Source organism: Camellia sinensis, chromosome 12 (assembly GCF_055761805.1).
Source record: "Camellia sinensis isolate YWXY chromosome 12, ASM5576180v1, whole genome shotgun sequence".
NCBI classification, from domain to species: domain Eukaryota; kingdom Viridiplantae; phylum Streptophyta; class Magnoliopsida; order Ericales; family Theaceae; genus Camellia; species Camellia sinensis.
In genome coordinates this window covers 120,874,946-120,947,034 of record NC_138972.1, presented here as the reverse complement: position 1 = coordinate 120,947,034, position 72,089 = coordinate 120,874,946, and the positions used below count along the sequence as shown (strand labels likewise).

Here is a 72,089-nt window from a genome sequence, read left to right as displayed (position 1 = left end):
AATTTTAAAAGTAAAAATAAGCAAAAAAAAAAAAATCATTATTTTATTTATATTGTTTTTTTAATAATTATTTAATTTTTTGATGTCTTTAAAAGGCTGAGTTTTTATTTTAAAAAAATAACTTAAAGATGAAAATAAATCAAAAACAAAATCAAGCAAACCCCAACAAATATCCAATTAGCATAGGCAATGCGAGACAGGTAAAATTGTTTTAAAAAGATGGTTAAAAGTTAATTTTTAAATTTTTTATTTTTAATTTTTTTTAAATATGTAAAAAATATGAGAAATAATATAATTTAAATTAATTTTAAATTTGAGAACCAAATATTAACCCACTTTTCAAAGAATCTCCGGTCGCCCTCTCGATCGACTGATAGTTTGATCAAATCCCAAATCACTCCATTGGAACGCATGATATCAAATCAAGCTTTTTTTTAATCAAATTTAAGTGAAATTTGATGAAAAATTTGAATAAAACATTGGATATGCTCTAATAAATTATTTAAATTTATTTTTATACTATCAAAATGGTTTCTTTTTTCAATTATTTATTTTTATTAGTTAAATATAACTAATAAAAAAATGTACAATTTAACTTCTTTTTTTTCTAATAAAAATCACCTTCAATCCTTATCATTGTCCATGACTAACCTTTTTTCCCAACCCATTTCCACCCCTCTATCTATTTTTTCTGTCCACCATTGTTACTCTTCTCATTTTTGCATCTTACTAACACCGTTCTCATTCATTTTTTAATGGGTAAATTACAAATACACCTCTTGAGATTTATTTAATTTATGAATTGCCCCCTGTAATTTGAAAAATTACAAATACCTCTTCGTCATAATTTTTTATTTAACAGAATTAATTGAAAAAGTGCAATTTCTAACTGTTCACCTATACAATAATAAAATTATCTGAATTATTAATTGAAATAAAATTTTAACATTATTAAAAATGTTAATTAACTTGATGATTTATTAATAAAATGATCTATTTGTTATGAAATTAGAAACTTTAGGGGGCGGGATGTAATTTTTAAAACCTTGGAGAGAATCTATAATTTCATTAAACCTCAAGAGAGGTGTAGGTAATTTTTCCTTTTTTAATCCATAGCTAATCTAGCATCACTGATAAAAAAAAAAAAATTATTAAAATTATCTAAATTATTTATATTTTGCTAGCTAAAATTTATAGAAAAATAAAATTTGGGATTCCCTTTCTATAAAATTTTAATGGTAAATAAGTAAACTTCAAAATTCTTAAATTAAACCAAAATAATATAACCATAAATGAAGCAACATTTTGGGAAATGAAGCAACATTTCCAAAGAAGAAGAAAACATCCAAAAATTAAATTTCAATATATATTGGAAGCCCAGTGCATAATTCTCTTCTCATTCACAAGCGTTTTGTCTAATTATTCCTGCAACCCAACTCTCTCTCTCTCTCTCTCTCTCTCTCTCTCTCACGGAAAAATCCCACTACCTTCAATATGTATTCAACCTTTCACATTTTGTTTTTTATTTGTGTTTCCATTCTATCACTCATCACTGACATGACTATGTGGCAATTGTTGTTGTGGGCGTCCCCTGTCATTTCTGGTATCGAAATCACAGTAGTGCTCTTTTCAAACCGCAACAATGGCGAAGCCAACATCGAGCTTCACTCCACCAACAATGGCGACACCAACGAAGCTGGGTCGTTCGAGTTCCAATTTGCTTCTGGCTTCTCACCGAGCGATATGACTTCGGCCGACAAGCTGTTTTTGAACGGTAAGATTCGGCCGATGTCACCACTACAAGCACAGTTCCAATGGAAAGAAGAAGTGGATATTCAAGCACAGGCCTCTCATCATCATCATCATCATCATCGCATTCTGGAGTTGGGTGATTCTGAGGACAAAGCTGAAACTCCGTCGATCGAGTCAGGCTCTGCTTCGAGGTCTTCATCGTCTGGAAGGAAGAAGTGGATATTCAAGGTCTTCACTTGCTCATCATCTTCAAGGGACGAGAAGAAGGAAAACAATCACAAAACACAAAAGCAAAAGCGAAGCAAAAAATCGATCGCCGAAAAACCAGCGAACGGCGTCAAAAAACGTACGAATAGAGCACTGGAGACAAAGAAGAAGACCTCATTGCCGGTAGGGCAAGCATTGCTCGGATGTCTAGGGCTGTGCCCTTAATGGATTTACCAGAACTTTTTTCATTTTTTTTTTTTGGAGCTTAGATTTACCAGAACTTTGAACCCTGTGTCCTCTGAGTTGTAATTTAATTGATGATTTTGATTCTTTCAATATGAAGATATTATTAGGTTCTGTGATCCATTGCCATGTATAATCCTTGTGGGAATGTGATGTTTTGGTATGATGTTAAAAAGTTGATCTTTTAATTTTTTATATATAAAAAGTAAAGAAGTGTTCTAATTTAAAAAAGTTAAAAAATTATGAAGTTAATCTTTCTAAATTACCTCAGAGTTAAAGTCAGTGAAAGTTATGTAATATTTTATTTTAAAGTAAATTATTAAATTAAGTTTGTATAAGATTGTTATTCATCCAAAAAGTGTTTGACAGTAATATACAAAGGTGATGAAGTTATTTTGTTTGATCCTTCGTATGAAACATATGAAGCATGCATCAGTAACATAGATCTGGTCAATTTTTAATGCCAAAATTTGTCACTTCTGTATTAATATTTCAGAGATCCATACTTTTTGCTGGTTTTAATAAAAAAATGAACAGGTATATGTGCACCTTTTTGGACTTTGGATGCTGACAAACTCATGAAATCCTTTACTACTAGAACAAAAGCTATAGTATTGAATAGGTGCAGAAATTTCTTTTATATTATCTTTGAAACCAAGGATTCAAATGCAATGACTTGCAAAATTTTGATACATAAAGGTCAAAAAGTTACAATATGCACATTTATGAACACAATAGGGTTTCAAAAAGAACAATTTCAATTACAATTGATGCTTGGAAGTTGTCATCTTCAGTTGGTACTGTTGTCTTGACTCCAATGCCTTCATGATTAACTGATATCAGTGGCATGACATTATTTTCCTTGTGAGGTTTATACTAGGACCTACAAAATTTTGAGTTTGTGAACTAGGTGCTAATTTTGAGTGGATAGAAAAATGACAATTTAGCACTGTAGTGCATAAAGTTTCAGATCAATGCCAAGGATTGTCTATAAACTTAATTTTCTCTATGCACCCATTCCAAACTCAATGAAATTGATATTGAATAGCAAAATACGAAAGGCTTGGAGAACAGAAATTACAATAAAGGATTCGTAGCAAATAAGTAGCCATCTTTTGTCCACCATTAGTAATTTTCTGCTATTGATGCCATTATCTCATAAAGTGTAGCACAACATTTAGTTTGGTCATATGGTTGGTTTATGTTGTGATTTGTGATGATAAATTTATTATCTCTTTTCTTTGTGTAATTGTATATTCCAGTTCAAAGGGCATTAAGCTTCCAGGTTAAGTGGCTGAAATTTGTTTGGAATTCAATGGAAGTTTGCATTATCAAAATTATTGTGCAAACTGCACAGACAACTCCAATGATGCTTGAACCATTACGTGATGTTTTTCTGAATAATGTTTAGAATTGTTCAATTTTTTGTAATTATGATATCTTTTCCCTCCAAAACACACATTAATGTGTACTAATTGGACGTTTTTTGTTTTTTGATTTTTTATGATATCTTTATGTCGAGTTAAAAATGTACTGATATATAATGGCACAGCCCTCATAATCCAACTAGAAAAGTATTCACCAAGGATGAGCTTGAGACAATTGCTGGAGCTTGCCACACCAGAGATTGCCTAGCTATAACTGACGAAGTATGAATATCAGCATCATCTCTATTATACTTGTCGAGTATTTTAGTTATTCCATATGACGTGATAGTTATTTTCATGCTCCTTGCGTCTTTGTTGTATAACAGACTTAGATAATTTAGTTGTCTCATAACTTGTAAATGGAAAAAATATGTCAAATTCATTGGGTTTCTTAGATATGCACAAACCATAACTACGAAATGAGGACACAAACGTGCTTCGAGTTTATATTCTCTGTTTTGAATTGTGTAACATAAGTCCTATATTGGGTCATCTGTATTAGTGAGTTCCAATCGTATCAAATGAGTGTGAATTTGGCTAAAGAATGAAAAAGAATTGTTGTTGAACATGGCTGGATCCTTCAATACCTACTTGGTGGTTAGATTATGATTTATGTTGCTAAAGTTGGAGACGTTTATTGTTTATGACTAGACGGAGTGCATACACACTACGTTAGAACATAGTTTGTGTTAAGGGAGAGAGATGGACACAGAGATGGTGGATGATACTTATTAGTAAATTAATGAGAATGAGACCTAGTTGAATACCATAAGGTATTCTCAGTTGCATAGTTTCAACTTTCAAGTACAAGAAGTAGAAACATGCATGGTTTGTCTGACCCCATGTGGTTGACTGAACAATAATGGGTTTCGGAAACAGCAAAAATGTAACGCCCTCAAAATAAACCCATTATATATATACATCATTGACGTGCAATATTAAAAGAAAACAATTCATTATCCCATTCATCAGAGTATTATTAAATAAAACATTACATGTAATACCAAATTAAATGCCCTACGGGCTTACATTTTTCCAAGCCAACACTTGGACACAAAATATGAGTTCTAACTCAAATACAAATAAAGCCCTAGGCTTGATTATATATCAAATAAAAACAAATAACTAAAGATGGTCTTCAGAATCCAAAAGCTAAATCCTTCCAAGCTAAGTCCTTGGAGGTAGCTTATCACCTGAACCTGAAAATGATGTTCCCATAAAGGATGAGCCACAGCCCAGTAGAAAAACACTAAACCAAATATAAGCATTGAATAAAGCATTAGCATTCAATAGATGGTTAACCAAGATAATCAATTACATCATTTTACAGTCTCATGACAATATTGTCTAAGACACGTTTTACTTTCCAACTTTATCAATATGGCTCAGAACCTGGCCAAACTTACAACAGTGAACTATATATATTATATTCACATTCTTCCAATGTCAACAAACAGATGAGACTCAGGCTCAAATCAAACACTTCATACTTCCAGTTTGATACATATTTTAGTGCTGTATCAAATAAAACACTTCAATATAAATAAGCACACATAAAAGTGATGCTAATGGAGTCCATCCCCTATCTTCTCCCAAACAAAGTCCGGTTTAGAGGTCCATCCCCTATCTTCCCCTAAACCGTGGAGTACATCCCTTATCTCCTCCCACACAAAACAATATATGCAAATGCAATGCTCAATCAATACACGTATTTTCTGTATTAATGCAATAGTCAAAATTAATGACTTAACCAATGTGATTAGTTTCAGTTATTCCTAATCCACATGCAATGTCTACAACAAACACGACTATCCTCCACCGATAGCCCAAAACAGTTATTTCTAGACTGGAAATAAATATATCAACAATTCAATAGGCGAGTGATTTTAATTATCCAACTACACCATTTAATCAATGAATTCCTCAATTTCATGCATTTAACCAATTTCCCCAATTTCCTGAAATTAATTATACAAATTAATTTATTAATACAACTAGGGTTTTTCCCAAAATTACCAAAGTACTCCCAACATATCAAAACGGAAATCCCTACCTTGAAGCGAAGAATTCGAATGGAGAAGATGACAAAAACCAAAGTGCTCCAAACCCAAGATTGTTCAGATTAAACGGAAGCCCTCGACCCACTCTATCTTTTTAACAAAGGACTTAGGGTAGAAATACACTCTAAGTAGATCAAACCTAAGAGAGAAGGTGTGTAGGGAGAGGGAGAAGACGGTTCTAGGGTTTTAAAATAAAAAAGGAGATGAAAAATGATCCAGAAAGTCGGATCTCGGATTTTTATACCAGTCGCCCCGCTCGAGCGTGGAAACCCCCGCTCGAGCGCCACTCACAGACTCCCGCTCGAGCGGCCCAACTCTCGCTCGAGCGGCGAATGCACACTATTGCAGACAGGTCCCCGCTCGAGCGCCCAACTCCCCGCTCGAGCGTCACTCACGACATCCCGCTCGAGCGTCCAAACCCCCGCTCGAGCGGACAAGCCAAAATCTGGGCAACTAGACTTGGTTCCTAAGCTCAACCAACCTGCTCCAAATCTTCCCAACACAACCCAAGACTCAAAATAAGAAAATAATGAATGACAACAACAATTATACAATGACGGAATCTACGGAACCTAAGTCCGGATACAATAATCAAATGGGAAAAAACCGGGATCGCTATAACCTCCCCCCTTAAAAGAATTTCGTCCCCGAAATTAAGCATAAGTTTGTAAATAAAAACAAGTTTTTCTTAATTCTCAAAGATATTGTATAACAACAATAAACATCTTGACCCAATACTGGTCACTTCATCTCTTTATCAAGGGGTATCTCACAATATATATAAAACAACATATATTTCAACTTGTATCATTATTATGGATTATTCCTTTTAATGTTAACAATTCCCATATCATATTCAATCGCATGATATAAACAACACATTCAACGATGTACTCAACAGATGCAATGTTACACTAAACTTCTACAATGAAGCAAGTTTCAATATACACCCATTTATCAAAACATACTCACGTTTTACAACTTAAGACATATGTAAAGCTCTTAAGTTTAACAATATTACAAAATCTAAATACTAGATTACAAATCGACAAACATGTCCGGGTATTTTTCACGGACTTCCAACTCACGTTCCCAAGTGGCTTCCTCCACTCCGTGATGTTTCCACAAAACTTTGACCAAAGGGATGGTTTTGCCTCGCAAAACTTGATCCCGCCTATTCAAGACCCGAACCGGTCTCTCCTCATACGAAACATCCTCATCAACCACTAAATCGGTCCAATCCAACATATGTGAGGGATCCGGCTCATACTTCCGAAGCATACTCACATGAAACACGTCATGTACTCCGGACAGCTACGGCGGTAAAGCTAAACGATAAGCAGCCTCGCCAATCCTCTCAAGGATCTCAAACGGACCAATGAACCGAGGGGACAACTTTCCGCTCTTCCCAAACCTCATCAAACCCCGTCTAGGTGATATCTTCAGAAAGACATGATCACCCACCTCAAACACCAAAGGTCTCCTCCTACGGTCGGCATAAGATTTCTGATGACACTGTGCTGTAACAAGCCTCTTACGGATAAGCTCGACTTTCTCCGTCGTTTCCCTCACCAACTCCGGACCCAACAGAGGTGCATCACCCACCTCGGCCCAACAAACAGGAGATCTACACGGTCGGCCATACAAGGCCTCAAACGGTGCCATACCGATACTAGACTGGAAACTGTTGTTGTAGGCAAACTCCACTAACGGCAAGTGCCTCTCCCATGACCCACTAAAGTCTAGAACACAACCCCGAAGCATATCCTCAAGGATCTGAATAGTACGCTCGGACTGCCCGTCAGTCTGAGGATGGTAAGCCGTGCTAAAGGTCAACTTAGTGCCTAAGGCACTCTGCAAACTCTGCCACAACCTGGCAGTAAAATGAGGATCTCTATCTGAGACGATCGTCACTGGAACCCCGTGTAACCTCACTATGTCCCGAATGTACAAGTCAGCAAGATGATCTACCGAATCTCTTACGCACATAGGAATGAAGTGCGCCGACTTAGTCAATCGGTCTACAACCACCCAAATAGCATCACTACCCCGCTGAGTCCTCGGAAGACCCACAACGAAGTCCATAGTGACGTGTTCCCACTTCCACTCGGCAATAGGTAAGGGTTGCAACAAACCCGCCGGCCTCTGATGCTCGGCCTTCACTTGCTGACAAGTAAGGCACTTAGATACGAAAGCTGCCACATCTCTCTTCATACCCCGCCACCAGAACTGGCAACCCAAATCCCGATACATCTTAGTGCCTCCCGGATGCACCGCAAGGCGTGAATGATGGAACTCTCAGAGTACCTCCTCTCGGCAAGACTCCGGCACAAACAGACGGTCTCGGTATCTCACACTCAGGTCGGAATACACCGTCAAACCCTTCTCAACCTTTCCACCAGAAATCTTCTCACGAAGAGATTCTACCTCAAGGTCACCCCTCTGAGCCTCTAACACTCGAGTCACAAGTGTAGGTTGTGCAACAACAGAAAACAAGGCCACAGCCTCAACAGACTCGCCCAAAAGTAAGTCAAACTCCCCAAGTGTACCCAACATCTCCCATTCTCGGATGGCTATACTAGCTATGTCACCAACAGGTTTTCTGCTAAGGGCACCGGCCACCACATTGGCCTTTCCCGGATGATAATGCAACTCAAAGTCATAATCCTCTATGAACTCCATCCACCTCCTCTTCCTCAAGTTCAAGTCTTTCTGTGTAAACAAATATTTCAGACTCTTATGATCCGAGAACACCTCGAACCTCTCACCATAAAGATAATGCCTCCAAATCTTCAAGGCAAATATCACAGCTGCTAACTCTAGATCATGCGTAGGGTAATTCTGCTCGTAAATTTTCAACTGACGTGAGCCATAGGCAACTACTTTCCCCTCTTGCATTAACACACAACCCAGACCCTCTCGTGAGGCGTCACAATAGACTGCATAACCCAACCCTCTCTCTGGAATAATTAATACTGGTGCGGTGGTCAGTCTAACTTTCAACTCCTGGAACGACTTTTCACAAGTCTCACTCCATACAAATTTGACTCCCTTCCGAGTCAATCTAGTCAAAGGCGAAGCTAATCTGGAGAAATCTTTCACAAACCGACGATAATACCCAGCTAACCCCAGAAAACTGCGGATCTCAAACACACTCTTAGGCTGTGCCCAATCTTGCACGGCCTCAGTCTTGGATGTATCAACTGACACTCCTTCCCCAGAAACTACATGGCCTAAGAACTTGACCTCTTCTAGCCAGAACTCACACTTCCCAAACTTAGCATAAAGTTTATGGGCTCTAAGTAACTCAAGCACCACTCTCAAGTGTTCCTTGTGCTTCTCCTCAGAAGGTGAATAGATAAGGATGTCGTCTACGAAGACAACTATAAAACGATCTAAAAATTCCCGGAATATTCGGTTCATCAAATCCATAAAAACTGTCGGTGCATTGGTGAGCCCAAATGGCATCACCAAAAATTCATAGTGGCCATACCGCGTACGGAATGCCGTCTTCGGAATATCCTCCTCCCGGACTCTTAACTGATGATAACCCGATCTCAAGTCTATCTTCGAGAAACAACGGGAACCCTTCAACTGATCGAAGAGATCATCTATACGAGGCATAGAGTACTTATTCTTAACCGTAGCCCGATTCAATTTCCGGTAATCTATACAAAGTCTCAAAGCACCACCTTTCTTTTTAACAAAGAGGGCCGGTGCTCCCCACGGCGAAACACTAGGACGTATAAAACCCTTATCTAGTAACTCCTGGAGCTGAATCTTCAACTCAACTAACTCGGCTGGGGCAAAACGATAAGGTGCCATAGAAATCGGCGCCATGCCGGGCACTAGGTCAATAGAGAACTCAATCTCCCGATGCGGTGGCAAACCAACAAGATCCTCGGGAAAGACGTCCGAGTACTCACAAACCACCCTTGGCAACACAATCTGAGTCTCATCATCTTCAGTAATCGAAAGGTTGGCAAGTAGACCACTAAGCTCACTCCGTCCTCGCGGAATATACCCCGGTGGCAACACATTACCGACCCGGTCCCCCAGAAAATGAAAACACTCCCCACTCACGGTACAACAAGTGACCCTCTGGCGGTAGCAATCAATAACTGCCCGGTATGACGATAACCAGTCCATACCCAAAATAACATCGAAACCCCTCATAGGCATAACTACAAATGAAAATGGGATTCTATGGTAATCAACCTCTATATCACAACCCCTAACACCTTGTTTCAAAATCAATTCACCACCAAGAGGTGACACTACACATATAGGAGACGCTAACTATGCTAACTCCAACTCCAAAACAGATGCAAATGCAGCAGACACAAAGGAATGGGATGCACCCGTATCAATCAAAACATTAGCAACCGAGTTGCAAAACAAGAAGGTACCTCTCACAACTGATGGTGCCGGTACAAGATCCTGCGCAGTAACAGCGTACACGCGCCCAGACGACCTCTGATCAACCTGCTCACCCCTAGGAGCATAAGATTGCTGCACTGACTGGGATGATGAAGCCCCCTGATTGGCCCTCGAGGCCTGACCCGACTGAGCTAGCTGCTGACCCTGAATCTGCCTCAAACCAGATGCACCAGGTGTGCCACCCAACTGGGGGCAATACCTCTTCATATGCCCTGGCTGACCACACTGATAACACGAGAGTGGCTGGCCTCTACCCTGACTCTGGCTCTGAGATCGAGCCGAAGATGATGCTGCTCTCTGCACTCCTTCCCTCTGAGGACAAACTGGAGACTTGTGGCCCAGCTGGCCACACTTGAAACAGGTAATGTCTCCCTGACTGCCTTTCCCCGAACTAGCACTCGGCACAGGAAAAGTCGATCTAGAAAAGCTACCCTGAGACTGCTGGGGATTAAAACCCTTCTATCTCCTACCATCACTCTGACCATCCTGACTCCTCTTGGAGCCCTTCTGTCCTTCCTCCTCCTCCTGCATCATGATCTCCATATGGGCTGCAGCATCAACCATACGCCCATAATCCCGAATCATAGTTCCCCCAACTCTCAGCTTGAGGCCACGCCTCAACTTCTTCTCGAACTCGATACAACGGCGTTCCTCAGACGCCACCAACTCAGGTGTAAACCTGGACAAGCTAGTAAACGCAGCCTCAATCTCGGCCACTGAAGAACTCGACTGTTTAAGCTGGCAGAACTGGTCTCTCAGCTTCTCCCTAACTGCTGGAGATAAGAACTTCTCCTGGAAAGCATTCACAAAAGCCTCCCACGTACCTCCTATACGACCCTTAGTAAACTTCCACCACTGACCCGCATCCCCCTTCAACTGGAAAGATGCCAAGGTCACTTTCAACCCCTCGTCTTCGATGCCAAGCATCTCAAACGTCTTCATTGTCTGTTCGAGCCATTCATCTGCCTTAAGCGGCTCTTTAGGATCACCCACAAATTCATCCGGGTTAGACCGGAAGAACTCCCTCTTCAGAAAGGAAGGTCCTGTATCCGCAACAACAACCTGAGCTTGATTCTCAGCTCTGAGAATGCCTACTGACTCCCTGAATGCCCCTGCTATCTCTCGGGCTAGAGCGCTCATAGCCTGCTGGCCTACTGGCTTGGCCACATTGGCCTGGCCAATTCCCTCCTGAACTTCCGGAATCTCCTCTGGCACAGGCACCTCCTGCCTACCCGGCCTACCACGCCTACCGCGTCCTCGTCCTCGTCCTGACATCCTAATAAAGGAAACAAAGACATTAGCACATTAATAAATGTGCTGAAACTAAACACTCACGTCCTAATGCATTGGACAACAATAATTCATTCCACGTAAGCACATAATCACATAAGCACTTACGAATTTCATTCCCGGAATAATGATAGTCCCAATGCGTTACTATAGTTCCGGTTGAAAGCAGCAGCGATCAAGTGCCTTTCCAACAAGACTACTAGAAACTCAAGGGTCCAATCATCATCCCAGAAACTACATTCCATACCCACACAATCACATAAACATGTTATCACATAAGCATATAACGTTACACTAAGTCTCTATCAAACGAGACGAACCCATTGTGATACTAATCACTTCCCACGTACCCAAAGTATTCAAACCCGGTACGCTCTGATACCAAGTTGTAACGCCCTCAAAAAAAACCCATTATATATATACATCATTGACGTGCAATATTAAAAGAAAACAATTCATTATCCCATTCATCAGAGTATTATTAAATAAAACATTACATGTAATACCAAATTAAATGCCCTACGGGCTTACATTTTTCCAAGCCAACACTTGGACACAAAATATGAGTTCTAACTCAAATACAAATAAAGCCCTAGGCTTGATTATATATCAAATAAAAACAAATAACTAAAGATGGTCTTCAGAATCCAAAAGCTAAATCCTTCCAAGCTAAGTCCTTGGAGGTAGCTTATCACCTGAACTTGAAAATGATGTTCCCATAAAGGGTGAGCCACAGCCCAGTAGAAAAACACTAAACCAAATATAAGCATTGAATAAAGCATTAGCATTCAATAGATGGTTAACCAAGATAATCAATTACATCATTTTACAGTCTCATGACAATATTGTCTAAGACACGTTTTACTTTCCAACTTTATCAATATGGCTCAGAACCTGGCCAAACTTACAACAGTGAACTATATATATTATATTCACATTCTTCCAACGTCAACAAACAGATGAGACTCAGGCTCAAATCAAACACTTCATACTTCCAGTTTGATACACATTTTATTGTTGTATCAAATAAAACACTTCAATATAAATAAGCACACATAAAAGTGATGCTAATGGAGTCCATCCCCTATCTTCTCCCAAACAAAGTCCGTTTTAGAGGTCCATCCCCTATCTTCCCCTAAACCGTGGAGTACATCCCCTATCTCCTCCCACACAAAACAATATATGCAAATGCAATGCTCAATCAATACACGTATTTTCTGTATTAATGCAATAGTCAAAATTAATGACTTAACCAATGTGATTAGTTTCAGTTATTCCTAATCCACATGCAATGTCTACAACAAACACGACTATCCTCCACCGATAGCCCAAAACAGTTATTTCTAGACTGGAAATAAATATATCAACAATTCAATAGGCGAGTGATTTTAATTATCCAACTACACCATTTAATCAATGAATTCCTCAATTTCATGCATTTAACCAATTTCCCCAATTTCCTGAAATTAATTATACAAATTAATTTATTAATACAACTAGGGTTTTTCCCAAAATTACCAAAGTACTCCCAACATATCAAAACGGAAATCCCTACCTTGAAGCGAAGAATTCGAATGGAGAAGATGACAAAAACCAAAGTGCTCCAAACCCAAGATTGTTCAGATTAAACGGAAGCCCTCGACCCACTCTATCTTTTTAACAAAGGACTTAGGGTAGAAATACACTCTAAGTAGATCAAACCTAAGAGAGAATGTGTGTAGGGAGAGGGAGAAGACGGTTCTAGGGTTTTAAAATCAAAAAGGAGATGAAAAATGATCCAGAAAGTCGGATCTCGGATTTTTATACCAGTCGCCCCGCTCGAGCGTGGAAACCCCCGCTCGAGCGCCACTCACAGACTCCCGCTCGAGCGGCGAATGCACACTCCCAGAAGTTTTTGCAGACAGGTCCCCGCTCGAGCGCCCAACTCCCCGCTCGAGCGTCACTCACGACATCCCGCTCGAGCGTCCAATACCCCGCTCGAGCAGCCAACACTACACAGGACATACTGGAGGGGTGTATTCCCCGCTCGAGCGTCCAAACCCCCGCTCGAGCGGACAAGCCAAAATCTGGGCAACTAGACTTGGTTCCTAAGCTCAACCAACCTGCTCCAAATCTTCCCAACACAACCCAAGACTCAAAATAAGAAAATAATGAATGACAACAACAATTATACAATGACGGAATCTACGGAACCTAAGTCCGGATACAATAATCAAATGGGAAAAAACCGGGATCGCTATAAAAAACAAGATCAAGATGACCATATGAAAGGTTTTGTTTAGCAGATCAAATGCCCCAACAGTCCTTTTTGTATGACAGTGGTTACCATATAGTCACAATTGCATACACTGTTGAAGATTGAAATGGCAAGTTGAAGTGGTTTGAGAAGCATAACCTAACCTGATTAGAATAGATGACAAGAGCTACTGAAACAACTAGGCTGTCTACATATTTAACACATAAAGGGGGAGGGTTACAATAGAAGGGAAAGAATTTCCTTAAACAAATTCATAAAAAGGGGAAAATAAGTTCATCAAATTTGGGAAAGTGAAAGATCTTTGAGGACCAGGTTGTGACTGCAGGAGACTGAACCTACATCAAAACTATTACTGCCAATATTGTGGTTTTCGTTTAGTTAATTTGTCACTTTTGTTCACAAATATGCATGAGAAGATGTTATGAGAATGACATGTTATATCCTAATGAAATATGAAAAGACAACAAATAAGTGAAAAAACAGTCAGAGTGCTAATCAATCAATTCATCTTCTTAGTTTATCATGCATCTTCAGTGTGCTAATTCCATGATTAGACTTGAGACCTAAACATTAGTATTAATAGTGAAGTTTTCTTTACCGGTATTGGATTTTTCTCTAATGAGTGAAATCTACCATCCCCTAAACAACTTTCCACATGTAACGGCCTATTTTTAATGCTAATTACCAAAAACAAGTGAATGAATGTGGAAATTGCTGATTTTTTCTTTCATTTGTTATCCAAAATATACTGCTTGTTTCAATTGATCTTTTATGTTTTCTCGATGTTCTGTAGGTATACGAGCATGTTACTTATGACAACAAGACACATATATCCTTGGCCTCACTTCCGGGAATGCAAAGGCGAACTATCATCACATCTTCCTTGTCCAAGACTTACAGTGTTACAGGCATACTTCAATATCTTACCTACCAGAATTGTAATTTAAATGTGCTAATCTTGGAAGATTTCATGTTCTTTCGAAATTCTGTTGGAGTTCCTCTACCATTCGTGCATTATGTTCTATCTTAAGAAGCACGGATCCAAACACAGGACATGTTGATTCTCAAAAAATTAAAACATGGGCATGACAGGGACACGACAAATTTTTTTATTTACTGTGTATAAAAATATAAATTTAGGATACATAGATATGAGAGGTATCGTTGTATATTTGGGTGTATTTTAATTTTTTTTTTTCTACTTATTCTTGCTTTATTTCCATATATTTTACTTTGATTCCAAATCAGCTTTGTGAAACTATAGAAGAAAAAAAAACTATAAAAGTGTCCCGAGGTGTGTCCAAACACAGGACGTTTGTCCATGAAGTGTTCCCATTGTGTCCTACAAACAAATGATAATTAAAAAATTTGAGTGGACACATGGACACACGCTCCCCATAGTGTCAGACATAGACACGGCACCCATCTTGGAGTGTCGTTGCATCTAAGGTTCTATCACTACTTAAATGACCAGTAAATGGTTTCTGTGTGTGCTCATGTTTTAATCTGCACTATGTTAACATGGATGTGTCTCTATCAGGTTGGAGAATTGGATGGGCAGTTGCTTATGCTTGTATTGCATCTACAATTAGAAATATCCATACTAAATTAACGGACTCTGCTCCAGCTCCTTTCCAAGAAGCTGCCTTGACTGCTTTGAGAAGCCCTTTAGAATACTTTGAATTGTTGAGAAGAGTAGGATTTAGAAAGCACTAATTTGTCAATTTGATTGCATGCAATAGCTTACTCTAATAAAATTTGTGCTCATGATAATGCCAATTGTTTTTGTAATGCGTATTTGCATTTGTGCTTAGGATTATGAATCAAGAAGAAATTACACTATCAAGTTGCTTGCTGGGGTTGGCTTCTAGGTTCAATTTAAGCCTCAAGGTTCATTTTTTCTATTTGTAGAGCTTCCTGAGAATTGTGCGCTATCTGATGTACGTGTCTTCTTTACCTAGTCTATGCATATCAAGAATCCAATACATGTATATACTATTGTATTTGCTTTTTTGAGATTGGATGAATGACAACCTATTGTGGCTATTTGTGGAGTTGGTTATGTTTTAGAAGTATTGCCTCTAGGGCATGACAATAGGAACTATCAATCAAGATGACTTATTTGTTCAATATTCTCATCCTCGTACATTAGTTTATACAATATTATAAATTATAATGCATTATATTGATAGAACTTGCCTTTTCATTTATTGATTCAGTTATAGGGCACAATTGTTAAAATTTGATTTTACTGTAAGACAACCGCATTTAGTTCAAGATGATAAAACACTAAAACTTTTTCCTTCATGGTTGGATCCATTTCATGGATTTTCAACTTGGTGGTATTTTTTATTTTTTGGGCCTGAATCTGGTTTGATTCAAATTCATTTTATAGTTCTTGTAATTTGGTCATTTTTTCCCAGATCTTAACTGAGGTTCTAAAATGTGTGTTTGTATGAGAACTTTTGAATGTAACTAGCACTTGAGTAATGAACAGTAAATCAAGATCGACCCAACACAAGTTTGTTATCTATTATATAATGGCTGCTTGTTATATAGCAAAATCCTTGTTGGCTTGCTGGACCAAAACACTATTGCAATTTGCAATCAACCAAGTTTAGGAAAGAAGTTGACCCTGTTTTCTTTTTCTTAGTCATTCATATAAGCAATTTTATCTAGTTATAGCTAATGTATACTCCAAGGCAAAACTTGATGAACTAGGAGAAACTCATTGCAGTTTGACTACTTATGTGAAACTTAAGCAGGTGTTTGTGACATTGGATGATCCACAATGCTTCTTACTTTGGTTCAGCTTATGGAACTGCTTATAGTTCTGTTTATTTTAGGAAATTGTGTCAGATTGTTTGGTCAGTTTCTGCTGACATCTTGTGAGTCAAAAATAGTTTAAATAAGCTAAACAAAATTTATTATTTGAAAGTTGGGGGAGAGATGCTTTTAGCTTTAGCTTTTTCTTTTGATTTTCAATTTTCCACTTGCAAAAAATTGCACCAAATAGGCTCATGTATGTCCACAGCGAATGGATTGATCATATTTCATGTGATGGAGGATAGGGTTTTTTTAAGAGTTTAGTTCAGTTTTGAGATCATCTACATATCTTATTATTGTTATGTTGTGTTATGTTTTAATGGATTAACACCAACTTATGCTTTCAGATGGAATTTGTCGGGGAACTAATTAAACAAGAAGGAGTGGTGGCCGTGCCAGGGTTTGGTTTTTTCCATAGAAATTTGTATTTGGAGAAATTTCTTCTAGTTGATTATAGTTATCAGGAGAGATATATCAGGTTTGTTTTTTGCAAAAGCGATGCAACTTTGGCTGCTGCTGCACAAAAAATTGGTGACCTTGTGGATTCTTCGGGGCTTCTCAAACTATTTAAATTTGAGAGAATGGCTATTAAAATCTGATTTTTGTATGAAAGATGCACTGAGAAGGCAAATGAGAATTGGTGAGATGTTATGTACCTCATTGAATTTGGATGCATAAACATTGTTATTGTTGAGAAACATATTTAAGTCTGTCAAAAATTGAGGAAACAATGGGGGGTTACAAAAGAACGTTTTTAGGCCTCGTTTGGTAACATATTTGAAGCCAGAGGCAACTTATTAACCTTTTATGGGGCGTGAGCCAAAACATCTAAACGAGGCCTTTTCATATATTTTTACCCCATTAAAATAAAATAAAATAAAAATTGAATCATTTGTTTTTCATGCTTTTTATGACTCAATAGTACTAATTAAATTTTATTTTATCTTATAGCAACTAACTTGAGTGTCGGAGTTATAGCGATCCTGGTTTTCCCTCCATTGGTTGTTATATTCCGGACTCGATTCTGTGGATGTCGATTGTTGCATATGTTTCATTTCCGTCCTTTAATTCCTTATATATGAGTTTTAGGATGTGTTGGGCAGGTTTGTAACAGGTTGGTAGTGATTAGAAACAAATGGTTGTTGCCCAGATTTTGGTGTCTTCGCTCGAGCGAGGCTTTTGTCACTTGAGCGAGCTCCGTGTTTTAGTTCCTTCGCTCAAGCCAGGGTTCCTTCGCTCGAGCGAAAGTTGAGTGGTATGTCTGTTGGCTCGGGCGAGAAGTCTTGCGCTCGAGCTTGCGTCTGCGTTTGGTTCTGGACCTGAAAGTTGCATTTCTTGGCTCGAGCGAGCTTTCCTTCGCTCGAGCGAGCGAGGTCAATGTTTTGGGTTTCTTTGCTCGAGCGAGCATTCTTTCGCTCGTGCATGTTTTTGGGTTGCAGACTTGTAGCTTCGTATTGTTGGCTCGAGCAAGGCTTTCTACGCTCAAGCGAGGTTTCTCTGTGTCTGGTCGCTCAAGCGACCAATCCTTCGCTCGAGTGAGCCTCAAATATATCAGTTGGCAGCAGTGGGTTACATTTCACTTTTTCATCATCTTCTTTACTCAAACCCTAGCCCCGGCTGTCTCTCTCTCTACACACACTCTCTCTCTAAGATTTCATCTACTTCTAGAGTGTTTCCACCCAAATCTCTTTGCAAGAAAGATAAAGGGTGGCATGGGCTTCACTTTAATCTAAAAAATCGTGGATTTGGAGCACTTTGAGTTTTCTTCATCAACTCCTTTGGGCTTCAAATTTTGAGGTAGGGATACCCTACTCCATCACATGAGTTTTGACATAAATTTTAGTCATTTTGATCAAGTGGTGTTGTTTGGTAATTTTGGGAAAGTTAGGGTTTGATTTGAGGTTATAAAAAGAGGGTTTTCAAATGTTAAACCCATATGTATGTGATATAGCGATCCCGGGTTTACTCTTGTTGTACAGTGATCCGGACATGTGTCCGTGGATGTTGGTAGTTGTTTATTATCTTGTTTGCATCCCTTTTACTTTGTATATTGAGTTATGGGATGTGTTGGGCAGGTTTGTTACAGGTTGGTTGTGTTTGGGAGCCTAGTGTTACTGCCCAGATTTTTGGACCTTCGCTCGAGCGAGGAGTTGGTCGCTCGAGCGAGATTGAGGTTCGTGTCTGGTGGGTCGATCCAGGGTGGCTTCGCTCGAGCGAGTGTTGCGTCTGGTTCTGGACCTGAGAGTTGCCTTTCTTGGCTCGAGCGAGCTTCCTTCGCTCGAGCGGTCTGGGTTTTTCTTCGCTCGATCGAGAACTTCTTGGCTCGAGCAAGAGTTTCTGTGTCTGGTCGCTCGAGCGACAAAGGCTTCGCTCGAGCAAGCGTGTTTTATATCAGCGGACAGTAGCGATTTTGAACTTCAGTTTTTCACTTCTTTTTTTTGATCAAACCCTAAATCCGAGACTCTCTCTCTCTAAACTTACACCCTCTCTAAGATTTGATCTCCCTAGAGTGTGAATCTAGCCTAGAGCCTTTGTTAAAAAGATAGAGGGCATTGAGAGCTTTGATTTAATCTGAAAAAGTTTGGATTTGGAGCAAGTTGATCTTCGAGTCTTCATCTCCTTTTTTGCTCAAACTTCGAGGTAGGGATACCCTACTCCTCTCTATGGATTTTGTCTTTAAATTTTGGTATTTTGAGATGTTGGCTTGGCTTGGTAATTTTGTGAAAGTTTGGGGCTTTTGTGTAATTTTACAAAAATTGGGGTTTTATTCATAATAAACCTAGATGCATGTTTGGCATAGAGAAATGGAATTGATGTTAAATCATTGATGAAAATGGGACCTAAGGGTTGAAATGGTAATTATGGAAAATGGCCTAATTACATTGTTTGATTAATTGGGATAATTAATGGTGAGAAATGAGGAAATGAAATGTTGATTGAATATCCATTTGTGCATTTATTTTCTGTTTAGAAATAACTGCTTGGGCTATCGGTGGAGGATAGTCGTGATTGTTGTAGACAATGCATGATGATTAGGCAAACTGAAACTAATCAATGAAATGTGTCATGGAACTTGACGGTTCATAGAATACATTAACTATATGTATTGAGTGATTGTATATTGAACCATTGTGTTTGTATACGTTATGTGTAGAGGAGGACATGGGGGATGTACTCCGCGGTTTAGGGGAAGATAGGGGATGTACCTCTAAACCGGATAGTGTTGGGAGAAGATAGGGGATGAACTCCGTAGATACAGCTCATATGCTTGTCTAGTAAAGTGAAGATAGAGCTCATATGCTTATCTTTGTGAAGTGTGGATATAGCTTATATGCTTATCTATGGATATTGTTATTATACATATCTGTTGTAGAATGTGGATATAGCTTAATGCTTATCTGTGGATATTGTTATTATACATATCTGTTGTAGAATGTGGATATAGCTTATATGCTTATCTGTGAATGTGGATATTGTTGTTATACATATCTGTTGAGAATGTGGATATAGCTTTATATGCTTATCTGAATGTGGGATATAGTTTTTATACATATCTGTGGAAATGATGATAGAGCTAGCATGCTTATCTGTTGAAAAAGGGAAAATGAAAGGTAACTTAGACTCATAAGTTGTATGACATAAATGTGTAATTTATGTGAATGTATCTGTGTTAGCCATCTATCAATTGCTAATCTTTTAGTCATTGTTCATGGTTGGTTTAGTGTATTTCTACTGGGCTGTGGCTCACTCTATATGGGAATATCATTTTCAGGTACAGGTAGCATGCCACCTCCAAGGACATAGCTGGGAGGCTAGAGGCGGACATACTTTTGTCGCTTAACTTTTGATGTATTACATGTAACTTCAAGCCAAGGGCTAAATGTGTAAACGAGTTAGTACTCTTTTGTTGTAACCAAGTGTTAACTTGGAAAGCTGTAAGCCCGTAGGGCATTTTGTTTTGATGTTAACATGTAATACTCATGTAATGGAACTCTGTTGAATAAAAGAATGTGGTTAGTTTATATGTAAATACATGTCTTATCTGATGGGTTTAATGTTGTTATTTTGAGGGCTTTACAACTTGGTATCAGAGCCTACCGGGTTCGAATACTTTGGGTACGTGGGAAGTGATTAGTATCACAATGGGTTTGTCTCGCTTGATAGTGACTTAGATGTCGTGTTATATGCTACGTGCTTAATTGATAACATGCTTATGTGACTATGTGGGTATGGGATTTAATTTCTGGGATGTTGATTGGATCCTTGAGTTTCTGGGAGTCTTGTTGGAAAAGCACTTGATCAATGCTGTTTCTAACCGGAACTCTAGTAACGTCTCGGGACTATCATTATCCGGAAATGAAATTCGTAAGTGCTTATGTGTTTATGTGCTTATGTGGAGTGAATTACAGTCGTCCATGTATTAGGACGTGAGTGTTTAGTTTCGGCACATTTATGAATGTGCTAATGTTCTGTGTTACCTTTATTAGGATGTCAGGACGAGGAAGAGGTGCTAGGCGTGGTAGACCTGCGAGGCAGGAAGCACTGTTACCGGGTGAGATTCCGGCAGTGCAGGAGGGAGTTGGTCAGGCCAATGTGGCCGAGCCAGTGGGTCAGCAGGCTATGGGTGCCTTGGCCAGAGAGATAGCAGGAGCTTTGGGTATTCTTAGAGCTGGGAATCAGGTCGCTGAGGCAGGGCCTTCTTTCTTGAAGAGGGAGTTCTTCCGGTCTAATCCGGATGAGTTTGCCGGGGATCCGAAGGAGCCACTGAAGGCTGATGAGTGGCTAGAGGAAATGAGTAAGACGTTCGAGATGCTTGGCATCGAGGATGGAGCACTGAAAGTGACCTTGGCATCCTTCCAGCTGAAGGGAGATGCGGGTCAATGGTGGAAATACGAGAAGGCTCGTGTTGGTGGTACTTGGGAGGTGTTTGTGAATGCTTTTCAGGAGAGGTTTTTGTCTGCAGCAGCTAGGGAGAAGCTGAGGGACCAGTTTAGCCGGTTTAAACAGCAGGGCTTGTCAATGGCCGAGTTTGAGGCTACTTTTACCAGTCTGTCCAGGTTTGCACCGGAACTGGTGGCGTCTGAGGAACGCCGTTGCTATGAGTTTGAGCGGAAGTTGAGGCGGGGCCTCAAGCTGAGAGTTGGTGGGTCTTATATCCGAGAGTATAGGCACTTGGTAGATGCTGCTGCTCATATGGAAATTATGATGCAGGAAGAGGAGGAAGAACAGAAGGGCTCCAAGAGGAGCCAGGTGTAGACACCCCATTTTTGACCGTCCTCAAGACTTGGACGTCACCGTTTAAACACTCGGTGATTATCCATGTTTGTGTTCGTTTGGAGTTCCCGGAAGTCTCGGCTCGCGCGCCTTGCTTCAGGATCCCCGAACTCGACCGTTTAGTGTCTGGTTTTGCACCAAACACTTGCATCTTGCCCTTGAGAGGCAGGGTAGGGCTTGTAGACCATCCCCACCCATCACCGGCAGTGGCTAGAGGCCACCGCCTGGTGTTTTGCTGCCACTGGCAATTTTTATTGCCGGCCGGCACTTTTTGTTGCCGGTCAGCACTATTTTGTGCCGGCCGGCACTCCTTTTGGCCAAGATGGCATTTTTGGCCGGCCGATTGCTGTTCAGTTGCTTTTTGAGATATTTTTAGGCAGCTGTATTGCAGTGACTTTCCCTCCATATACGTGTATGGAGGGATGGCCCTCTAGTTTTGCTTAACTTGTAAGTTTTGCAAGTTTGGTGAGAGGAGAGATAGAGGCTCTCTCTTGGGGGCTAAAGAGGGAGACTTTAGACATTTTAGAGAGAAAAAAAACACAGAGAGAAGCTCTGGTTCTAGGGTTTGAGTTAGATACATTCTCTATCTCTCTTTCCCTCTCATTTGTGCACTAGGTGTTTTGTGTCTTACTATTGCACACAAACACCTAGTGTTTCACCTTCCTCTTGGAGCTGAGGTTCTAAAGGGTTTGTTTTGAAGTTTTGGTGTTAGATTCAAGCTAAAGGAGGCCATTGGAGCACCATTTGTAAAGGGGTCATCAATGGTGAGAATCTAGTCCCTTTTTTCCCCATTTTTGCATTGATTTTATACCTATCTTAGAGCTATTTTTGTGCTTATTGTATAACATAAAAAAGTTCTATTTTTAGGCCCTCTTTATTGTTTATTAAGAGTGTTTTGTTGTTTAAGGGTTGTTGACCACCCTTAGGCCTTGAAAGGCCTCATTTTGAGCCATTTTGTGCTAGCTCCGGGATTTTGGTGTTGGGGTCTCTTCACCACTGAAATCTTGAGGGATTTCAGTGGTGAAGATGATGCCTTGAAGTCCCAAGAAGGAGAGGGCCACCCCCTCTCCTTGTTGTCCTTGAAAAGGATACATTTTGGCCTCTTAAGGAAGCCTATGCTTAAGTGCGTGTTGAGCATGTTTGGTTTGTTTTTCATGCTTATATATCCATAATATAACATGACTTTAAGTTGTTTTTGGAACTCCATGCATGCTTAGCATAGTTGCCATGTAATGCCTTGTTTATGCCTTAACATGTCTTAGGTTGTTAGCCTTTGTTGGAGCATGTTTTAGGCTTAGTCTTGTGAAGATTATGTGCTTATCTTGCCATGTTCTAGGTCTGTCCATAAGTGTTTGGGTTGATTTTGGCATGCTTGATATAGCTCCTTTGTATTTAGGCTTGTTAGCCTTGAGTATGTGCATGTGTAGCATGACATCCTTGCATTGTTTTGGTGATTTGGGACCATCCTATATGCCATTTCAGTCCCATTTCCATGCTTGTTGGATTGCCTTGCATGTCTCTTTAATGCCTCATAAGCTTGTGTAGCAATGCTCCATGTTTTGGTGCTTATTCATGCTTTTGTTTTGAGTCATTTGAATGCCATTTAAATGATTCTTGAGGTTTGTTTTAGCATGATTTTCAGAGCTTATGTTGCATGCTTTTAGTCCATGAATGTCTCTTTCAATTGTGCTTGAATGTTGCTTGCTTTGTGCCTAAGTGTTGGGTCTTAACATGTGTGTGTGTGCATGTGTGCTTAGCATCCATTTTAGGCATTAATGGCCACTGTTTTAGGCCTTATTAGAGCTGCCCAATTCATGTATAAGCCCATCTTGCCATCCATTTGCATTGCCATATGTATGCTTGTATGCTTGCATAAGTGCCTTGCCATGCCATGTTGCATTCTTAGCTTGTATGCCTAGGTTGCATTGCATCTTGCATGCATGCCTTGTTCCTTGAAATGGTGATAGGAATTGGGCCTAATTTGTTTGATTGGTTTGCATGCATTTGAAATCAAAGTTGCATACTTGTTTCTTTGGGCCATCATGCATGGAAATGCGTGATTGGTGGTCCGAGAACCAAGGCACATGTCCCGTTGAGTCATTACAATGATAAGAGACATGGTTGGTGCATACATGCCTTGAATTGTGCTGCCATGCCTTGTTTTGCCCTCTGTTGCTGTGAGTTGCAGGTCCTGCAGACTTTCTTTGCCGACCGGCAATGTAAGGTGCCGGCCGGCAACCTTTTCTCTGCCGACAGCTTCAATTTTGTGCCGATGAACACATACCAGTGCCGGTGATGATCCCACTCAGCCGGTGGTACTCCCCAGTGCCCAGGGATGTAACCCTGAGGTTTTGACAGCCTCCAGAGAAGTGAAGGAAGGAAAACAGAGGCAGCTTGTGCATGGCGGCGCGCTTCTCGAGGCATTTTACTATTTTTCTTAGTCTATTTAATTTGTTAATTAAATTAGGCAATTTGTAATATTAATTAGCTTGCGTAGTTAATTAATTTGTAATATTTATTTGGTCCCTCCGAGCGAGGGCAAATCTGTAATAAGTGTGCGTGGGTGGTGTGTATGTCTCCCAATCCCCACTTCTTTCTTCCCTTTTACTTACCTGCTTTAATGGTTAGTATTAGGGCACGTTTAATTCAGCATACCTTATGCTATGCATGCGTGCATTTTCACATGACATGTTTAGGATAGCCGAGCCCATTCTGCAACATTCTGTATGCAATACATTAGGCACTTAACATGGACTTGGATCATGCATGTTTTCTAACAAGTTCTTTGTTTTGGCACGGAGTACGATGTAAGTATTTCCGCTTTAGCATATCGCATGAGTGTGAATGTTGCCATGACAGCATGCTTAACATGTGGCTAGATGCTTATGTGTTAAATTGTTTTGAATGCCTGTGGGTGAAGGTTGGATTGTTTGAGTTGGAAGAACTCATTGAAATCCGTGTTTTAGCCTACTTGCGAGTAGCAAATTCCAAAGCATCTTCAAAACGAACGGATATGCAATGTTTCTTTCCAAATTAGGCAATCTAGTCTATACTTGTTTGTTGCGCGCATAACATAGTAATTCTAGGCTAATAATTGGTTTAAGAACACATAGCATTTTCAAAATTGGATATCACGGTTAGTAGAGGCCGGTCTTCGGACCGGGCGAAAGGGGGTGCTCATAGCTGACCTTCCCCGATCGTACCCAAGCTCCCGAGCCGAGACAACTCCGGTGATGACGGACATGTGGCCTTCGGCACCGAGTCAGGGTTTCCTAAATTTCCCCATTTTAAAAAATATTTAGGTGGCGACTTTGTATCTGGAAAAGCAGTCCATGTTTGGCACTACTTTTTCAAAAATCTGTTTCTCAAAACGATTTGCCAGATTTGGACTCTTTGGTTCAGATTTAGAACCGTGACACAAATCGAGTCCGAACTGTAGCATGAGGCCCACGCGGGCGCTGTTACAGTTTCTAGCGACTCTGTTGGGGATATTTAGAGAGCTTGACTCGAACTCGTGATATCCTGTTTTGATTTCACTTATGTGTTTCTTTGCATTGCATGTGCATTGGTGCGCCTAGGAACACAGTGTTTGCCATCTGCCATTCCTGAACAGTTTGTCGGAGGCTTGTCTTGTCAAGACATGACCATAAGGCTGACCGGCTATGGGCTCTGACAGCATGGGAACTCAAACCCTGGTTTTACCGGGGCACCCTTTTTGACCATTCGACCTAGTGCATATTCAGAATCCATAGTGACCATTCCAAACTAGGACAGGTTGCTTACCCGATAGGTTGTTTGAAACCGTTGTGTGCGTAGTGAAACCCTAGTTCCTGACGAAATAGGACAGGGAAACCCTACCCCAACATAGGGGTGTTTTGGCTCTCTCTTATTTGCTATGTGCTTTTAGAGTGTACCTCTACAGGAACGCATATACCAGTTTGTGAGTTTGAGTATCAGGCCCGAGGGCACTAGAATCAGTATTGTTGAGAATCAGTTATCAAGAATCAGTTATCCGCAGGTATCAGATTCAGTATTTTGGGAACAGAAATCTGGGAACAGTGATCAACAGTAGGGTACAGTTGTTTGGCTACGCCCGTGTTTGATCAGTTTGGGCTGAAATACTGTCTGTTTTTCCTTTCAAAGGTTCAGAGAGTAGGAGAGGTGATACAGAATAGCCAGTGTTCCCCCTTTGCTGAGGCAGGACTTATGATGGCGCAAAATTCGGAAGAGACTGTGGTTATGACAGCTACATTAGGTCAAGGAATCAGTTTGCAGGGCGAGATCGATGGTGGTGCACCACATTCGCCCAGGTTGCCTGTTGCGCACCCGGTCTGGGCCTCCCAGCTATACCAGGCTCGCGAGCCTACTACATTTGAACTGATGAGGATGATCGAAGATCTTCAGAGAACTGTGGCAGATCTGGCCTTTGGGGTTTTGGCCCCATCATCAACCACATCACGTACCAGGGAGTTCATGTCTAAAGGCTCCCCAACTTTGGGACGGGTTGCATTGGAAGAAGGCCAATCTTTTGACAAAGTGGAAGCGACTGGTAAGAACAAGGTAGGAGCAGGCATTGGTCCCCATGAACACCTTCAGTGGGACATTGAGGCTTTGAAAGCTGAGGGACTGAACAAAGAGCAAGTCCTCGCGGTTGTCACAAAAACTGTGGATGACACTTTCGCCACTTAGAATGAGAGCACTCTGAATCAAGGGGCAAGCCGGGAGAAGGGCCTTTGTACCAGGAATGTTCCCTTCAGCCCTAATCCCGTGCTCGGAAACGATCAGCAAACCCAGTCAACGTCTGCCAATCCCTTTGCTGGTGCATCCAGCAAAACTCCACAAACCTCAAAACACCCACCTCGAGGCCAGAGGGTGTTTGCACCACTATACATGTCTCTATCAGCGGCCTTGAGGGTCCTGATTAAAGAGGGAAATCTGAAACCCCTGGAACTGCGATCACTGCCAGATAGGCTTCCTTCCTCCCATGATCCGACCAAGTACTGTGCCTTTCATCAGCAAGTTGGCCATGTCACTGATAGGTGTTTCCGTCTTCGCCACGAAATACAAGATCTGATTGACAATGAGGTCATCGTCGCACCAACTCAGTAAAGTCTATCACCACTGGATCAGTGAACTCAGGGGATGGTACGGATATGTGATCAGGGGATGAACCACCTGTGGGCGGCACTCAGTTTACTCTAGATGTGGCGTGTAGCACGCACTGTTTTGAGCATTTGCGAATGCTGGTTTTTGTAGCTTCCGACTTGGGTGTTGAGTCAGTTTTGTGATTTTGTTTTGAGTCTGTCTCTTTGTTTTGAGTCAGTCTTTTTGATTAAGGGTCTGTCTTGTTGTATCGAGTCAGTCCTATTGTACAGAAGTCGGGTGATTCCGGGGGTGTTACTTCGGATATCACTATTTTGCTTTGTGTTTGTCCTTTTGAGTCTGTTTCTGCCAGGGGGCCAGTTGTGCCAACAGATTTGAATGGAACAGCAGTGATTTTCACACTCTTTTGTTTGCTTCTGCCGTGTGCCAGTTGTGCCGGAAGTATTGAATGGAATGACAGTGCTCTTCGCCTGCCTTTTCTGTGCCTTGAAATCATTGTATCGACCTAAGTTTTTTTTAAAACTTTTTTTTGAACACTGCGGTGAAAACGAAGAGGAAGGAATTCCTCGGGATTTGCAAAATTTTGATCATTTGAGAGAAAGAGAGGCATGCTAAGCCCTTAATGAATGAAATCATGCTTGTTAGCGTGAGTACTGAGAAGGACCCTGGCTTGATCCAGACTGGTTTCACACTATCTTTAGCGCGAGCGATTTGTCGCTTTCTTAAAAACTTTCAAAAATAAAATGTTTTGCGCGGTCCTGCGAAGACCTGTGTGGAATCGCTCTTGAGATTGTGCAGCCTAGGATCGCTCTCAGCCTCGAGACTCAACCCCTTCGCTTCCAAACCTTGAACTTGAATTCAGAAGGTTCAACGGTCAACTACGATGTGAGGCCTGTGTGGCCGAATTTGAAGCAGCCCTCGAACAAGAGGCCAGGAAAGTCAGATCAAAAAGATCAGAAGATCAGAAGAAGCTTGCAAAGCTAGAACAGAAGTACCCCTCGAACTAGGGGCAAAGATATCAGACATGCTCGAAGAGCTGAAGATGAGTCCTATTGCAAAACAGCAGCCATTCTCCTGGATTCAAATGACTTCAGGATCTCAAAACCATTTGACATGGACAAAGCTACGCTTTTACCCTTTGAGAGGCTCGCTGGGCCGAAAACCCGGAAGGGCGACCCAGGCAAAAGTTAGAGAAAAAGAAAAATACAAAAAAGAAAAAATGCAAAGAAAAGAACAAAAAAAAGAAAATCAAAAAAAGGGAATGAAATGAAAAGAAAATAAATGAAAAGAATTGAAAAGAAAAGAAAAACAAAGCTCGCAAGGTCGAAAACCCGCATCGGGCGCCTTGGCAAAAGTTAGAGCCTAAAAAGGAGAGGTTAAATACCCAAGTGTACCTTAACCCCGAACTACGTAAGGCTTGATTCCCATCATTGGGATACGTAGGCAACTTCATTCTGAAGTCTAGCCACAAACACATCAAATTCAACTGTGTCCATGTGATGGTTCTAGTCATCTTTGTCTTTTCTGTATCCGGGAGTTCGGTTGCAATCATCGCTCTGAGGAATGATTACAATACACTACGGGGCCATTCAGACAAGGGGCAACTTTCCGTTGCCATTCAATGCGCTGCGGTGCCGTGCAAACAAGGGGCAACTTTCTGTTGCCATGTAGCTCTCTTCGAGCAAAGGGGCAATTTTCCTCCAAATCCGAGGTTGTGCGTCTCAAGAGTGGGTTCCGTGCTTGTTAAGCATTGGCCGTTTGCAAAAATAGTTTTTGAGAATTTTTACTGAAGCTGACTACTTTTCTCGAAAATTGTTCCATCTTTTCCAAAAACTGAACCATTTCTTGGACCCAAAAAAGGAAAATTTTCAGTGCTCATAGCCTGACTTGCATGATTTCAAATCAAAAATCGAACAAGTGTGTTAATCTAACTCTCATGTTGGTCAAAATTGTTTTAGTAGAAAAACAAAATAAAAAATGGTCAAAATGATGAACTAGGGGCACAATTGAGTCAGGCTTCCTGTCTTTTCCCCATTTTCAACATACTTGCCAAGAAGGGCACTCTACCTGCCAGAAAAGGGCACAACTGAAGTCAACAACAAAGGGCAAAAAGCTCTCTCATCCTCCAAGCAGCGAGGTATCAAGCCGAGTGCGAAGCACGAATTGGAATGGGTCGAGATGCTCCATTCCCTCATCCGGCGCATCGACAGATGTCACCGAAGGAAATAGCCGTGAGCTGATTTATGTTGGACACGAGCCCACAGTTTGTTGTTCATTCATCAAACCACCCAGCGGAGGGATGAAAAATGAGAGATTGAAGAATAGAGAGATGTGCGATGAGAGAAAAAGTGAGAAGAGGGATTTTTCAGAAAAACAGAGCTTGAGGGCCGAGTGATGAGAGAACCACAAATGAGAAAGGGTAGGGAACACTACCCGGTGAAACAGGCTCCCGGTGTACGTCTGTGTGTCGTGTCTTTTGTTTTGTGTCTCGATTCTTGTTTTTGAGTTGTTTCGAGTGTTACTCGATGTGTCTAGGTTGTGTGCCTTTTATTTCCTTGTTGAGTCATTTTGCTGTGTTCAGTCGTAGGCTCGATACCCGGTCAAAAGCTCATTTACCAATTCCAAAACAAAATCGTTTTGTGCTCCGAGTGCCATGCCATTCTCCACATCTGTGCAAAACAAGATTCGTTCTTTCATAAAACCGCAGGGTCCACCCCCGATAAGTGTGAATGGTGAAACCAGGACCTATCTGAAGCTATGATGGTTCCAGACTGCAAAGCAAAGACAAAAGAGCGAAAATCGAAGTATCTGAGTTTGTGTCAACTTCAGAAAATTCCGTGATTGTACTCCGGACGTACCTCTTCAGGGCCTTGTCAATGCTCCGAAATATGAGTGTACCTCTACCTCAGGCACAAGATCAATCCTGCTTCAAGGTTATGCACTCTTCCACTTACATTGTTATGCACCCGCTTCACTTGCATTGTAATGCATTATACCTATCAAGTTTCTTCCTCAGTCATGCACGATATTGTATGCACGGTTCATTCAAAGAAGTTCTGTTTTAAGGTCATTCACTTTCGTGTATCAATCACACACACTCACTTTAGTGTATCAATCACACTTCATTCGCTTAGTGTATCAATCACACTTCATTCACTTAGTGTATCAATCACACTCTAATTTCAATTACACTCTAATCTACTTAGTGTATCAATCACGCTTCAGTTATGCTCTCATTCATATAGTGTATCAATCACACTTCATTTGCCTTAGTGTATCAATCACACTTTACTCGCTTTGAGTATCTATCACCCACATTCTCATTTAGTGTATCAATCACACTCTCTTCACTTAGTGTATCAATCACATTTCTTTCATTTTGTGTATCAATCACACTTCTTTCATTTTGTGTATCTATCACATACATTCTCGTTTAGTGCATCAATCACACTTCATTCGTTTAGTGTATCAATCACACTTCATTCATTTAGTATATCAATCATACTTTGCTCACATTGTGCATCTATCACACTTTGTGTTCACATTTAGTATATCAATCATACTCTGTTCACTAAGTGCATCTATCACACTTTGTGTTCACTTTTAGTATATCAATCGTACTCTGTTCACTAAGTGCATCTATCACACTTTGTGTTCACATTTAGTATATCAATCATACTCTGTTCACTAAGTGCATCTATCACACTTTGTGTTCACTTTTAGTATATCAATCGTACTCTGTTCACTAAGTGCCTCTATCACACTTCGTGTTCACTTTCAGTATATCAATCATACTTTGCTCACATTGTGCATCTATCACACTTTGCGTCCACTTTCAGTATATCAATCATACTTCGCTCACATTGTGCATCTATCACACTTTGTGTTCACTTTCAGTATATCAATCATACTTTGCTCACATTGTGCATCTATCACACTTTGTGTCCACTTTCAGTATATCAATCATACTCTGTTCACATAGTGCATCTATCACACTTTGTGTTCACTTTTAGTGTATCAATCACACTTTGTTCACTAAGTGCATCTATCACACTTTGTGTTCACCTTTTGTGTATCCATCACACTTGTTCACTTAGTGCATCTATCACACTTTGTGTTCGCTTCTAGTGTATCAATCACACTTTGTTCACACTGTGCATCTATCACACTTTGTGTTCACTTTTAGTGTATCAATCACACTCTGTTCACATAGTGCATCTATCACACTTTGTGTTCACTTTTAGTGTATCAATCACACTCTATTCACATAGTGCATCTATCACACGTTGTGTTCATTTTCAGTATATCAATCATACTTTGTTCACAATGTGCATCTATCACACTTTGTGTTCACTTTTAGTGTATCAATCACACTCTGTTCACACAGTGCATCTATCACACTTTGTGTTCCCTTTTAGTATATCTATCATACTTGCTCACTAAGTGCATCTATCACACTTCGTGTTCGCTTTCAGTATATCTATCATACTTGTTCACCAGGTGCATCTACCATACTTTGTGTTCACCTTTTGTGTATCCATCACATTTTTTCACTTAGTGCATCTATCACACTTTGTGCACACCTTTTGTGTATCTATCACACGCTCACACTTTGCTTCATATAGTGTATCCATCACACTCGCTTCACCTTTTATGTATCTATCACACTATGCTCACTTTGTGTATCTATCACACGTTCACTTTGTGTATCCATCACACGCTCCCTTTGTGCATACACCATACACGGTTGCTTAGTGTATCTATCGCATATTTGCTCAGTGTATCCATCACACTTGTTTCGCTTTGTGTATCTATCACACTTTGCTTTGCTTAGTGTATCAATCACACTTTATTCGTGTAAGCATGTCCATCACACTCTCTTCACTTTTGTGTATCTATCACGCATGTTTGTCCACTTAGTGTATCTATCACACTTCGTTCACTTTTGTGTATCTAACGCACATGTTCGTGAGAATTGCATAATTCTCTTACATCCTTTCTGCATGAGATGTAGTTTGGTTCATGTCTACTTGCTGGCATAGCATTCACTTCAAATGTTGCATTTATTTTGCATAATTGCTTCATCACAGCTACATTCGCGCTATTTTGCGCATCGCACTATTTTGTGCAGTTTACGTTCGCGCTATTTTGCGCACCTCACTTGTACTTGTTAGTACATTGCATTGTTGTGAGTGCAAACTGGCTTCGCGTGGCGTATAAGTCCAATTATCAAAGTCTTCCTGCATATCATTTGCATCCTGCCCCTGAACTACGCTGGTTTGATTCCTTGCAAAGGGATACGTAGGCAGCCTGTAGGCGCAACCATTTATTTATCGATATTTTGTTTGTTTGTCCAAGTCTTCGGCCTTGTCAAAAATGGGTCGTCTCTTGGCTTTGACATTCACTCCCGTCATTGTTATGACTTTCGAGTTCTGTCAAATAGGGGCAACTGTAGACACCCCATTTTTGACCGTCCTCAAGACTTGGACGTCACCGTTTAAACACTCGGTGATTATCCATGTTTGTGTTCGTTTGGAGTTCCCGGAAGTCTCAGCTCGCGCACCTTGCTTTAGGATCCCCGAACTCGACCGTTTAGTGTCTGGTTTTGCACCAAACACTTGCATCTTGCACCGCCTGGTGTTTTGCTGCCACTGGCAATTTTTATTGCCGGCCGGCACTTTTTGTTGCCGGTCAGCACTATTTTGTGCCGGTCGGCACTCCTTTTGGCCAAGATGGCATTTTTGGCCGGCCGATTGCTGTTCAGTTGCTTTTTGAGATATTTTTAGGCAACTGTATTGCAGTGACTTTCCCTCCATACACGTGTATGGAGGGATGGCCCTCTAGTTTTGCTTAACTTGTAAGTTTTGCAAGTTTGGTGAGAGGAGAGATAGAGGCTCTCTCTTGGGGGCTAAAGAGGGAGACTTTAGACATTTTAGAGAGAAGAAAAACATAGAGAGAAGCTCTGGTTCTAGGGTTTGAGTTAGATACATTCTCTATCTCTCTTTCCCTCTCATTTGTGCACTAGGTGTTTTGTGTCTTACTATTGCACACAAACACCTAGTGTTTCACCTTCCTCTTGGAGCTGAGGTTCTAAAGGGTTTGTTTTGAAGTTTTGGTGTTAGATTCAAGCTAAAGGAGGCCATTGGAGCACCATTTGTAAAGGGGTCATCAAGGGTGAGAATCTAGTCCCTTTTTCCCCCATTTTTGCATTGATTTTATACCTATCTTAGAGCTGTTTTTGTGCTTATTGTATAACATAAAAAAGTTCTGGTTTTAGGCCCTCTTTATTGTTTATTAAGAGTGTTTTGTTGTTTAAGGGTTGTTGACCACCCTTAGGCCTTGAAAGGCCTCATTTTGAGCCATTTTGTGCTAGCTCCGGGATTTTGGTGTTGGGGTCTCTTCACCACTGAAATCTTGAGGGATTTCAGTGGTGAAGATGATTCCTTGAAGTCCCAAGAAGGAGAGGGCCACCCCCTCTCCTTGTTGTCCTTGAAAAGGATACATTTTGGCCTCTTAAGGAAGCCTATGCTTAAGTGCGTGTTGAGCATGTTTGGTTTGTTTTTCATGCTTATATATCCATAATATAACATGACTTTAAGTTGGTTTTGGAACTCCATGCATGCTTAGCATAGTTGCCATGTAATGCCTTGTTTATGCCTTAACATGTCTTAGGTTGTTAGCCTTTGTTGGAGCATGTTTTAGGCTTAGTCTTGTGAAGATTATGTGCTTATATTGCCATGTTCTAGGTCTGTCCATAAGTGTTTGGGTTGATTTTGGCATGCTTGATATAGCTCCTTTGTATTTAGGCTTGTTAGCCTTGAGTATGTGCATGTGTAGCATGCCATCCTTGCATTGTTTTGGTGATTTGGGACCATCCTATATGCCATTTCAGTCCCATTTCCATGCTTGTTGGATTGCCTTGCATGTCTCTTTAATGCCTCATAAGCTTGTGTAGCAATGCTCCATGTTTTGGTGCTTATTCATGCTTTTGTTTTGAGTCATTTGAATGCCATTTAAATGATTCTTGAGGTTTGTTTTAGCATGATTTTCAGAGCTTATGTTGCATGCTTTTAGTCCATGAATGTCTCTTTCAAGTGTGCTTGAATGTTGCTTGCTTTGTGCCTAAGTGTTGGGTCTTAACATGTGTGTGTGTGCATGTGTGCTTAGCATCCATTTTAGGCATTAATGGCCACTGTTTTAGGCCTTATTAGAGCTGCCTAATTCATGTATAAGCCCATCTTGCCATCCATTTGCATTGCCATATGTATGCTTGTATGCTTGCATAAATGCCTTGCCATGCCATGTTGCATTCTTAGCTTGTATGCCTAGGTTGCATTGCATCTTGCATGCATGCCTTGTTCCTTGAAATGGTGATAGGAATTGGGCCTAATTTGTTTGATTGGTTTGCATGCATTTGAAATCAAAGTTGCATACTTGTTTCTTTGGGCCATCATGCATGGAAATGCGTGATTGGTGGTCCGAGAACCGAGGCACATGTCCCGTTGAGTCATTACAATGATAAGAGACATGGTTGGTGCATACATGCCTTGAATTGTGCTGCCATGCCTTGTTTTGCTCTCTGTTGCTATGAGTTGCAGGTCCTGCAGACTTTCTTTGCCGACCGGCAATGTAAGGTGCCGGCCGGCAACCTTTTCTCTGCCGACAGCTTCAATTTTGTGCCGATGGACACATACCAGTGCCGGTGATGATCCCACTCAGCCGGTGGTACTCCCCAGTGCCCAGGGATGTAACCCTGAGGTTTTGACAGCCTCCAGAGAAGTGAAGGAAGGAAAACAGAGGCAGCTTGTGCATGGCGGCGCGCTTCTCGAGGCATTTTACTGTTTTTCTTAGTCTATTTAATTTGTTAATTAAATTAGGCAATTTGTAATATTAATTAGCTTGCGTAGTTAATTAATTTGTAATATTTATTTGGTCCCTCCGAGCGAGGGCAAATCTATAATAAGTGTGCGTGGGTGGTGTGTATGTCTCCCAATCCCCACTTCTTTCTTCCCTTTTACTTACCTGCTTTAATGGTTAGTATTAGGGCACGTTTAATTCAGCATACCTTATGCTATGCATGCGTGCATTCATGCATTTTGTATTACATGCATTAGGCTCGGTACATCACGCTAACTGCATTCGTACTTCAATTCAAAAAATTGAATATGTGATAATTGTGCATTTTCACATGACATGTTTAGGATAGCCGAGCCTATTCTGCAACATTCTGTATGCAATACATTAGGCACTTAACATGGACTTGGATCATGCATGTTTGCTAACAAGTTCTTTGTTTTGGCACGGAGTACGATGTAAGTATTTCCGCTTTAGCATATCGCATGAGTGTGAATGTTGCCATGACAGCATGCTTAACATGTGGCTAGATGCTTATGTGTTAAACTGTTTTGAATGCCTGTGGGTGAAGGCTGGATTGTTTGAGTTGGAAGAACTCATTGAAATCCGTGTTTTAGCCTACTTGCGAGTAGCAAATTCCAAAGCATCTTCAAAACGAACGGATATGCAATGTTTCTTTCCAAATTAGGCAATCTAGTCTATACTTGTTTGTTGCGCGCATAACATAGTAATTCTAGGCTAATAATTTGTTTAAGAACACATAGCATTTTCAAAATTGGATATCACGGTTAGTAGAGGCCGGTCTTCGGACCGGGCGAAAGGGGGTGCTCATAGCTGACCTTCCCCGATCGTACCCAAGCTCCCGAGCCGAGACAACTCCGGTGATGACGGACATGTGGCCTTCGGCACCGAGTCAGGGTTTCCTAAATTTCCCCATTTTAAAAAATATTTAGGTGGCGACTTTGTATCTGGCAAAGCAGTCCATGTTTGGCACTACTTTTTCAAAAATCTGTTTCTCAAAACGATTTTCCAGATTTGGACTCTTTGGTTCAGATTTAGAACCGTGACACAAATCGAGTCCGAACTGTAGCATGAGGCCCACGCGGGCGCTGTTACAGTTTCTAGCGACTCTGCTGGGGATATTTAGAGAGCTTGACTCGAACTCGTGATATCCTGTTTTGATTTCACTTATGTGTTTCTTTGCATTGCATGTGCATTGGTGCGCCTAGGAACACAGTGTTTGCCATCTGCCATTCCTGAACAGTTTGTCGGAGGCTTGTCTTGTCAAGACATGACCATAAGGCTGACCGGCTATGGGCTCTGACAGCATGGGAACTCAAACCCTGGTTTTACCGGGGCACCCTTTTTGACCATTCGACCTAGTGCATATTCAGAATCCATAGTGACCATTCCAAACTATGACAGGTTGCTTACCCGATAGGTTGTTTGAAACCGTTGTGTGCGTAGTGAAACCCTAGTTCCTGACGAAATAGGACAGGGAAACCCTACCCCAACATAGGGGTGTTTTGGCTCTCTCTTATTTGCTATGTGCTTTTAGAGTGTACCTCTACAGGAACGCATATACCAGTTTGTGAGTTTGAGTATCAGGCCCGAGGGCACTAGAATCAGTATTGTTGAGAATCAGTTATCAAGAATCAGTTATCCGCGGGTATCAGATTCAGTATTTTGGGAACAGAAATCTGGGAACAGTGATCAGCAGTAGGGTACAGTTGTTTGGCTACGCCCGTGTTTGATCAGTTTGGGCTGAAATACTGTCTGTTTTTCCTTTCAAAGGTTCAGAGAGTAGGAGAGGTGATACAGAATAGCCAGTGTTCCCCCTTTGCTGAGGCAGGACTTATGATGGCGCAAAATTCGGAAGAGACTGTGGTTATGACAGCTACATTAGGTCAAGGAATCAGTTTGCAGGGCGAGATCGATGGTGGTGCACCACATTCGCCCAGGTTGCCTGTTGCGCACCCGGTCTGGGCCTCCCAGCTATACCAGGCTCGCGAGCCTACTACATTTGAACTGATGAGGATGATCGAAGATCTTCAGAGAACTGTGGCAGATCTGGCCTTTGGGGTTTTGGCCCCATCATCAACCACATCACGTACCAGGGAGTTCATGTCTAAAGGCTCCCCAACTTTGGGACGGGTTGCATTGGAAGAAGGCCAATCTTTTGACAAAGTGGAAGCGACTGGTAAGAACAAGGTAGGAGCAGGCATTGGTCCCCATGAACACCTTCAGTGGGACATTGAGGCTTTGAAAGCTGAGGGACTGAACAAAGAGCAAGTCCTCGCGGTTGTCACAAAAACTGTGGATGACACTTTCGCCACTCAGAATGAGAGCACTCTGAATCAAGGGGCAAGCCGGGAGAAGGGCCTTTGTACCAGGAATGTTCCCTTCAGCCCTAATCCCGTGCTCGGAAACGATCAGCAAACCCAGTCAACGTCTGCCAATCCCTTTGCTGGTGCATCCAGCAAAACTCCACAAACCTCAAACACCCACCTCGAGGCCAGAGGGTGTTTGCACCACTATACATGTCTCTATCAGCGGCCTTGAGGGTCCTGATTAAAGAGGGAAATCTGAAACCCCTGGAACCGCGATCACTGCCAGATAGGCTTCCTTCCTCCCATGATCCGACCAAGTACTGTGCCTTTCATCAGCAAGTTGGCCATGTCACTGATAGGTGTTTCCGTCTTCGCCACGAAATACAAGATCTGATTGACAATGAGGTCATCGTCGCACCAACTCAGTAAAGTCTATCACCACTGGATCAGTGAACTCAGGGGATGGTACGGATATGTGATCAGGGGATGAACCACCTGTGGGCGGCACTCAGTTTACTCTAGATGTGGCGTGTGGCACGCACTGTTTTGAGCATTTGCGAATGCTGGTTTTTGTAGCTTCCGACTTGGGTGTTGAGTCAGTTTTGTGATTTTGTTTTGAGTCTGTCTCTTTGTTTTGAGTCAGTCTTTTTGATTAAGGGTCTGTCTTGTTGTATCGAGTCAGTCCTATTGTACAGAAGTCGGGTGATTCCGGGGGTGTTACTTCGGATATCACTATTTTGCTTTGTGTTTGTCCTTTTGAGTCTGTTTCTGCCAGGGGGCCAGTTGTGCCAACAGATTTGAATGGAACAGCAGTGATTTTCACACTCTTTTGTTTGCTTCTGCCGTGTGCCAGTTGTGCCGGAAGTATTGAATGGAATGACAGTGCTCTTCGCCTGCCTTTTCTGTGCCTTGAAATCATTGTATCGACCTAAGTTTTTTTTAAAACTTTTTTTTGAACACTGCGGTGAAAACGAAGAGGAAGGAATTCCTCGGGATTTGCAAAATTTTGATCATTTGAGAGAAAGAGAGGCATGCTAAGCCCTTAATGAATGAAATCATGCTTGTTAGCGTGAGTACTGAGAAGGACCCTGGCTTGATCCAGACTGGTTTCACACTATCTTTAGCGCGAGCGATTTGTCGCTTTCTTAAAAACTTTCAAAAATAAAATGTTTTGCGCGGTCCTGCGAAGACCTGTGTGGAATCGCTCTTGAGATTGTGCAGCCTAGGATCGCTCTCAGCCTCGAGACTCAACCCCTTCGCTTCCAAACCTTGAACTTGAATTCAGAAGGTTCAACGGTCAACTACGATGTGAGGCCTGTGTGGCCGAATTTGAAGCAGCCCTCGAACAAGAGGCCAGGAAAGGCAGATCAAAAAGATCAGAAGATCAGAAGAAGCTTACAAAGCTAGAACAGAAGTACCCCTCGAACTAGGGGCAAAGATATCAGACATGCTCGAAGAGCTGAAGATGAGTCCTATTGCAAAACAGCAGCCATTCTCCTGGATTCAAATGACTTCAGGATCTCAAAACCATTTGACATGGACAAAGCTACGCTTTTACCCTTTGAGAGGCTCGCTGGGCCGAAAACCCGGAAGGGCGACCCAGGCAAAAGTTAGAGAAAAAGAAAAATACAAAAAAGAAAAAATGCAAAGAAAAGAACAAAAAAAAGAAAATCAAAAAAAGGGAATGAAATGAAAAGAAAATAAATGAAAAGAATTGAAAAGAAAAGAAAAACAAAGCTCGCAAGGTCGAAAACCCGCATCGGGCGCCTTGGCAAAAGTTAGAGCCTAAAAAGGAGAGGTTAAATACCCAAGTGTACCTTAACCCCGAACTACGTAAGGCTTGATTCCCATCATTGGGATACGTAGGCAACTTCATTCTGAAGTCCAGCCACAAACACATCAAATTCAACTGTGTCCATGTGATGGTTCTAGTCATCTTTGTCTTTTCTGTATCCGGGAGTTCGGTTGCAATCATCGCTCTGAGGACTGATTACAATACACTACGGGGCCATTCAGACAAGGGGCAACTTTCCGTTTCCATTCAATGCGCTGCGGTGCCGTGCAAACAAGGGGCAACTTTCTGTTGCCATGTAGCTCTCTTCGAGCAAAGGGGCAATTTTCCTCCAAATCCGAGGTTGTGCGTCTCAAGAGTGGGTTCCGTGCTTGTTAAGCATTGGCCGTTTGCAAAAATAGTTTTTGAGAATTTTTACTGAAGCTGACTACTTTTCTCGAAAATTGTTCCATCTTTTCCAAAAACTGAACCATTTCTTGGACCCAAAAAAGGAAAATTTTCAGTGCTCATAGCCTGACTTGCATGATTTCAAATCAAAAATCGAACAAGTGTGTTAATCTAACTCTCATGTTGGTCAAAATTGTTTTAGTAGAAAAACAAAATAAAAAATGGTCAAAATGATGAACTAGGGGCACAATTGAGTCAGGCTTCCTGTCTTTTCCCCATTTTCAACATACTTGCCAAGAAGGGCACTCTACCTGCCAGAAAAGGGCACAACTGAAGTCAACAACAAAGGGCAAAAAGCTCTCTCATCCTCCAAGCAGCGAGGTATCAAGCCGAGTGCGAAGCACGAATTGGAATGGGTCGAGATGCTCCATTCCCTCATCCGGCGCATCGACAGATGTCACCGAAGGAAATAGCCGTGAGCTGATTTATGTTGGACACGAGCCCACAGTTTGTTGTTCATTCATCAAACCACCCAGCGGAGGGATGAAAAATGAGAGATTGAAGAATAGAGAGATGTGCGATGAGAGAAAAAGTGAGAAGAGGGCTTTTTCAGAAAAACAGAGCTTGAGGGCCGAGTGATGAGAGAACCACAAATGAGAAAGGGTAGGGAACACTACCCGGTGAAACAGGCTCCCGGTGTACGTCTGTGTGTCATGTCTTTTGTTTTGTGTCTCGATTCTTGTTTTTGAGTCGTTTCGAGTGTTACTCGATGTGTCTAGGTTGTGTGCCTTTTATTTCCTTGTTGAGTCATTTTGCTGTGTTCAGTCGTAGGCTCGATACCCGGTCAAAAGCTCATTTACCAATTCCAAAACAAAATCGTTTTGTGCTCCGAGTGCCATGCCATTCTCCACATCTGTGCAAAACAAGATTCGTTCTTTCATAAAACCGCAGGGTCCACCCCCGATAAGTGTGAATGGTGAAACCAGGACCTATCTGAAGCTATGATGGTTCCAGACTGCAAAGCAAAGACAAAAGAGCGAAAATCGAAGTATCTGAGTTTGTGTCAACTTCAGAAAATTCCGTGATTGTACTCCGGACGTACCTCTTCAGGGCCTTGTCAATGCTCCGAAATATGAGTGTACCTCTACCTCAGGCACAAGATCAATCCTGCTTCAAGGTTATGCACTCTTCCACTTACATTGTTATGCACCCGCTTCACTTGCATTGTAATGCATTATACCTATCAAGTTTCTTCCTCAGTCATGCACGATATTGTATGCACGGTTCATTCAAAGAAGTTCTGTTTTAAGGTCATTCACTTTCGTGTATCAATCACACACACTCACTTTAGTGTATCAATCACACTTCATTCGCTTAGTGTATCAATCACACTTCATTCACTTAGTGTATCAATCACACTCTAATCTACTTAGTGTATCAATCACGCTTCAGTTATGCTCTCATTCATATAGTGTATCAATCACACTTCATTTGCCTCAGTGTATCAATCACACTTTACTCGCTTTGAGTATCTATCACCCACATTCTCATTTAGTGTATCAATCACACTCTCTTCACTTAGTGTATCAATCACATTTCTTTCATTTTGTGTATCAATCACACTTCTTTCATTTTGTGTATCTATCACATACATTCTCGTTTAGTGTATCAATCACACTTCATTCGTTTAGTGTATCAATCACACTTCATTCATTTAGTATATCAATCATACTTTGCTCACATTGTGCATCTATCACACTTTGTGTTCACATTTAGTATATCAATCATACTCTGTTCACTAAGTGCATCTATCACACTTTGTGTTCACTTTTAGTATATCAATCGTACTCTGTTCACTAAGTGCATCTATCACACTTTGTGTTCACATTTAGTATATCAATCATACTCTGTTCACTAAGTGCATCTATCACACTTTGTGTTCACTTTTAGTATATCAATCGTACTCTGTTCACTAAGTGCCTCTATCACACTTCGTGTTCACTTTCAGTATATCAATCATACTTTGCTCACATTGTGCATCTATCACACTTTGCGTCCACTTTCAGTATATCAATCATACTTCGCTCACATTGTGCATCTATCACACTTTGTGTTCACTTTCAGTATATCAATCATACTTTGCTCACATTGTGCATCTATCACACTTTGTGTCCACTTTCAGTATATCAATCATACTCTGTTCACATAGTGCATCTATCACACTTTGTGTTCACTTTTAGTGTATCAATCACACTTTGTTCACTAAGTGCATCTATCACACTTTGTGTTCACCTTTTGTGTATCCATCACACTTGTTCACTTAGTGCATCTATCACACTTTGTGTTCGCTTCTAGTGTATCAATCACACTTTGTTCACACTGTGCATCTATCACACTTTGTGTTCACTTTTAGTGTATCAATCACACTCTGTTCACATAGTGCATCTATCACACTTTGTGTTCACTTTTAGTGTATCAATCACACTCTGTTCACATAGTGCATCTATCACACGTTGTGTTCATTTTCAGTATATCAATCATACTTTGTTCACAATGTGCATCTATCACACTTTGTGTTCACTTTTAGTGTATCAATCACACTCTGTTCACACAGTGCATCTATCACACTTTGTGTTCCCTTTTAGTATATCTATCATACTTGCTCACTAAGTGCATCTATCACACTTCGTGTTCGCTTTCAGTATATCTATCATACTTGTTCACCAGGTGCATCTACCATACTTTGTGTTCACCTTTTGTGTATCCATCACATTTTTTCACTTAGTGCATCTATCACACTTTGTGCACACCTTTTGTGTATCTATCACACGCTCACACTTTGCTTCATATAGTGTATCCATCACACTCGCTTCACCTTTTATGTATCTATCACACTATGCTCACTTTGTGTATCTATCACACGTTCACTTTGTGTATCCATCACACGCTCCCTTTGTGCATCCACCATACACGGTTGCTTAGTGTATCTATCGCATATTTGCTCAGTGTATCCATCACACTTGTTTCGCTTTGTGTATCTATCACACTTTGCTTTGCTTAGTGTATCAATCACACTTTATTCGTGTAAGCATGTCCATCACACTCTCTTCACTTTTGTGTATCTATCACGCATGTTTGTCCACTTAGTGTATCTATCACACTTCGTTCACTTTTGTGTATCTAACGCACATGTTCGTGAGAATTGCATAATTCTCTTACATCCTTTCTGCATGAGATGTAGTTTGGTTCATGTCTACTTGCTGGCATAGCATTCGCTTCAAATGTTGCATTTATTTTGCATAATTGCTTCATCACAGCTACATTCGCGCTATTTTGCGCATCGCACTATTTTGTGCAGTTTACGTTCGCGCTATTTTGCGCACCTCACTTGTACTTGTTAGTACATTGCATTGTTGTGAGTGCAAACTGGCTTCGCGTGGCGTATAAGTCCAATTATCAAAGTCTTCCTGCATATCATTTGCATCCTGCCCCTGAACTACGCTGGTTTGATTCCTTGCAAAGGGATACGTAGGCAGCCTGTAGGCGCAACCATTTATTTATCGATATTTTGTTTGTTTGTCCAAGTCTTCGGCCTTATCAAAAATGGGTCGTCTCTTGGCTTTGACATTCACTCCCGTCATTGTTATGACTTTCGAGTTCTATCAAATAGGGGCAACTGTAGACACCCCATTTTTGACCGTCCTCAAGACTTGGACGTCACCGTTTAAACACTCGGTGATTATCCATGTTTGTGTTCGTTTGGAGTTCCCGGAAGTCTCAGCTCGCGCACCTTGCTTTAGGATCCCCGAACTCGACCGTTTAGTGTCTGGTTTTGCACCAAACACTTGCATCTTGCACCGCCTGGTGTTTTGCTGCCACTGGCAATTTTTATTGCCGGCCGGCACTTTTTGTTGCCGGTCAGCACTATTTTGTGCCGGCCGGCACTCCTTTTGGCCAAGATGGCATTTTTGGCCGGCCGATTGCTGTTCAGTTGCTTTTTGAGATATTTTTAGGCAGCTGTATTGCAGTGACTTTCCCTCCATACACGTGTATGGATGGATGGCCCTCTAGTTTTGCTTAACTTGTAAGTTTTGCAAGTTTGGTGAGAGGAGAGATAGAGGCTCTCTCTTGGGGGCTAAAGAGGGAGACTTTAGACATTTTAGAGAGAAGAAAAACATAGAGAGAAGCTCTGGTTCTAGGGTTTGAGTTAGATACATTCTCTATCTCTCTTTCCCTCTCATTTGTGCACTAGGTGTTTTGTGTCTTACTATTGCACACAAACACCTAGTGTTTCACCTTCCTCTTGGAGCTGAGGTTCTAAAGGGTTTGTTTTGAAGTTTTGGTGTTAGATTCAAGCTAAAGGAGGCCATTGGAGCACCATTTGTAAAGGGGTCATCAAGGGTGAGAATCTAGTCCCTTTTTCCCCTATTTTTGCATTGATTTTATACCTATCTTAGAGCTGTTTTTGTGCTTATTGTATAACATAAAAAAGTTCTGGTTTTAGGCCCTCTTTATTGTTTATTAAGAGTGTTTTGTTGTTTAAGGGTTGTTGACCACCCTTAGGCCTTGAAAGGCCTCATTTTGAGCCATTTTGTGCTAGCTCCGGGATTTTGGTGTTGGGGTCTCTTCACCACTAAAATCTTGAGGGATTTCAGTGGTGAAGATGATTCCTTGAAGTCCCAAGAAGGAGAGGGCCACCCCCTCTCCTTGTTGTCCTTGAAAAGGATACATTTTGGCCTCTTAAGGAAGCCTATGCTTAAGTGCGTGTTGAGCATGTTTGGTTTGTTTTTCATGCTTATATATCCATAATATAACATGACTTTAAGTTGGTTTTGGAACTCCATGCATGCTTAGCATAGTTGCCATGTAATGCCTTGTTTATGCCTTAACATGTCTTAGGTTGTTAGCCTTTGTTGGAGCATGTTTTAGGCTTAGTCTTGTGAAGATTATGTGCTTATCTTGCCATGTTCTAGGTCTGTCCATAAGTGTTTGGGTTGATTTTGGCATGCTTGATATAGCTCCTTTGTATTTAGGCTTGTTAGCCTTGAGTATGTGCATGTGTAGCATGCCATCCTTGCATTGTTTTGGTGATTTGGGACCATCCTATATGCCATTTCAGTCCCATTTCCATGCTTGTTGGATTGCCTTGCATGTCTCTTTAATGCCTCATAAGCTTGTGTAGCAATGCTCCATGTTTTGGTGCTTATTCATGCTTTTGTTTTGAGTCATTTGAATGCCATTTAAATGATTCTTGAGGTTTGTTTTAGCATGATTTTCAGAGCTTATGTTGCATGCTTTTAGTCCATGAATGTCTCTTTCAAGTGTGCTTGAATGTTGCTTGCTTTGTGCCTAAGTGTTGGGTCTTAACATGTGTGTGTGTGCATGTGTGCTTAGCATCCATTTTAGGCATTAATGGCCACTGTTTTAGGCCTTATTAGAGCTGCCTAATTCATGTATAAGCCCATCTTGCCATCCATTTGCATTGCCATATGTATGCTTGTATGCTTGCATAAATGCCTTGCCATGCCATGTTGCATTCTTAGCTTGTATGCCTAGGTTGCATTGCATCTTGCATGCATGCCTTGTTCCTTGAAATGGTGATAGGAATTGGGCCTAATTTGTTTGATTGGTTTGCATGCATTTGAAATCAAAGTTGCATACTTGTTTCTTTGGGCCATCATGCATGGAAATGCGTGATTGGTGGTCCGAGAACCGAGGCACATGTCCCGTTGAGTCATTACAATGATAAGAGACATGGTTGGTGCATACATGCCTTGAATTGTGCTGCCATGCCTTGTTTTGCTCTCTGTTGCTATGAGTTGCAGGTCCTGCAGACTTTCTTTGCCGACCGGAAATGTAAGGTGCCGGCCGGCAACCTTTTCTCTGCCGACAGCTTCAATTTTGTGCCGATGGACACATACCAGTGCCGGTGATGATCCCACTCAGCCGGTGGTACTCCCCAGTGCCCAGGGATGTAACCCTGAGGTTTTGACAGCCTCCAGAGAAGTGAAGGAAGGAAAACAGAGGCAGCTTGTGCATGGCGGCGCGCTTCTCGAGGCATTTTACTGTTTTTCTTAGTCTATTTAATTTGTTAATTAAATTAGGCAATTTGTAATATTAATTAGCTTGCGTAGTTAATTAATTTGTAATATTTATTTGGTCCCTCCGAGCGAGGGCAAATCTGTAATAAGTGTGCGTGGGTGGTGTGTATGTCTCCCAATCCCCACTTCTTTCTTCCCTTTTACTTACCTGCTTTAATGGTTAGTATTAGGGCACGTTTAATTCAGCATACCTTATGCTATGCATGCGTGCATTCATGCATTTTGTATTACATGCATTAGGCTCGGTACATCACGCTAACTGCATTCGTACTTCAATTCAAAAAATTGAATATGTGATAATTGTGCATTTTCACATGACATGTTTAGGATAGCCGAGCCTATTCTGCAACATTCTGTATGCAATACATTAGGCACTTAACATGGACTTGGATCATGCATGTTTGCTAACAAGTTCTTTGTTTTGGCACGGAGTACGATGTAAGTATTTCCGCTTTAGCATATCGCATGAGTGTGAATGTTGCCATGACAGCATGCTTAACATGTGGCTAGATGCTTATGTGTTAAACTGTTTTGAATGCCTGTGGGTGAAGGCTGGATTGTTTGAGTTGGAAGAACTCATTGAAATCCGTGTTTTAGCCTACTTGCGAGTAGCAAATTCCAAAGCATCTTCAAAACGAACGGATATGCAATGTTTCTTTCCAAATTAGGCAATCTAGTCTATACTTGTTTGCTGCGCGCATAACATAGTAATTCTAGGCTAATAATTGGTTTAAGAACACATAGCGTTTTCAAAATTGGATATCACGGTTAGTAGAGGCCGGTCTTCGGACCGGGCGAAAGGGGGTGCTCATAGCTGACCTTCCCCGATCGTACCCAAGCTCCCGAGCCGAGACAACTCCGGTGATGACGGACATGTGGCCTTCGGCACCGAGTCAGGGTTTCCTAAATTTCCCCATTTTAAAAAATATTTAGGTGGCGACTCTGTATCTGGCAAAGCAGTCCATGTTTGGCACTACTTTTTCAAAAATCTGTTTCTCAAAACGATTTGCTAGATTTGGACTCTTTGGTTCAGATTTAGAACCGTGACACAAATCGAGTCCGAACTGTAGCATGAGGCCCACGCGGGCGCTGTTACACCAGGATTGTCAGGGTGATGGCAAGAGGCAGAGGGGTTCTAACCCTCAGCAGTCGCAGGGTGGTGTTGCTAGATCGACCTTCCCAGTGCCGAGTGCAGGCTCCGGGAGAGGTGGTCAAAAGGAATTCACCTGTTACAAGTGTGGCCAGCTGGGTCACAAGGTTTCTGTTTGCCCACAGAAGGGTGGGGGTCAGAGAGCTGCTTTTTCTTCAGCTAGATCACAAAGTCAGAGTTTGGGCAGGGGGCAGCCCTTGTCTTGTTATCAGTGTGGACAGCCTGGGCACATGAAGAGGTTTTGCCCGCAGTTGAGTGCCACTTCGGGAGCGTCTGGTTCTAGGCAGACGCAGGGTTTTCAGCCAGCTCAGTCTGTGCAGGCCTCGAGGGCCAATCCGGGAGCTTCGTCATCCCAGTCTGTGCAGCAGTCTTTTGCTCCGAGAGGTGAGCAGGTAGACCAGGGGCCTACGGGGCGCGTGTATGCTGTTACCATGCAGGATTTAGTACCGGCTCCATCAGTAGTGAGAGGTACTTTTCTGTTTTGCAACTCGGTTGCTAGTGTGTTGATAGACACGGGTGCATCTCATTCTTTTGTATCTGCTACATTTGCATCTGTTTTGGAATTGGAGTTAGCACAGTTAGCATCTCCTATTTGTGTGGTATCGCCTTTGGGTGGTGAGTTGATCCTGAAACAGGGTGTTAGAGGATGTGATATAGAGGTCGCCGACTATAGGCTTCCTTTTCCGTTTGTTGTCATGCCCATGAAGGGTTTTGATGTTATTTTGGGTATGGACTGGTTATCGTCATACCGGGCTGTTATTGATTGCTACCGCCAGAGGGTCACGTTATGTACCTTGAGCGGGAAGTGGTTCCATTTCTTGGGAGACCGGGTTGGTAGTGTTTTGCCACCGGGGTATGATTCGCGAGGGCGAAGTGAGCTTAGTAGTCTACTGGCTAGCGTTGAGACTGGTGAGTGTGATGAGACCCAGGTTATATTGCCGAGGGTGGTTTGTGAGTATTCGGATGTCTTTCCCGAAGATCTTGTTAGTTTGCCACCTCACCGAGAGATAGAGTTCTCTATTGATTTAGTGCCCGGCACGGCGCCAATTTCTATGGCACCTTACCGTTTTGCTCCAACAAAGTTGGTTGAGTTGAAAGTTCAACTCCAGGGATTGCTAGATAAGGGTTTGACGGTGTATCCCGACCTGAGTGTGAGATACCGAGACCGTTTGTTTGTACCGGAGTCTTGCCGAGAGGAGGTACTCCGAGAGTTTCACCATTCGCGCCTTGCGGTGCATCCGGGGGGTACTAAGATGTATCAGGATTTGGGTCGCCAGTTTTGGTGGCGGGGTATGAAGAGAGATGTGGCTGTTTTCGTATCGAAGTGCCTTACTTGCTAGCAAGTGAAGGCCGAGCATCAGAGGCCAGCGGGTTTGTTGCAACCCTTGCCTATTGCCGAGTGGAAGTGGGAGCATGTCACTATGGACTTTGTTGTAGGTCTTCCGAGGACTCAACGGGGTAGTGATGCTATTTGGGTGGTTGTAGATCGGTTGACTAAGTCTGTGCACTTCATTCCTTTGCGCGTGAGAGATTCGGTAGATCATCTTGCCGATTTGTATATTCAGGATGTAGTGAGATTGCACGGGGTCCCAGTGACGATCGTCTCAGATAGAGATCCTCGTTTTACTGCTAGGTTGTAGCAGAGTTTGCAGAGTGCTTTGGGCACTAAGTTGACCTTTAGTACGGCTTATCATCCTCAGACTGACGGGCAGTCTGAGCGTACTATCCAGATCCTCGAGGATATGCTTCGGGGTTGTGTCCTGGACTTCAGTGGGACGTGGGAGAGGCACTTGCCCTTGGTAGAGTTTGCCTACAACAACAGTTTTCAGTTTAGCATCGGTATGGCACCATTTGAGGCCTTGTATGGCCGACCGTGTAGGTCTCCAGTTTGTTGGGCCGAGGTGGGTGATGCACCTTTGTTGGGTCCGGAGTTGGTTAGGGAGACGACGGAGAAAGTTGAGCTTATCCGTAGGAGGCTTGTTACAGCCCAGAGTCGACAAAAGAGTTATGTCGACCGTAGGAGGAGGCCTTTGGCGTTTGAGGTAGGTGATCATGTCTTTCTGAAGATATCACCTAGGCGAGGTTTGATGAGGTTTGGGAAGAGTGGGAAGTTATCCCCTCGGTTTATTGGTCCTTTTAAGATCCTTGAGAGGATTGGTGAGGTTGCTTATCGATTAGCCTTACCACCGCAGTTGTCCGGAGTGCATGATGTGTTTCATGTGAGTATGCTTCGGAAGTATGAGCCGGATCCATCACATGTGTTGGATTGGACTGATTTAGAGGTAGATGAGGATGCCTCGTATGAGGAGAGACCGGTTCGGGTCTTGGATAGGCGGGATCAGGTCCTGCGTGGCAAGACCATTCCTTTGGTGAAAGTCTTGTGGAAACATCACGGAGTGGAGGAAGCCACTTGGGAACGTGAGTTGGGAGTCCGTGAGAAATATCCGGACTTGTTTATTGATATGTAATCTTGTATTTAAATTTAAAACTATTGTTGAACTTAAGAGCTTTTATATATGTCTTAAGTTGTGAAACATTGAAAATGTTTTGGTTATTGGAGGTATGTTTTGGAACTTGCCTCATATGGAAGTTGAATGTGACACTATATGTGTTGAATATATTGTTGAAATTGGAAAGATAGTGCATAATGTTGATGCATGTTGAAAATACATATGTTGTTTACATATTGTGATATGTCTCTTGTTAAAGGGATGGGATGACCGGTAATGGGTCGAATTGTTGAATGTTAAATTGTAACATTGTCTAAAAAGAAGGAAAACTTGTTTTTGAAAACTTGTGCTTAATTTCGGGGGCGAAATTCTTTAAGGGGGGGAGGTTATAGCGATCCCGGGTTTACTCTTGTTGTACAGTGATCCGGACATGTGTCCGTGGATGTTGGTAGTTGTTTATTATCTTGTTTGCATCCTTTTTACTTTGTATATTGAGTTATGGGATGTGTTGGGCAGGTTTGTTACAGGTTGGTTGTGTTTGGGAGCCTAGTGTTGTTGCCCAGATTTTTGGACCTTCGCTCGAGCGAGGAGTTGGTCGCTCGAGCGAGATTGAGGTTCGTGTCTGGTGGGTCGATCCAGGGTGGCTTCACTCGAGCGAGTGTTGCGTCTGGTTCTGGACCTGAGAGTTGCCTTTCTTGGCTCGAGCGAGCTTCCTTCGCTCGAGCAGTCTGGGTTTTTATTCGCTCGATCGAGAACTTCTTGGCTCGAGCGAGAGTTTCTGTGTCTGGTCGCTCGAGCGACAAAGGCTTCGCTCGAGCGAGCGTGTTTTATATCAGCGGACAGTAGCGATTTTGAACTTCAGTTTTTCACTTCTTTTTTTTGATCAAACCCTAAATCCGAGACTCTCTCTCTCTAAACTTACACCCTCTCTAAGATTTGATCTCCCTAGAGTGTGAATCTAGCCTAGAGCCTTTGTTAAAAAGATAGAGGGCGTTGAGAGCTTTGATTTAATCTAAAAAAGTTTGGATTTGGAGCAAGTTGATCTTCGAGTCTTCATCTCCTTTTTGGCTCAAACTTCGAGGTAGGGATACCCTACTCCTCTCTATAGATTTTGTCTTTAAATTTTGGTATTTTGAGATGTTGGGCTTGGCTTGGTAATTTTGTGAAAGTTTGGGGCTTTTGTGTAATTTTACAAAAATTGGGGTTTTATTCATAATAAACCTAGATGCATGTTTGGCATAGAGAAATGGAATTGATGTTAAATCATTGATGAAAATGGGACCTAAGGGTTGAAATGGTAATTATGGAAAATGGCCTAATTACATTGTTTGATTAATTGGGATAATTAATGGTGAGAAATGAGGAAATGAAATGTTGATTGAATATCCATTTGTGCATTTATTTTCTGTTTAGAAATAACTGCTTGGGCTATCGGTGGAGGATAGTCGTGATTGTTGTAGACAATGCATGATGATTAGGCAAACTGAAACTAATCAATGAAATGTGTCATGGAACTTGACGGTTCATAGAATACATTAACTATATGTATTGAGTGATTGTATATAGAACCATTGTGTTTGTATACGTTATGTGTAGAGGAGGAGATGGGGGATGTACTCCGCGGTTTAGGGGAAGATAGGGGATGTACCTCTAAACCGGATAGTGTTGGGAGAAGATAGGGGATGAACTCCGTAGATACAGCTCATATGCTTGTCTAGTAAAGTGAAGATAGAGCTCATATGCTTATCTTTGTGAAGTGTGGATATAGCTTATATGCTTATCTGTGGATATTGTTATTATACATATCTGTTGTAGAATGTGGATATAGCTTATATGCTTATCTGTGGATATTGTTATTATACATATCTGTTGTAGAATGTGGATATAGCTTATATGCTTATCTGTGAATGTGGATATTGTTGTTATACATATCTGTTGAGAATGTGAATATAGCTTATATGCTTATCTGAATGTGGGATATAGTTTTTATACATATCTGTGGAAATGATGATAGAGCTAGCATGCTTATCTGTTGAAAAAGGGAAAATGAAAGGTAACTTAGACTCATAAGTTGTATGACATAAATGTGTAATTTATGTGAATGTATCTGTGTTAGCCATCTATCAATTGCTAATCTTTTAGTCATTGTTCATGGTTGGTTTAGTGTATTTCTACTGGGCTGTGGCTCACCCTATATGGGAATATCATTTTCAGGTATAGGTAGCATGCCACCTCCAAGGACATAGCTGAGAGGCTAGAGGCGGACATACTTTTGTCGCTTAACTTTTGATGTATTACATGTAACTTCAAGCCAAGGGCTAAATGTGTAAACGAGTTAGTACTCTTTTGTTGTAACCAAGTGTTAACTTGGAAAGCTGTAAGCCCGTAGGGCATTTTGTTTTGATGTTAACATGTAATACTCATGTAATGGAACTCTGTTGAATAAAAGAATGTGGTTAGTTTATATGTAAATGCATGTCTTATCTGATGGGTTTAATGTTGTTATTTTGAGGGCGTTACATGTGAGACCTTGGAAAATGGAAGAATTGTTGTTAAATTGATGAAATTGAACCTTAGGGTTGATATTTGAAAAAGGGGGAAAATGCCCTAATCATGTTGAATAACTAATTTGAATAATTAAATTGGGAAAAATGTGAATTTGAGTTGAAAGTCTTGAAATTGGGAAATTGTGGGATTGAATGGTGTAGTTGGATTAGTTAATCACTCACCTATGAAAATGTTGTTATTTTATCTGTTTGATAAATTTATTATCTGTTTAGAGATAACTGCTTTGGGCTATCGGTGGAGGATAGTTTTGATTGTTGTAGACACTGTATGTTGATTAGGGAAAACTAAAACTAATCAAATGTGTCACGTCATTGAATATGACGGTTGAAGTGCCACATTGAATATGTGCCTGGAATGATCATTATATATGATGAACTGTTTAAATACATTGCGTATGTATATTGTTTGGGAGGAGATAGGGGATATACTCCATGGTTTGAGAGAAGATAGGGGATGTACTCTCAAACCTGTTTGGGAGGAGATAGGGGATGGACTCCATTGATAATTGAAGTATTGGAAGTGTTTTTGATATGAGTTGTAGTCTCATTTACTTGTTTGGCTAGATAATGAGCCATGTTTATAAATTTGAATTGGAAGTAAAGGAAGGTGAAATGAAACATGTACGTATTTATCATGGAACTGGGATGTCTTGTAAGTTGATTTACATGTGTTAATCATTTAACGAATGCTAATGTTTTAGTTATTTCTCATACTTGGTTTAGTATATCTCTACTGGGTTTTGGCTCACCCTATATGGGACATCATTTTTAGGTTTAGGTGCTATGCCACCGCCAAGGACGTAGCTTGGGAGGCTTTGAGGCTAATAGCTCTTTTTGTTATTCTCTTTTGGTATTACATGTAAATTCAAGCCAATGGTTTAATGTGTATTTGAGTTAGTACTCTCCTTTTTGTAACCAATTGTTGGCTTGGAAAGTTGTAAGTCTGTAGGACATTTACTTTTGTTGTCAACATGTAATACTTGTGTAATGAATAATCTGATAAATAGAAATATGTTTTATTCTCTTATGTCTATGCATGTCAAAAATGTGGGTTCATATGTATTATTTTGAGGGTGTTACAGGAGTATTTCCAATCACTTATTGGCTGGGCACTAACTGTATTTTCTTTTGTAGATCTTGAATACATGGTGGTTGGAATGTTCTCCTACATTGTGTTATCTTCGTCAACAAGATATGTTTTTCACTTACATAACCATTCTAAGGTTTCCCATATGAATTCCGCACATTATTCTATAAGATAAAATGAACTTCATGTGTAATATTTGAATTAAATTGGCGACAATGTTGTTTTGTTACTGGAAATTTCAAGAATTTGTGCCATTTCTTTTTGTAGGAGAACTAGTCCTTAACATCATAGCCTCATTATCATTACAATGGTCTATAGCTTCATGCATTGTTTTTTTCCATCTTTTGTCATGCATGCAAATTGATTTTGGTGGTATGTAAATTTTACAGAGGGAAAATAAAAATTAGCTTGTGTTTTATTTCTCTTTTGCTTGACTTTTTATGTTCTTTCTACCAATCTAAAATCTTAACATAACCTTAGCAAATATTATTTGGAAGGCCTTTGTCTCGACAATAATGTTAATGACACTAACAAATCCCAATGACCATTAAGTCCCAATCAACCTTCAATTTAGATTAGTTTGAGACTCAATACTATAACTTCTCCGAGATTAGTTTGAGACTCAATAGTAGTACACTTTATTTCAATTTTACATTTTAAAATTTGTACAAATTCTAATAAAGAAAAGTATAAACAATTGAATAAAAAGAGTCATTTATCTTCGTAATAGAACATAAATCATTTGTTGTTAATATTAACTAACAATATTTTACAGGGGGAAAAAACTATAGTCATAATTAATTGAACATCAAAACAAATTAATACTTGGGCAAATTACATTAACAGTTCTTATAGTTTGGGGTTGTGTCACTTTGGTTCTTGACTTTTTAATTATGACACATTTGACCTGAATTTTGAATCTTATTCCAAATAAGAACAATTAAAAATACCATTACTCAACTTCAAGGGCAAAGTCGTTAATTTGATAAATATAAATTAATTTGACAAAAATAAATGTTCAAAAAATATTTTTGAATTTTAAAAAATTATTTCTACCCACCAAAGATAAAATTATGTAAAACTGATAAATTTTTTGCACATTTATTTTTTTTACAAAATTAATTTTTATTATGTATTTGGATGATGATCATGTGATGGATGGTTGTTTTTATTTTCATTAAATTAGATTCTATTTTTCCAAAACTCAAATATGGCGAGAATTTTGATATCATTATTAAATCAATCTATTAAATCAAAAAATTCAAAACTAAAAACATTTCATATATTAAATATATTGATTACGCATTAAAAGCCTAACAACCACACATTGTATGATCATCATCTAAACACATAATAAAAATTAATTTGGTAAAATAAATAAATAAATGCGTAAAAGATTTATCAATTTTACATAATTTTATCTTTGGTGGGTAAAAATAATTTTTAGAAATTCAAAAATATTTTTTGGACATTTTTTTAAATTAGTTTATATTTTATCAAATTGATGACTTAGCCCTTAAAATTAAACAATAATATCTTCTCAATTGTTCTTATTTGGAACAAGATTGAAAATTTATTATCAAATTTGTCACAATTAAAAAGTCATAAATTAAAGTGATATGAGTACTAAACTATAGGTAATGTTAGTGTAATTCGCCCTTAATACTTTGTCACAAAAGTCTTTCAAAATGAATACAACAATTTGTTCCCATCTTGAAGGGTATGATTAAAATGAGTTAAATATTATGTTAATTAAATTTTTTAGGGAGTCAAGTGTAGTAATGTTTTATAAAAGAACAAAATTGAATTTAATAATTTTAAAATAAAATAATCCCATATTTAGTCCAAATTTTGACTTAGGATACAAATATTAAATAATTATAAATTTTAACATTAATGCTAAGAACACAAAATCAAAAGACAAAATATATTACAAAAAATGTAATAATTAGTTGAGATTTATTTTCAATACAAACCTTTCATAACTAAATTAAATCTCAAATTTTATTAAATTTTTTTGTGAATCATTATGTATTTTTAATATTATTATAATTTTAACCATGATAAGGAATGTTCTAAAGAGCTAAACAACCAAAGACTATTTTTTTTCGGTGGTGCTACATGCACCAATTAGTGTACTAATTAGTGTATCAATACTAGTTATGATATTATTATTGACCCCATTCATTATACAAATTATAAATACTAAAAATCTCTAAAATTATATTATATTATCAATTGATACATTAATTAATACATATAACATTATTATTTTTTTCTTCTCATTTTTACCCAGCTTTGGGAATCCACCAAAGCCACTATCTTTAACATAAATTTTAATTTAGTGAGCCTTTTTGACCGAAGGGTAAGTAAGGGTGTTTCCCAATTAAAGCACCTAATGCGTAATAAAAAGCCAAACTCATTACTAGCCCTTGGATTGATTCCGCCAAGCACTTAATTTTTTTTTTTTTTTTTTTATCAAGAATAAGATTAATCATAAATGATACAAATAAACTTCAACCTATATGACTTATTTCATTTTGGTATTTTAATATTTAATTTGTATCAATTGCATCCTTAAATTTCATTCATTAATTCAATTTAGTCTCTTACTCCAACTCTCATCTAAGTAAAATATATGAAAAATACTTATATCAGTCTAACATCAAACATTTGAAAGGCATTAAAAAGAATTTATCGCATTTTCTACTTGAATTAACCGTGAGATACATCAAAAATATATTATTTACAAAACAAACACCATCAAAACCTTTAATTCTATTATTGGAAGAGCCAAATGCATATCATGTTTGACTATTTGATTGGTATTATTTAACATAAATAGATGTGTTAAAAAGTCATTTATGTCCTTCAATTTTTGATGTGAAGTTGACATGTGTTCTTTAGACAAATTACAGAAAGGGACTACATCAGATTAAATAAGTGAAATTTAGGATTGCAATTTATACAAATTAAATATCAAGGATCAAAATAAAATTAATTATATATTTCAAGAACCATTTACGTAATTTATCCAATTAAGATTATATTATTTGGTTTGACCCAAACTTTATTTTCTGTGGAATAATTTTTTTTTCTCCCCAACATTAATTCCATTTAGTGGATAACAACACACACTACAACATTTTCTTAGTTTAGTGACATTTGAAAGTGCCACAAAACTATTCTTCTAATGACATTTTTTGGTCTTGTGGCATTTTGAACAAGTGCCACTTCTATCGGTGCCACGGTAGATACTTGCAAGTGCCACTGCACCATCATGGCTGAAAACTTTCAATGACATTTTGATGTCATGGTAGATATTATTTGTGGCACTATCAAGCGTCATTAAAAAAAGAGTTAGTGACACTTATAAGTGTCATTACACCATCAAGACTAAAACCTTTCAGTGACACTTTAATGTCATGGTAGGCACTATTCGTGACGCTATCAAGTGTCATTCATGACGATAATTCGTTGTAGAACAATTTGATCTGCTCTTGTAGAGACTCGAACCGCCAACCTTCCACACCATAAACCTTATACACCACACTCTTCCCACTACACCTCTATAGCACCACATGATTATATATGCAACATATATTATTTATATAGTACATACATCCATATTAATATAAAAGTATATGTATAAACATAATTATTTTATTGAACATAATTTATGTAAAATAAACTATTTACTACCAAAATAAAAATAAAAAAACCACTTTTGGTGATTAAAAATATTTTTTAGTTGCCAATTCTACACTTTTGGCTACTAATTATTTTTTAGTTGCTAAAAAACTTAACTTTTGTCAACCAAATCGGATTTGGTCGCCGAAGATGCACTTTCAGCTACCAAAATTTTGGTCACCAAAAAATTTTATTCCCGCCTTAGGATTTTAGTTCTCCCGCGCTAAAAATGACCACTTTTGGCGACTAAATTTTAGTCGCCAATTGTAAACTTTTGGCTACTAAAATTTTTTTTTGCACCAAAAAGCTTTATTTTTTGCTACTAAAATTTTTTTAGTCGGTAAAACCCATATAATTAGCGACCAAACTTAAAGAAGCTCTCAATGGATATAGTTCAACAAAAATGCTTTAAACTATAAAAATTTTATCAAATGTCTCACATAGGGGTGAGATTCATATGAAACCCACATTATGTGGGTCTCATACCCATGTAAGACATTTGGTAGAAATTTTAATAAAATTTTTGAAATTTTGAACATTACTCATAGTTTAATAGATTAACAGATGACAAATGGCATTAATCTAGTGGTTGCTGGCAACAAATTGAGGAGGGCTTTTGTACAATGATCAGTACAATTGATGCTCTCAATATAAAAAGAGATGCCCAGAATACATTTTCAGCTGTTTTCTTTCCTTTTGTTTTATTTAATCAAAGAGTTATGCACAAAATTATAAATATATATATATATATATATATTTGTGGAATGATGAAATTTTCTCCACAAAAAAAAAAAAAAAATGAGATAAGTTGTTCCTTTCTATGCCTTGCAAAAAGACACAAGGTCGTCAGTGACACTCCCGACCGGATTTGGTTGGGAGGACCCTCTAACGGTCAAGTTAGAATAGTGTTTGGACATATTATATTGAAAAGGAAGACTAATTATACTGTTTGTTTTTTACTTGCCTCCTTGTGTTATTTCTGGTCCTCCCTTTTATAGTGTCAATACCTTGTATTTGGGCCGTTGGATGACTGTCTTGATGCAACGGTACTTTATGCCCCTAGACCTTGGTCGGGCAAGTGGTCAAGCTATCTCGATTCGTCACCATTGGATTTGTTTCATTTTGGATGGCTTGGATTAGTTCGGATATTTATTTCCATCTTCGTCCATCAGATCTTCCTCATCAGACGATCATGTTGTCAGGATATATTGATCCTACATCCCTATCTTCTTTCGAATCTGATCTCCATCGTAGGTTACAAATGGATCCAAGGGCTCTCCTTTTATATTGCGGATTTCCTTCTAGAAAGCGATCTTATTCAAACCGTTGGTCACGCCACTTTGTCTCTTCTTTGGATAGACTTAACAAGGGCTTGGGCTTAGCCCTTACCTTGGAGTTGCTTTAGCTGGGTTAAATGCTCTAGGCCATACATCCATTTCTTTGGGCTCAGAGTCAATATTTTTACCCTCCACAATATTGTATAGATGATGCTTCTTATTTATTTTATTTTATTTTTTTTTTTTGAGAAAGTAATGCTTGAAGTGGAAGTAGGGTTTTTGACCAAAAAAAGAAAAGTGGAAAGTGGATTATGTTATGTTGTGTGAGTGGAAAGAGGATTAACTTTCTAGTAATTGACATAAGCTTTTGAAAAACAAAGAATAAAGCAAGGTTTTTAGTACGTTCTTTCTGGTCTAGAAAAGTGGAGCAATGGAAAGGCAACTCAGGGTACTTCGAGAAGTTAGTTAAAAGTTAATTTTTAGTTTTTAATCCATTTTTGATTACATCATCTCTCATATTTTTTATCCACAAAAAGATAAAAAAAAAGTCAAAAAAAATCAACTTTTAACCAACTTCTGAAAACACCTCTTAGTATCTCATTGATGACCTTAGGTAGGAATTCTTTTTTGCTTTTTGTTGGCAAAACTACAAGGTAAAAAAATAAAAACAAAAAAGGAGAAATTGGATAAATTAGGATTCTAGAAAATGCATTGACCTTACTACCATTTTTGTTTTTTGGGTGTATATGCAAGAACGTCAAGTAGCATCTCTAATTCAAGAAACACAAAAGAAGTGGCAGGAATACAACCTAATATTACCTTGCGATAAAAGACTTCAATCCAAAATTTATATATGGTAAAGGGGCGTGTTATTTATTTTATTTTTTTGGGTACATCGGAAATAAACAAGAACCAAGGCACTTTCTTTTATTGGATCTATTAAAGAAGGCCAATGTTGAATACAAAATTCTAAAAATACAAACATAGTAAATTTTCACTATGTTTACAGTTTTTAGACAATAAAATTTTATTGTGTTCATTATTTTTAGAAAGTGAAATTTCATTGTCATTTAGAAATTTCAAATTGAGTGAAAAAAGAATGCAAAATTGAATGACATTAGAAAGAAAAAAATGGAATTTATTTTCAAAATTTTTTAAATTGAAGCTAATAATTACACCGGTCTCTCTCAAAATTTTAATTTACATAATGCAAACTTTTTTTCATCAATGATTTGTGAGTCGTATAGATGAAAAGATATGTTATTATATTTTGTCTACTAAAATATATATTTACCTTTATTTATTTCAGTATCTATCCACCATCTACATAGTTTTAAATTCTTTGGAGAAAAGTCAGTGTAATTACGTCAAATTTATAGGACTAATTACATTTTCTTAAACTTCAGGGGTTGTGAGTGTAATTTAGCTAATAACTGAAAAAAAAAAGAAAAAAAGAAAAAAAAAAAAGGCTTTTGTGAGATGGATTTATTCCATCCCTTTGATTCCCAAGCGATCCAATCATGTATTGAAGAACATCCTACCTCATCTTGATGATGCAATTCTAATCTTCTCTTTCTGCGTCCATTATTTATGTGCAATATTATATGTCATTTTTTTTTATCTCACCAATTTATATTACAAGTTCGGTGGTAAAATATTATATTACTTTATAAATATTTTTTAAGAAAAAGTCAACAATGAATTCTCTTCTTTTAGAAAATAAAATTTTAAATAAAAAATCAGTCATATATATGTATGTAAAAAGTGATATAAAAGGGTAATAAAAAAAAAATTAACAATATAAAACAAATAGGTATTGTCCAATCTTCATTTGTGGCATAACCCATTCCCTCTTTCACAACTATATTTTGGAGTTCCATACCGTACTACTCAACAGTTACACCTTCTTTTTTGAGAAAATTAACTAACAGTGAATGTTAGAGAAAATAATTACAAAAAATAATAAATATTATAAATATTAAAATTATAATTATAATTTTTTTCATTAATATGTAATTATTTTTATAAATTACCACTAAATGGTAATTACCCCTTCTTTTTTCACTGAACAATATGACACCACTCAAATTAAAAATTAATTACTTTTTTACATCAACATGCACCGAAAAACAAAAAAAACAAAAAAAAAAGAAAGAACATAAGAGGGGATTACTAGTTTGATGTTGGAGATATAACCTAAATTGTGTTTATTTGTGCATTTTGTAGTAATATTAGTTTAATGTAAAATTCATAAAATTCCATAAAAACCCTTGTTATATAGAAGGTAACTTAGTTGTTTTATAAAATGAAGGGCAAAATATTCGTTTTACAATACTACCTCTCCATGGGATTGCTAGGGGATGTTTGTTTGGAAGCATTGGAGGAGGGATTTGACTCCATGTCCAATCTATTATGGAGTCCATTATTTGGTGAAAATTTATAGGCTAAATTAAGAGTCTTACCGGATTATCAATCTCATATATGTTGGACTATTGTGCCCTAGAGGGATGTAGAATAGAAATGGTAGGATTGGAATCTCGTGGGACTGAGTTGTAAAATGACACATTTGTCCTCCCAATATTTGATTTCATTATGTATTGTATTTAGTAAAATAAAATAAAATATAAAAATCTCAATTAAGAAATAAAATAAAATAAAATAAAATAATTTAATTTAATTTTTAATGATGTTTATTTACTTAATTTTTTAAACAAATTTTTATAGATTTTTTATTGATGTTTTATTTTAAGTTTTTGTTGATATTTTGTTTCATTTCATTATTTAATTTTTATTGATTTTTTTTATTTAAACGATTATTTAATATTTTAAAAAAATATTTAAAATTTTATTTTAAAAATAACATAAATTTTTTATTGATGTTTTATTTATTTAATTTTAAAAAAAATAAAATAAAACAAAATAATTTTTTATTTAATCTACATAAAAACAATTAAAATATTAAAGACACATTTAGTATTGCTATTACTTAATAAATAATTGAAAAGGGTAAAATAGTCTATTAAGCATTTATCTTTCTTCATAATATTTTAATCAAACATTAAATTCAATAGAATAGTCATTTTCAAATATCTAATCTCATGATAAAAACAAATACGAGATACATATTTTTTCTAACTAAATAGTTCAGGAACTATATATCTCATGATTAATAGTCTGATAGATTACAATCCCTCTTTATCCAGTCTGTCCAAACAAACATGATCTCTGTGGAAGGGTTTCATAATCCCATGGGACTCTTAATCCCATGGCACATTTCAAAAATAAATATGATTTTTTGCGGACCCACTCATTACTAATCCAATCGTATTATTCATCACTCAAAACAAATCGAGCCTATAGGTTAATAATAAGTAAAGAGGGTTGCTAAATGCCTAACTTTTTTCTTTGGACCCCTCATTTATGTTATTACAATTTTTTCCTAACATCAAATTTCAATTTTGTCCTCATCCCTATACTCCCAAGTCTAACCCTAACCCTAATTCCACTATTACTTCCACTTCCGTCAACACCTTCTGGCATCCAACCCATCACCACTTTCACTCCCGCCGGCAGCCACCACTTTTTTCTTCATCCTCACCAATAACCTTCTTTCTTCTTCTTCCTTCCATTCTCTTCTTTTCTTGAAACCCTAACCCTAATTCTATCACTGCCTACCACCACCATCAACTGTGATAGAGGCGACCTCTACTTCTATTCTAGGTGATTTCGCCACTACTACAACCCAGACTGTCAACCACAACTTCTTCATGAAACTCTAGCCACCGTGAGGAAGAGAGAGAGAGAGAGAGAGGAGGTGACCTCTTTTTCCTCAAACCCTAGTCGCCTCAGTCATTGTCACGATTTGAGATCTCAAACCTAGCCGCTGCCGCTGTCGCGATCTACGATCTCAAACATAGAGGTCTTCGTTGAGATCTCCAATCCTAGCTACCTACATATGTAAGTGAGAGGGATAGAGAGAGAGAGAGAGAGAGAGAGAGTGTGTGTGTGTGTGTGTGTGTGTGTGTGTGTGAAGAAGATAAAGACGGAGGAATGAGAAAGGGCTGGAGCGATAGGAAGAGGGTGGAGAAAAGAATGGCGGTGGTAGGAAAGGAGTGGCACTGCCGGAGAGGGGTGCCAGCGGCAATGAGAGTTTGTAAATAGAGGAAATGGAGAAAATAAGGGTTAGGGGTATATTTGAAATTATGGTAGGGGTCCAAAGAAAAATGAGGAATTGAGTAATTTTAGTAGTACGAGTTAAAAGAAGTGAGAGATCCTAAGAAGAAAGGTAGGGACACATAGCAACCCTCTAAGTAAATAGGATGTTGGTGATTATACTGAATGATATACGGGGTTAATAATTTTAAGCCCTTGGTTTAAATTTGTGTTTTGCTCTTAACAAAAATTAAATGGGATATATCCATATGCTACTCTATTACTACTTCAATTGATTGAATTAATTTCCAGTAGAAGCAAAATGCTTGATGTGGAATTGTTTTATTTTTTATAGTAAATAAATAAATATATGTAAAGCTCGGGTATGTTAAAAGAGAGAGATTCTTTTATGTTTTGTCTTTTTGGTCCAGTTCCCAATTTGGAGTGAGAAATCAAATTAATCGTTTTTTGATCGATTTGGGAGAGATTCAAAATATCACATTTTATTTTATTTTATTTGAATTTTTTATAGTAAATTTTAAAATATATATAATTTAATAGAATTTAATTTTAAAAAAAAAAATTCTTTTAAAACTCACTAAAAACAAAGAAAGCTAACAAAAAAAAAATACAAAAAAGAAGAGAGAGTAAATTATAAGCACACCCTCTGAGACTTGTTTAAAATACAAACTACTCCATATAGTTTAAAAAATTACACATATCCCCCTATTAGAATTTTACATTTAGCAAAATTAATTAAAAATTAAAATTTTCTAACTGCTCTTATATAAAATGATAAAATTACTTGAATTACTAATTAAAATAAATTTTTAACATCATTAAAAACTGTTAATTGACTTGATGATTCATAAATAAAAAGGTCATGTATTATGAAATTAAAAACTTTAAGAGGTAAGATGTAATTTTTAGAATCAAAATCGTATTTTAAACAAATTTTAAGAAGTGCATTTATGATTTACCCAAAAAATATTTAAAAATACAATTACCAACCAAAGAGCTATCCAAACTTTATGGGACTCGTTGCCCTTGGTTGGCATGATTTAAAATAGACTAAAAAGTTAATAAAATAAAATGTTACATTTAAATAATAATCATTTCATTTTTTCTCACATAAAAGTCAAAAAGTCTAACCTAAACGAACTTTTTAACCTTAACCTAAAATAGCTAAAAAATTAAAAAAATAAAAAAATCAACCGACTTTCCAAATGAAACCGTTGACTCCAATTACTTGAATGACAACAATCCTAAAACGGTTAAAACTTCGGTCACGTTTGTTTGGTAGATTAATTCGGATGTGATTGTTAGTGAAAAGAGGGTTAGTGAAGAGATTATTAATATGGGAATTGTTAGTGAGTAAATTAAATAAAAGTGTATTTGTTACAATGATAGTGTGAGAGATGATTAGTGATGGGATTGTGCAATTATTTTTATATGAAATAAATAAAAAAATTATTTCTATATTAAAAAAACTAAAACAAACAAGTGCACTTGGCAAAAAATAAAAATAAACAAATTTTTTATATAAAATAGGGTCAATCCACTTATTATTTTCTTAATCTCATCCAAAATTCAGTCAAGTTAATCCCTCTATTGAGGAGGATTATTAAGCCCTTTGAACTATTACTCTCCCCTCCTAAATTATAACAAAACAAGTTATGGTTGAGAGGATTATTAAGCCCTTTGAACTATTACTCTCCCCTCCTAAATTATAACAAAACAAGTTATGGTTGAGACCTACAGTTATAACAATCCAACCCCTTGTAGAGTAGTTTTTGAAATAAAAAGTACGAAAACTTGTTTGGTTTGTCTTTTTTCAGAAATGGTTTTGAAAAATTATTTTGGGGCGAGAGTTTTAAAAAAAATGATTGCTTTGATGTGTATGAGAGAGAGAGTGATTTTGAAAAGTAGGTAACCAAACAAAATTTTGAAATTTTTTTTAGAAAAATTTGTTTAGTTTAATTACTCTTAAAAAAAATTTTGTAGAGAATTTTTTCCAAATTTTTTTTAGAAAAACAAACCAAACAAGACCATAGTCTTCTTGTCAAAAGTATCATGAGCTTGCCCATTGAGGATAGAAGATAACTTTAAGAAGAAAAAAAAAAAGAGGTAAAGAACATAACTTGATTACATAATCAAACACTAGTTAAAAATTATAGTAACTTATAATAAGTTAAAAATTCATAATTAAAAATAAAAATTAAAAATATTTCTCTCATAATTTTTAGATAATTTATTTAAATTATTTTTATCTACATAATAAGTTATAAGTAAAATTAGTATCAAATAACTTGGCAAACGCTTTAAGGATTAAAAAAAAAATTATAAGTAGCTTATTTAAATTATTCCAAACAAACTCTTTATATCATCATGAGATAAGAGCAACTCTAATAAGGTATTAACTTCTTAAACCAAATTCATTTTTAATTACGTCTTCATACAAAATAAAAATAAAAACTATCAAATTTTGACAAAGCCAAATCTTGTGATTTGTGCCGAATTCGGCACCAATTTACCTCATCACTAGGACGATCACGATCTCAAGATTTTTTGAAGAGAAAATTCAATGATCAAAATTTAAAATGAGTATTGACCGTACCAAAATAACATAATAATCATTGTGATATTGCAATAAATGACTTCATTAAATTGTAACAAGTCAAATAATTGTGTTGACGAAGCCTTCTTGACTTTCATCATTTGAGTTGCTGTAAGGAAGGGGATAAGGGATGAGGAGGAACATTGGGTCTGATATATTTTTTAGTGATTTTTGTTTAGCAATAATTTTAATTTTAGTGTGAAGGATTAAATGGGGAATAAATAATGTTAATTGAAATTGTAGCATTAAGGGATTAGGCATATCTCCAAATTATTTATCTCCTTCATCCAATTGTAAAAAATTATTTTATTTTTCTATCTCATCCTCACCAAGCATAATAACTTCCTCTATTTAATACTTTCTTATAAGATAACTTATCTCAATAATCTCAACATATAATTCTTTGTCCCATGTAATCTTTATTTATCCTTACAAACCTATTAATAATCTCATTCATATTCAAATTTCATCAAAAATAGTTCCCGGCAATGAAAAATATTCTTCGTATTCAAAAATTAGACTCACTTTTTAAATTCAGGTCTCGTTTGGGAACATACTATTTTAATTATTTTTTTATTTTTTAGCTAAAATATGAGGTGAAAAAAACTAATATGTTTAGAATAAATTTTTGATTTTTTATGAAAATATGTGCAAAAAAGTAGAGAAAAAATAAAATATTTAACGTTTTGATATGGGTTTTACACTTTTTGATATGTTAATGGTTAAAAATTCTCTAATTATTAATCAATCAACTTCTTAAAATATTACCGAATCTAAAAAAATGTACTTATATATCATCTCCGTTGAAGAATATTATTTTTGGAAATAATAGACTCCCATATACGTACCATCCATAGTTCACAGAAATTGTACGTCCTCTCCGACTATAAAATTCCACAACGTGCTACTCGAACCAACCAGTCTTCTCTAAAACTCCATAACCCCCTACCTCTATCTCTCTCTCTCTCTCTCTCTCTCTGAGTGAAGAAGTGATATATATAATGGAGTTTATTAGAAAAGGTCCATGGATTGAAGAAGAGGACTCGACGCTCGTCAATTATATTACCATCTACGGTGAAGGCCCTTGGAACTCTGTCGCTCAATGTGCAGGTATTATCCCCGTCATCATAATTTTAAATAACAGTATCAAAATACGTATCAGTATCAGTCATGCAGTTTATATTAGCCGATGAAAATATCATTTTTACTTCACTTCCCTTCCATCTGCCTATATATGTTTATTTCAGTAACTTCTAAAGCAAAAACAGGTCTGAATCGAACAGGAAAAAGCTGCAGATTAAGGTGGTTGAACTACTTACGTCCCGATGTCAGACGCGGAAACCTCACCCTTCAAGAACAGTTTCTCATTCTCCACCTCCACTTGCGTTGGGGAAATCGGTATTCATATTTATATATTTTTGAGAAAATTATACATATATAAAAATCACTGTAATTTGTCTTTACAGTAATGCTAGGTATCATGAAAAGTCTTTCATGAAAATGATCATGAAAGATGTGTGACCTTTGGATTACACTTAAAATAAATCACAACACACTAATCAAAGTAATCTAAGGGTCACAGATTTTTCATGATCATTTTCATGAAAAAATTTTCATGATCCCTAACATTTCTCTTTGTCTTTATTAGTTTTTTTTTATTGACATGTTGGAAGGTGGTCGAAGATAGCTCAGCAGTTACCGGGAAGGACAGACAATGAGATAAAGAACTATTGGAGAACAAGAATTCAGAAGCAAGCAAAGCAACTCAATTGCGACGTAAACAGTAATGAGTTCAGAGACACGATTCGAAACTTTTTGCTGCCCAGATTGGCGGATCAAATCCAAGCCGAATCAGACGCATTAAGTTCCATGGCCGAGCCTACCTCCATTCATGACTCCTCTGCAACAGAGACATGGATGATCGCTTCATCATCGCAGCAACAATTCTTGGAGAAACAATCAGTTTTCACTGATTGTGATAGTGATCATGTGTTGGCGAATATCTGGCTCAATATTTCGAGTTTAACTGATTGGGGAGGTTGTTTCGGGGGCACTGGACTGACATCGGATAGGAATAATGCTTGTTGTGAACAGGACATGTTTGATGATGCTGAAGAAGAAGAAGAAGAAGAAGAAGAAACTATGGAGTATAGAAAAGCCTCCCGGTTAGCTGCTGGTGGTGGTGGTGGTTGGGGATCAGTAGACACCATGCTATATTATGATGGTGGTGAAGAAGGTTACATCAACAACACCAGCTTTGATTATCACTACACCTTTAATTAAAGCCAACTTGCTTAATCAGTTTTTTTTTTTTTTTTTTTTTTTTTTTTTAACCGAGTGTTTGGTCAGTTTAGATGCACTTCAACTAATCCTAAAATTAACGACCTCAACTTGCTTAATTAGTTGATATGAATGAAAGCATAGCAACAAACAGAGGCAAATGTGATCAATGTAGTTTTATTTTTTTGATAAATAAGTATTTTTGTTTTTTTTGTTTATTTTTAAGATTTGAAACTTATATATTACTAGTAAAATGAGTTTTTCTCATTCTTGGCCTTTATAAAATTGCGATATTTAACTAAGTAATTTAATGGTTAAATCACTTTTAAAAAAAAGTACACAAATTAAATTTTAATATAAAAAAACTATATATTTAGAATGGATTTTTTTTTTTTTCCTACTACATAACAATGTGTCGCCACCTAATAGAACCATGATATCTATTGTAATTTGTGTGCCAGAGCAAGAAGCTAGGTTCATGGGCTAGGGAGCCCTATTTAGCCGACTCAGCTCAGGGCCTGGGTATTAGACTTTGATGCTGTTCGTTAGAGAATTTAAATGGACTTAAAGCCTATTTCATGACAAAGACATATGACTGTTGTAGAAAGACTATGGGCCTTTGAAATGTGATTGCCTTGGAAATAAGCCCAATACAGATTCTAATGGTTACAACTCCTAACAAATGACTTTTATTGTTCTCTAATCATTCTTGACGTGTAGAATTATCCCATATGTTTCACCTTTTCTGGTAACTCAATTTTGCTTCAATCTCTCATACTCTTGGATCGCTTCTTCTTTTCTGTTTTCTTTTGGATCGTTTTTGAGGTCTCTCGTCCGTGATAAACATTCCCTCTCTCTCTCTCTCTCGTTTGTTTGTTTTGATAAAGTACCTTATGCTCGATCTTGATCTTTGTTTTGTTGCTAATATATACATATATATATATATATATATGTGAACCTAAGCTTTATTTTGCTTTTCTGTTTCTGATTGTGGCTTTTTGGTTGCTGCTTATCATTTGAAAGATCGAAATAGCAATGATGTTGTTGAAAAAATACATTATCTTTAACTTATGAAAAAAAGTATTGACTATTGTTGTCTGTTGTTTGTGTTTGATTTTAATAGTAACAATGTAAATGCATGCAATATTAAGAATGACAACAACAGTATCTAAAGAAAGAAAAGAAGGAAAAAAAAAACTGAAACCAAAGTTTATTGAGCATCCATTCATATACCCTTGAATAATAGTCATTAAGAAAAAGGGCTCTCTAAAGAACAGGTTGATTGATGGTAATGTTATCTCATTCCTTCTTTGTAACGGGGCTTTGTTTAGGCATTATGTATGGAAAACCAGTGGCACATTTATGTATATTCGTATGGTTTCAGTTTTAGTGCTTTCATTTGGGTTTAACTTCTAAGGGAGACACTACAAGAATTCACACTTTTGCCGACTAAAAATTTGGTCGGCAAAAGTCCATTTTTAGTCGGCAAAAGTTATCCGTGACTAATTTTTTTGGTCGCCACTTTGGTCGCCAATTGAGGGTCGCGGAAAGTAATTAGCGACTAAAAAATTTTTTAGTCGCAAAAAAGTTATATTTGCCGACTAAATTTTTGGTCGCTAAATATATAATTACTGCGACTAATCCATTTAATAGCTAAAACACTTTAGTCGCAAAAAGTCATATTTTCCCAACCAAACATGTTAGTCGCCAATTCGCACATTCAACGACCAAATAGTTTGGTCGGCATTTGTTGCCCATTTCCACGACCAACTAATTTGGTCGCAAATTGTCACATTCCACGACCAAAAGATTGGTCGGCAATATTGACTACAAAAAAAATTACACTTTTGCCGACTAAAAATTTGGTCGGCAAAAGTCCATTTTTAGTCGGCAAAAGTCATTCGCAACCAATTTTTTTGGTCGCCACTTTGGTCGCCAATTGAGGGTCGGCAAAAGTAGTTGGCGACCAAAACTTTTGTTAGTTGGGAAAAAGTAAAATTTGCTGACTAAATTTTTGGTCGCTAAATATATCATTACTACGACTAATTCATTTAGTCGCTAAAACACTTTGGTCGCAAAAAGTGATATTTTCCCAACAAAATATGTTTGTCGCCAAAAGCAAAAAATTGGCGACCAACTATTTTCGTCTCCAAAAGTTGAGGAATTGCCGACCAATGATTTCAGTCGCAAAAGTATAGAATTTGGCGACCAATTATTTAGTCGCCAAAACTTTTCTCAACCAAATATTTTGTCGCCAAAAGACATTAAACAATCAACGACTAATTAGTTAGTCGCTGAATCTCTTTTTTTTTTTTTTTTTAAACAATCAATTTTTGTTTATAAACATTCAATCCAATATTGAACAAAATTTATTCAACCCAACCTAAATATAACATTAAAATTCATCATATTTTCCTGCTCAATCCCAAACTTTACAATCATTCCATTCAAAACATTAATTGAGACAAGTTTTAAACATCCATCCATTGAAAACCAGTAAGTAATTGAACAAAAATTAAAAGGAAAATCAATGAAGGAATCCAAAAAAAATTCTAAAACATGAAGGAATATATATGATTTTGAAGCATCAGCCTTGTGCTTGATCGTTTTTGGAAGTCACCTACAAATAAAATAAGAAAAGTTAGAATCTAGAAAAACATCCAAAATGAAGTATTCTCATAAAAAAAAATTAACCATATGGCAAAAATTTATATGATTACATTACAAACATTTGATGATGACTAAACCACAATTAAGTATTGGCATACCTAAACAATGAGACAAAGCAGCTCAGCAAGTCTCGCCAAGGTAATCCTTCAGTAATACTTTGAGACAACAAGGATGTTCTACAAGAAACAATAATGTCTTGTAGATGAACCATTGCAGCATATAATTGAAATATATAATTGAACATGAGTGGAAGATTACATGTTTTATTACTCTCTGTCTCAAATCTTCAGCTGCTTGTTACCTAAAGAACCACCAAGCATGTTCTTTTCATTCTCAAATTCATCCTTGAATGTATGCCATAAAGTCATCCACTGAATAACCTCCATTGTAACAAGCTGTTTCAAGAGCAACCTATGACAGAACAGAAGGGCAAGCATCCAATAGTGTTAACAGAACAAAACTATGCTCTCTATTATTTTTTTTTTGGTCATTACTATTGGTTTTAGATTAATTGATAGACATACCTAAAATTAGGAATTTACTATTGGATCTTTATCCTCCAATGTGGAATTAAGAAGGCTTGACTGCTTAGGATCATGAGGTGACAAAACTAAATACTAGCATATTTTTCGCAGGACCTAAATCAAATAATTGTTAGACAAGCTAAAAAACAGTGGAGAAAGCTTATTTTTCTATTTTTTCCCCTCCTTTAGACAGAAAAAAAAAAAGAGCACAAGTTTAGTTTTGATACTGGTATCCACTGAGCAGGGCCTTCTTTGACAGAGGGAATCTCATATATTGCCTTGTGACAATGACATATTTCAAGGTAATCATTGCTGTGTGAGTAGAACCACAGATATTGAAATTCAACAAAGAGAAAGACACACAAATCAATTAGTGAAACAGATAAGATAAGATACTCAATTTTTCCAGCAAAAGCTATCTATGTAGAATATTAATAAATATGTAGTTCAAAAGCTATCTAGTTCAAAACCTTATAATTGACAAGCATTGAGTGAAGTTAAATAAACATCAGCCAAAAAACATCCATCTGTTATAACAAAATGTATTAAGTTAATCTCGACCATTATGTCAGAAAGACGCTACAATCAGATTCTCAATGTCACTATGTTAATAACTTTTCCAAAAAAAAATATTTATTTTTAGCTCAAGCAGCAAAATTCTCAGAGACATAAGCCAAAACCCCAATTCCTGTCTGCTGTCAACTTTGTTTTCTCTTACCACTGATGTAATATAAACATGTGATAACAAAAAAAATCACTCACTCGGTATGCCTAAGGCAAAAACTTTGTATCTCATGAGGTCCATCCAAAGGCTTCTTGAGAAACACAGTAACCTGTCATAAGATTAACATTATTGGATAAAGAAATAAAATGGAATTGACTAAATAATTATTTATTTCAATGGGAAGGAAAATGAGTTACACGAATTTTAAAATCCCGATCAGCACGAACAATGAATCGTCCATCTGGTGAGTATTCCTGTAAGAAGATACAACTGTTTAGAATAATATCCATCCCATTTTTTTTCTATCATTAATGGGAGAAATGACCACTGATTCACAATAATAAAAAAAATAAAAAAAACTTTGAATGATAGAAATGTCTATGATAATATACTGAAACAAATTACCCATAATTGCTAAGCATAAATCTGCATTGCCAAGTCTTAGATGTATTATTAATGTTATGATCTATTTTTTGATATAATTATGATGGAAATAGGTAGGCATTAACAAATGCTTATATATAGAACAGAGCAATGAAGAAGAGAAAAGATACAAAGATAACAAATGACAAACCAGGCTAGTAATGATGCTACAGTAGTGGGCAAGAATTGTCACTGCCTTCTTCTTACTGGGTGAAGCTTGATTTTCATGTAATCCATCCAAATCCACAACCCAAACAACCCCAAATTTGTCAGCAAAACAAACAAATAGACCATCATTGCTTATGGAAACAACACTTACTCTCTTCTTTGATGACCTGTTACATTTACAACAATCACGCAATTTGAATTTGAAGTTAAACCCATCAGTCTAGAATATCTTAACAATGCCATTAAAAAAAATTGGGTCTTACCCAATGAAACAAGTGCTAAAACCCAATTCAACATAATGGAAGACTTACACAGTACATATAAATTGATTTATTTTTGTCTTTAGTTAATTCTTTTAACCTTTAAGTCAGTTTTTAATTTAAAAAATAAAAATAAAAATAAAAGGTTCATATGGACTAAACAATCCTAGAATTTTTTTTTTTTTTTTAAAAAAAAAAAAAGTGGAAAACATTTTTACAAAGTATACAAAAGACAAAAATAAGCCCATTTTTTAGACTTTTTAAGTTTTTTTTTTTTTTGGGTCTTTAGTGAAAGTTTTACCTAATTTTTTTCAAACAGTGTATCATAAAATTATCCTCAAATTATTATAATTGATCTTTTTTTATTGGAGCAAGGGGTGTTTACCAAAACATTTAAAAATAAGAAGATAATACTCAAAAGCTATTGGGTGGAATAGAAGCATATCAAAAGAAAGGACCATGACCATGTCACTGTCTATGACAGTTGGAACTCTATGAGCTACAGTTATCACTGTGCAATTTGAGAATTCTTCCCTAATTATCCTTTGTAGAATGGTATCAGTGGTAGAATCAATTGAAGCTGTTGCTTCATCCAAAACTAGAAATTTGTTTCTTCTTAGCAAGACTCTTCCGAGACAGAAGAGTTGGCGTTGCCCCACGCTCCAATTTTCACCTTCATCACTCACTGTTTGAACAAGAAGAAAGAA

The 72,089-nt window shown here is 38.2% G+C and overlaps 1 protein-coding gene across 1 annotated transcript; it reads left to right on the top strand.

Moving 5' to 3' along the window:
* The first annotated feature begins 58,310 nt into the window (after window positions 1-58,310).
* On the top strand, window positions 58,311-66,647 carry LOC145804262 (transcription repressor MYB6-like). Its single transcript, XM_082897967.1, has 4 exons — window positions 58,311-58,364; window positions 65,344-65,443; window positions 65,602-65,731; window positions 66,007-66,647. The coding sequence occupies exons 1-4, from the start codon at window positions 58,311-58,313 to the stop codon at window positions 66,614-66,616; spliced, it is 894 nt and encodes a 297-aa protein (XP_082754093.1). The 3' UTR covers window positions 66,617-66,647.
* Window positions 66,648-72,089: the final 5,442 nt, after the last annotated feature.

Coding starts and splice junctions, on each gene's coding strand:
- LOC145804262 (XM_082897967.1), top strand. CDS start 58,311: ATGCAAGAACGTCAAGTAGCATCTCTAATTCAAGAAACACAAAAGAAG. Junction 65,444..65,601: donor CTCTGTCGCTCAATGTGCAG/GTATTATCCCCG, acceptor AAGCAAAAACAG/GTCTGAATCGAACAGGAAAA. Junction 65,732..66,006: donor CACTTGCGTTGGGGAAATCG/GTATTCATATTT, acceptor ACATGTTGGAAG/GTGGTCGAAGATAGCTCAGC.